We start from the raw sequence: 72,089 nt of genomic DNA on the forward strand, positions 1-72,089 counted from the left end.
ATTTTAAATGCGCTTGATGGAAGTGGAACCATGGGTATTTTCAGAAGTCACTGGGAACATTATTCTATTATGCGACTTCCTATTACGGACAAGAAGTCATGAGTGAATTACTATGTGAATTATTTCTACCCAGTGTTATTTTATGCCCGTAACGGTCTTTTTTGGGGCTTCCCTTTGACTTTGACAATGACTACCTAATTTTTGTTTCCAAGGAATCTGAACTCTTAAAAAAGTTTAATTGGAATAATCTATGTGTTCCCCGATTCCTGCGCGCGTGGGATCCTTGGTAAGGATAAATCGCCTTTAAGTAGGAATAAATATGTATGAACGAAATGAGAGAGCCATCACTCCTCACACACCACCCTACACTTACTCCGTCTTCAACGCATCCCAATTCCACCCAGCCCCAAACGTTCTCCCTAGAGATCAAAGGGAGAGAGGTGAGTGAGGAGGGGGTGGACGGGAGAGGGAGCTCGTTTCCTAGGAAACCACCGGAAGGTCTCCTCTTCCTGCCCCTCTTCTTTCCCCCTCTTCAAGAAAATCAGGAAATCGTAGGGTGAGATGGGAAATGCCTTACGTTTGGGGGAATTCGGGAGGCAGGGATGATAAGGCAAGATACGGGAGGAAGGAAGGAAAAAGAAGTCGAAAGATGAGAGAAAAGAGGGTCAGAGTCACCATTAGGTCAGGCCTTTTTCGGTGGCTACGATGCCGAGCAGGAATTAGAGATCGGGCGAGGATTCTTCTCGGGGTCTGGCAATAACGGTGAGCGTCGCGGGAGGGGAAATGCTCGCTGAGTAATTGATGGTTCCCGAGAGACGGAATGGGTCTAGGTTAAAACATTTAGGCAGCGGTACCGAAAGAAGGGATAGAATATGGGCAACTGAGAGAATGACCGGTGAGGATGGGATGCATGTTCCGGCGGGGGGGAGAGGGAGGGATGGAGCGGGTGGCGGCTTTTCCATTGCAGAGCGAGCTTGAAATTACGGACGCGTTGCTGGAGTGCGAGGTGGATGTCGGTAGATTCCAAGATGCCCTCACGTATGGAGAGTCAAAGAGTTTACGATCTGTCCACCTGCATTGTATCTTCCGCCGACAAAGATACCAGCGTAGCCGTATGTATCCCCCGGCCTCTTTTTGAATCCTGCGACGGGATTTTAGGCGGAACGAAGTTTTTAATCCATTAACAAGTCAATTATTTCTTTAATGATGAATCGGATATTTTCATACATTTGCGGTAAATAATTGAAAGTTTAGGCTGTATTATTCTCTGGAAGAATCAGCGGATTGAAGTAATTTATTGCACGATGGATTTTTATTTTCCGGTGGGAAGACATTAGCGTTTGGAAATTCCGCTGCCTGCAACGGCCGTCCATAAAACTGTCCGGGCGGATCAGATAAATGCAGAGATCGATCGAATAGGATGCATTTGTGCGGAACTTTTATGTGACCTCCATTGTTTGCGTAATAATCGGATGTGGTTTATGGTGTATCGGAATTTGCACATATCTCTACGTCCCCAGGCAATTTTGAACTAACCTGTGATGGCAATACGAGTTTAACTGCGAAGATAGATCATTTCATTTAAAACGGGAACCAATTGCTTAGTCGTAGATATAAAAGCTGAGCGATATTGTCAGAAGTCATAAAAGGAATCACTGCGGTCAATGTACTGTAATTCGGTTATTAATTTACGTGTCATGCAAAATTCGCTTATGCAGTGTAATTGGGATTCCAGTAATGGGTCCATAAATACAAACGTATGCGTTTATTGGATAATATTCAGAAATAATACAGTATGGCAACTTTTAATTTGCAAATGAAATTTAAACACATGGTATGCGCAATCCATGAGTCAGTCCATGCAAAAAACCTCGATGGTTTTATGAGAAATGTTAACCTTACAAAGATAATATTTCAGTATTTATTGCCTTTCTTTTCAAACTGTCGTTTTATGAACGTTACATATTTTGGTTCATTTTTGTACGCTTGATTGTTTCATCCTTCCGGAGCATCAAAGACTTAGTTGGTTAAGTTCGTAGGTCTCGATTGTTTGGTTAAAACTCAAAGAAGCAATGAAATTGATCCTCAAAATGTATCGCCCGTGCCTTATTTTTATTATAGCATCCAAACTCGCCAATAATGTAACCGAGCGTGCAAAAAATGCGTACCAATTACTTCATGCCTTCAAATTTGCAATGGGGAACTTTAATTCCAGTTTCTAGAATTTTAATATTTCATGAGCATATTTTTTCGGCTTCTGTGCAAGGATGCAAGGAAAAAGAGAGAGAAGTAACGACGATCGCTGTAAAGAAAGCAAAATTCCTTTTTTTATTTGTTACGCCCTCCATTTTTCTTCGTTGCTCCGTGAAGGAAGTCGTGGGCATGGGGCATGGAGTGAGAGGGGGCAAGCGCACTTTCCAATAAGGCAACGCGGCTTCCTCACAGGGGAGGAAAAACAAGCGCGCCAAAAGAGCAAAGCACTACCCGGCATTTTTTCGGGGAGACAGCGAGAGTAATGTTAAGGCTAGTGCTGCAGGTAACAGCTGGAGGAAAGGAGCGCATTCTAAGAGTGAAGAGAAGTGGAAGTGGAATCATATGGCTAAATCTTGAGATATACCGCGAAGTAAGGCAAGAGTGCGTGGTATTTTCAGAAACTCTATTCAACCTATCCTTTTTCCATTATCTTTAGTGACGTTAGCGGTGAGGAAATCAGGAGGAATTCTAGGGGTGTTAGCAAGCTTAGATAATTGAAGTGCCAGGTTTCTTTTCAAATTATATACTACTTTTTATAAAATATTGACTGCCTATATACTCACAATTTCTCTTTCATGAATGGAAGCACGACTTCAAAATCCACATAACTTAGAATAGACTTAGACTGTACTGACAATACCTGTACATGTCTGTTAGAGTATCTACAACTTTTTTATTAGTGTTGTATGAAATTCAAATCGTATTATATCTAGTAGGCTCTTAGCATTGATAGATGTGGTTTTACACTCCTTAAAAAAGCAAACAATAATTCATTGAGTACGGATTTATTTTCATACTAACACCTAATTCAGTAAGTGGAAGTTTACATCGGATTTCTTGCTCTTTTCACGTGTTTAATTATGAAAGTGATCTAGCCAAATTCCCATATACATTAGATTGAGCCCATCTAGATTAATTCTTTTCAGATTTTTTTAAAACCATGATTAGCTCTGTAGAGATGTTAATTTATTTACAGTTTTTTTCGTTTTCATTTACTTCAATATGTTTCTGATTTGAATTCAAGTACGAGTCTCATATGGCTGAAGAACAGCTTAGATATAAGTTTAGTTGGTATAGGTTGGCTTGCAATTTATCAATGGAAAGGTATTTAGTAACGAAAGCTGATAATATCATAAGGCAGTTAAGTTAAATAGGCTCGAAACATGGATTAAAACACGTTGGTGAAGTGGTGTTGGAGGAATGAGTCTCAGCCTTCGGGTTTTGCGAATCACTTTCGATCGTAACGGCTGGGCGATAACTTGACCTCGGTCGGGTAATGACGGAGTTACACTTACTTTGTTGACGACTGCCCAAGAGTCTTTGCATCGTCGCCTTGAATCGAGTAAGGGGGGGGGGGAGGAGGGTCAAACTCAGAATGGTACAACCGGCCGAAAGTGGGAGGTACAAGAAGAGGAAGAGTCAAAGCAGCCCAAGTGTTTCTCCCACCTTGCTCCGATTTTCTACGGTTCATGGTTTCGGGTCTCTATTTACGTCATTTTTGCCGTCATTGGACGGATGCGTGAGTGGAGGTCATTTTCAAATTGCCCAATAAGGGCGCAGGAGTTACACAAACTTTTGAGGGAGGTCGTTTCCAAATTTTGGTCTGATTCTCAGAAGGATTCTTTCCCAAGTGCTCATAAATTGGAGGATAATGACGTGAGCGGCGAGGATACTCGTGGTATGCGCATTTGGTGTAACAATGTCAAGGGAGTGGAGGAAGGGGGATCAGGTGAGAAAAGCGTGGGGCAAAACATTGTTTACGGTACTTCCGAAACATAGCGGCGGCTGGTTGTTTTGAAAACTGCACAGTGCATTTGATCTTTGTATTTTTGTTTATTTCACGAGTTTCCGAATTTGATGAAGTTATTGAATAAATATACGACTTTTTGATGTTTGTGGAAAGCCGGCCTTGAATAAGTAGATTTAAGTCTGACGTCATTTTTGGGTTTAAGTTACCGTCTTCTGATATTCGAGTAGTAGTAGTAGTATTTAGGGGAGGCGACCGACAGCTGAGATCGTTTGCGCCATAGGGGATGGACAGGAAAGAATGAAGGGTGGAGTGAAACCCGGCGTCGGCATTAGCCTACTCTTTACGAAAGGCGCCAAGGGGTCCGCAGCTTAACGTCCCATCCGACGGACGGTGTACTCACTCAAAGTGCCCTCCACAAAGCACCTCAAGTAGGGATCGAGATACCTCTGTAAATATTCAACACCGCCGGGATTTGGACCCGGGCCCTCTTGGTGGGAAGCCAGTACGTTAGCCCCCGCACCATCTCAATTCCCCTGATATTCGAGTTATGGAAATTATCTTGAAAATGAAAATCTTTTCTCTATCGTCTTTTCTTTTGACAAAATTGGGGCACTCTTTCTGTACTTCGAAATACCCATGAATAATTTTTAGCATTAATTGTTCAGGGCCTAAATCACGGGTAAAGCCATAAGGACTTCATAGTTAGTTTCCTGAACCGGGGTGATGGGACGTGTCTAGTCTAAATTCTGAAATCTGCTATCTGATGGGCTTAACTCGGCAGAATTGAGAACTATGGCATGTGGCCAACTGTCACGTCCGGGTGCCACACATCTTTCTTTCAAACCGAGGATGCTAGATATCAAGAAAGACTTGCGAACTCTGATTGGCGAGCTTCTCAACCCTGGAGCATTTCGCAGCCCGTTATTTCCTCAGAGCACTATTTAGTTATACACGTAGTCCATTTGAAAGAGGCATCGTCCAGATTTTCTTGGATTTTGCGCAATGAAATAATAGGGTGACACCAGTTGAAAAGAAACTGGAGGATAAATAATATGCAATCGTTAAAAAAATGGAATTTAATAAAGTTTAAATAATTAATCAAGTGCAGGGTTTGCAGGCAAAGGCAAACTCATCTACTATCGAGATTTTGTGCATGCAATATTTAAATAGATGAGAATTAAAGCTATAAGCAAATTAGTGTTGTGTGAATTCCCTTAATGCGGGGTTAAAGAGGGCAATAATTTAGAGGAAAGAAGATCCATAGGAGAATTCTAAATATAATTTTACATGAGATAATTCATGTAATGGAATGATATAAATTTTTATTTAATAATGCTCTGAAATAATAATATGGTATAGTATAATGATACACTTACACTTATGAGGTGAAGCAGCAAGGACAAGCGAGGGGGGATGGCAGGTGGTTCGGAGGAGAGGAAGCGACGTGGAAGAGGACGACAACGCGGAATGGTTCGCCGATGACACGCAACAGGTTGTTTTGAGGAATGGGTGAGAAGAGGAGGGTTCTGGCTGAGGGACGGTGTAGCAAGGAAGGAAGGAAGGAAGTCAAGGTGGGGCGGGGGAAGGAAGAGTGCCCGGCTCGGCAGGAGTGAAGGGAGGAATGGGACGAGGGAGTGGTCGGGAAGGCCTAGTAAGGGGGCGAGGGCTAGGGGGAGTGACGGGGGTCGGGTAAGGAGACGAACGGAAAGTTGGGAAGGAGAGAGAGAGAGAGAGAGAGAGAGACGGAGTGCGGCAAAGTGTTGAGGGGACTGGAATGTTTAGAAGTAGCCACTCATAGACCTCGTCAACCCTTTAGGAGATGTTTTTAAAATGGAGTCGAGGACCTACACTTCGTCACTACAAAAGATCCCCACTCCCGATGAGCAACTTTCTTTTTTTTTACGTCGAACGCGGAGGGGGAAAGGAGCGTTAACGTCAACTAGCAGAGAGGATGACACACGCAGAGGGAAAACTGTCGCATCGGCAGGGTAGTGAGGGAGGGAGGTAGGGAATGAGGTGTGGTGGGGATAATAGCGGAAAAGAATATTGTTTGCTCGAACTCTCAGGCTAATTGCACGCAAAGCTTCGTACTTCTTCCAGAGTGCAGTGTTGTATTATTTCTTTGCCAAGTGTGACGTCGTTTTTAAAGCACTCCATGCTCTAGCAGGTAATAGGTGGAAAATTAAATGCGTTTTAGTTTAAAAGTTCATTTTTCTTCTGAAAATGAGTCTGAAGCACGGCAATAGAAATAAAGTGTCGTATAAAATTTATATATTTGACCCAAGTGCAAGCGTGCTTTTAAATGTACTTATTAGTTTATTTTGAAGAATACTCCCGGAGACTAGCGCCAGTTAGAGGTGTAGAAGTTACACTTAAGTAGATAAATAATGAAATAATATCGAGGGTAGCCTTTAATAAGAAGATATTTCTTAACTCTTCCAATATGGAAAGATCAAAAGGTTTACTTGTTTTTAAATAAGTCAAAAGAGGACTCTTGTGAAAAGTAAAACTTTTTTTCACCAAAGCAGTATATTCTTTTTCTAAACATTTAATGGGGTTAGAAGATTTTCTTTTCTTAGAACTGTTAAATACTCTTATTAACCACATTTTTAAGGTCATTATTAGGTGAAAGTTAATATTACAGTCGTGATTGATATGAATGTAATATATAATAAGTTGCTAACGGTAAATGTAATATCCACACACGCTGTTACCCATGCTCCGCTTGTGATATTAGTGCTCAGATGAAAGAGCCCTACACCAGATAAATCTTTTTCCTCTGCCTTCTTGCAATTTCATCCAGGTTTTTTCAACTACGTCTATACGTACAATTCTCCTCCCAGGCCGCCGCAAGGGCATTTTGGGGGGTCACGCCATCTGTCATTGGTGCATATATATTAACTCGTATATAAGTATGAATATGGTGTATCAGAACATATGCATAGATATATAAACATGAGAGCACTGACACATGCATGGCGATCTAATTTTTACCGGAAAATATAGGAATATCCGTGCCTACTCGCATTTAGTCTAATAATTTCAGAACAATAATTACTTTTTTGGTATTCTTTATTCTTTGGTTTTATTCTTACGAAAGTAATAGATTATTTGCCTGCGGTGATATTACGGCTGTTTTAACGGCCATTTGATTAAGCTACTTCTACGCTGGCGACAATCATTTTGTACATAAACGATGAAATGAAATAATTTTTCGAATTTTTTGCTTGAAAATTGTCAATAACAGTTTTTATATTAACTGCTAAGTGAAATTTCTACCTAATACTTTTATTACTATACTTGCTGAAATGGTGGAAATAAATAACCAAGAAACAGCATTTTATGGATTCATGTGACTTGAATTAATGAATTGAAGGGGTATATTTATGCAATGGGCCGATATAGCAAAATTGGGAATTACGATTCATAAGAAAATATAAGGAAAACTAAAGTAATGGAGAACTTCATCGTGTAAAAATATCCTGAATGTGTAGAAATATCATTGACTTTGTGACTTGAGTGGTTAATTAATAAAAGGTCGACTGAATATATAACGGGGATCGGAATGTTGCAGTGGCTGACGTACTGGCTTCCCACCCAGAGGGCCCGGGTTCGAATCCCGGCGACAGCAGACATTGCCCAGTGAAATCCCGATCCCTATTTGCGGTGCTTTGTGGAGGGTACTTCGAGTGATTACGCCGTCCGTCGGAGGGACGTTAAGCTGCGGACCCATTGTCGCCTTTCGCTAATGCCGACGCTGGGTTTCTGCCCACCCTTCATCCTTTCCCTAATGCCTCAAATGACCTCACCTGTCGGTCGCCTACCTTAAAACTACTACTACTACGAATATATAAATACTTTTTAAAGAACCAGAATCTAGAGCATATGTGAGCTAAAAAGTTTTAGAAAAACTTAACTAATATTAAAAGTATTTGTTTTTGGGAACTAAACTTAATTGTTTACCGGTTTCTTGTAAAATATACATAATTCATTATGAAATAATATTAGGGAAAGGATAAGGGGGCTTCCGGGGAGATTTGGATTCCTTTTAAGTGGTAGTACGGAAAAATAAAAAAAAATCCGTGTGCGTGACTTATGACCTGGAGTGTGCATATTGTACAGACTGAAGTAAAATATGTTCCCTCCATCCTGTCAAACTTCTCCACTATGAACTATTTCCTTCGGATATATTGGCCTTTTCAGGCCCCTCGTAAAAACTTCCTGCCATGCAAGATGGATTTTAGGATGTGAGGTCTTGGCGTTCCCTCTTTCACTTGACCATGAGCCCCAATCCTGCGTTCGGTCCTCTTCCTTTTATGGCGTGCCGTAAAGGAGACGCTAAACTGTTTTAGGAGCCTTTCCCAATTGTTCGCTGGGGCAATTACCTTTCCTGGCTTTCTGCGCTAGAAGGTCCTTCCCTTTTTCCCTTTCTAAACTCATGCTTGTTCGCCTTTTCGAGTAGAAACCTGAGCCCGCTTGAAAAACCGTTGTATAAAGCAATACGAGGAAGGTGTGAGCATTTAGTCCCTGGGCTGTGTTACGTTGTTGATGTGCCGAATTGTGACTTTTTATCAGGGTATATGCAAAGGATCGACTTCAGGAGAGCGGTCTTTCTCACAACTTTTACATTTCCATGGTCCTTTTCAACGCTCAGTGTGATGGAAGAGTATTAGACGCAATGCAGATATGTAAAGAGGTTACGAGTCTCACTGAAAATAAATGAAGGAGATACGTGCGATGACGCCTGGTATGACTATTCGTCAAGTTTAGATGACGTGCATTTTCTAAGGATAATTTATCGCCTTTCTTGTTTTACATAGTTGACTAGTTTTGGAGTGAGATGCCAAGTTCAAAGCAATTAAAACATATTTGTTCTACGCTCACATCTTCATAGATTAGCTTACCATCTTTCACATCATAGGATGTAATAACGGAGTACCAATTCCTTTCTTCCTTTCCATTCAGCCTCTCTGAAATCAATTACGTCCACATGTATCTGTATATATAAGCCATCACTAGGGTGTGTGGTAGGCGGTGATTCCTTACTAGGCATATAATATTAATGTTAAGTTTTACTCAAATGGTAATTACTAATAGAGAGGTTAATTCTATTCAAATGATGGAAAATATTTTGCCAAAAATTTATAAGAATAACTCTATCTAACAGTTAGTTTCAAGTAATTTTTCAGGCATGCTAGATGAGATGATAATAGGGGAAGCAATAAAATAAGAGCTAGATAAGGTAATGCCCACGCACTTTACCACTTGGCATTAAAAATTGTATCTTCGGCAGCTATTACGATCCCTTATTGTTCATGGAAAAATTACATTTTGAGCCTGCCGGTTCTATAGTTTATTTATTTCTCTAGTCTAATTTTCATTATATCTCTCGCTACCGTAGTAAGGCCGGATTATTCGTACGTTTTTAATGTCGTTACAAAAGAGTCGTGCTTCCAATTTATGTAAAATATCTATGCTCAAACTTTCATTTCGAGAATGGTTGAGCATGTTTGTGCGAAAAAGCCCTTCTGATTTCAAAAAGAACTTTGGTCCAGAAGCATTTAATGGAATTTTTACAAACCTACCTCAGATGGCGGCATATCCGAGTATATTATATGTTATATTTATGACCACAGTCAAATAGCTATAAAAATATTCCAACTCCTTCAAGCTATATTCTTATGTTAAATTGTAACTTGAGTACTTGAAATGGCGTAAAATCTAATACTATCGCTCCCACTGCCTTTTCACATGCAGAATATGTATGGGAAGTCTGAAAATATTATCACATGTACCGCGGAAAGTGCATACCACTAGCGATTGGCAGCTAAGAAGAAAGGCTGGAAATCCTTTCCAAGATTTATTTATCATCTAATTTTATCAGCAGCTTTCGGTTGATATGAGTTTAAAAGGAGCATGAAGCTCTGCTTTCAGGCAATGAAGTATTAAGCACACCATTTGGGGTGCAGAGTAAAAATCAGGCATTTAATGATTTTGTTATTCTAGAGGTGTACAGTAAAGCGAGAGTCGATAGTAAATTTAGAGCTGTAATTGATGCCGCAGATAAAAATGCTTTCCTTCTTAATTGAATATTAATTGACATTACTGAAGTACTGGAGGTGGTGGAAACTAATCTCTTGTTTGCATGTATATAAACAAAATTACTGTCGGAAATTGATGGTATTCAATCTAATCAAATTATTTTAAAATCTTTTACTATAGGTATCACAGTTAAATTACGTATTTGGTACCTATTGTAAGGGGCGTAGATTCGCATTACTTCGGAGAACTTCTAGGGAAATGTACATACGCACGCAATGTCTAAACTGGGAATTCTCGAAAGAAGTATACGTATATGTGATTGGGTAAGAACTGTGAATATGTGTCTATATTGATGAGGAATCGTAGGCTTTCCCATCCGCAAAGGTATACACACAGCATATACCTACAGCAGTGTATATAAACAATAGAAAAAGGGTTTTATATGCAACATAATTAGGAATAATTCCTAATGTTTGTGCAATTGATACACCAATTGGGTCCTTGGAATGTATAAGTTTTTGCAAACTAGGAATCGACGAAAGATTAATTCTTAATAAATTTATGCGATTGCTCCTCCGAGAGAGTGACGTTACATAATCCGATATATCGATAGCTATTTCTTCGAATAAGGATACATTTTAAACTAACGTCAGCAATTACGCTTTATCCGGCGAAAATGTAACCTGCATTTTGGAATCATGGAATCTATGCAGGAAGGCATAATTATGGTAATTTTAGTATCGAAATCGTAGACTGGGGATTCGATAGTTACATGCATAAAATGACCCGAACTTCTACCACCAGGAACGTTATGACTTAAAAATATTGTTGCATTTAAGACAAAATTAATATTGAATTCGTACACAACTGACCTCTTTGTAAGTCGATGCCGGTGGCGGCGGGGTAACGTCCTCGTCTGCCATTCCAAGGGTCGCGGGTTCGATTCCCACCGGGGTGAGTTTTTCTCCACCTAGGGCTTGGGTGTTTGTAAATGTGATCATTGTTATCGTTGTTAATACGAGTAGTTCGATGTAAAGGCCAGAATGCGCTGTTTTCGGACTTATACTGAATAAATAAATAAATAAAATAAATAAATAAGTTTTACAGTGTATTATTAATGGAGGAAAAGTATCATTGGGTTGATTATTGGGGAGATGGGAGCTTTTCTTCTCACCCGGTACAATACAGGTCGGGTCAACTGTCAGATGGAGGGAAAGGAGGCGACCCGGATGGCGATGCTACAGCTTAGTTCCCTCTCTTCACATGGCCTCTCTCGGCGTGTGTGGTCGAAGGAGAGTGAGGAGGAGCACGCCTGTCTACGAAAGCGTGCCTTATGAATGAGGGGTGGGGCTTGAGAGATGTGGGAGGAGGGGTAGAAAGTTGGACCAGGAAGGAGGGTGGGAGTGTGTGGGAGCGATAGGGGGGGGGTCTAGATAGTCCATCCCATGTGGGGAAGCCTTTCAATTAAACAAAGAAGTTAAGTCCGGAGCCCGGGCGTACCGCAGATGAATGAGTAGCGATGCCATGAATTAAAGTAAACCGAGTTCCATTCCTCTCGCCCTCATTGCCACTCACGGAGAAGAGTAATTGGAACTTAAAATGGACGTGGCGAGTAAGGGAACACCACTGCTATTGACGAGAGAAACCTACTGCTGTTTTGGTCATTTTCTCCGGGCTAAGAATTTCTGTTCATGCAACGGAGTGCCTGCCGCTTGGTTAAGAGACATTGCCGAATGCACTATTGAGCTTACTCTAGAAACGTGAAGTAAAGGACTAGTTGAGCGCACGGGCATAGACGAACATTCAAAGTGATGGAAATTCGATTAGAGACAATCATTTGGCGTGATCGAGATAGAGAGCCTATTGGCACTTGTTCTGTCTGGTGGTTTGTTGGTCCGGTTTCAAATTCAAATAAAGTCTTTTTTAATTCAAATTCCAACCAATTTTTTTTTGTCGCCATTCTTCCGAAGTTTGTAAATCAAATGAAACCAGATGTAATTGGCATTTTCGTGTCATTATTCTAATGTGATTCTGGAGATAAAAATTATGCCGCAACTGCTTTCATCATATTTTAGGAATTACATTAAAATTTTCGGTTTCAGAAACCGTTAATGGATGATGTTTCATGCAAACATATCGCATGTGAAGAAAAATTACTCCTTTTTAAGTTTATTGCAGCCTATTTGCATTCATAGATGAATTTTTCATAGATTTTTTCACACTGAGGCCATACGTCACATAAACATCTATCCATGGGATAGCTTTTCTCGTTCATTGAGATGTGACTGCTGTTCCTGCTGTAGAAAATGAAAAGTTTTTAACAGCGAACATTTTCAGACAAAGTAAATAAAAGGGACCAAAGAATCTAGAAGGTACGAGGGCCTCTCCGTATTGTGGGGCGAAGTGACGGAGGAACGAATTTCCGATTCTCCGTGAATCGAACACTTGATCTAAAATAATAGTTTATTCAAAATAAATAGAAAAATGAATGACCTAATCTTTGGGGCAATTTTTTTAAAGATTTTGCCATTTAAAGCACATTTATGGGGAAAATTCTTTTGATATCATTATATTATGCAAAAATATTATCATCAATAAAAATAACAGTCTTTATTGCCCCTGTAAATAAATTATGAATTTATTACCGTGTTGTTTCATTCATTTGATATAAAAGATGACTAATGGAACTCACCATGTCAAAAATCTCTGATTTGTAAATTGAGATAGTTAACGAGTACAGAAGGCTCCCAGTTTAAATCCACTGGATTTAAAGTATGTTCCTTGTAGCTGTATAGGCATAGTCATGCTTGGTTATCAAAAATGAACTACTCCTTGTTCGCAGTGAATCTTCTCTGATAGCGGTTCCATTCATTGGAATCATGCTTAGACGCCGCAATTTATTGACTTGGACGCCCAAACACTCTTCCGCACTTTCATTGGGAGCGTATCCACGATTGCTGCTGACACCTCCCTCCCTCTCTCTCTATTCGGTACCTTTTTCTTCACAGCGACGAACTTGTGAACTCTCACCCTTGGCTCTCCGCTTTTCTTTTGCGCTTTTCTCCGAATTCCCTCCCCTCACTCCGTAGCACCGAAGGACCCCTCCATTCTTCATTTCCTAAAGCACTACCTCTCTCCATTCCCTTCCTTCCTGCCGCTCGCTTCCTATGCATACACGCGTCCGACAGAGAGGAAGAGGGAGGGAGCAAACAGAGTGTCTTTGTGCAGTGTAAACAATTTTTCGATGTTCGCAAGGCTCGCTTTGCGAGGCCGCCCCCTGCGTCTGAGTGGGGCGGGGAGGACGGGGGAAGGTGGCGGAGCGGGGCTGGTGCTGGTTTGTGCACTGAGGGCGGTCGGCTGGGGATAGGGCGTGAGGGATGGCTCACCTGGGGTGTGGAAAGGACGGGGGGGAGAAGGGGAAAAAGCACATAAAAAGGGCGTCAGTTGTGCCGTTATTGATGGCATTCATTTCATTTAGGGAGCGGATCAATGGGCTTACTTCCTTTGCAGGGCTCCTTCACTCAGTGGATGAGGAAATAAGTTCGGCCTAAGGTTCATGGTGTCTGTGAATAAGTTGTACTCCAATAAGTATGCTAGGAACTCATTAATTTATTCATTAAATATCCATGTATATGTTTTGTGAAATTAGACAAATATTTGGTCAGGCTTGGATGGAAAGTCGAGAAAATGTATAGTAACTTTTCCCTGGGCGTTTACTCTGAAATAAGAAAGACCAAGTTTAGTATGCGCCTTCAACTGGTACATGGGCATGTGTTGTCAATTTGCCTTTTGTTCCTGATTCTGGGGCACTTGAGATGGCCAAATACTTTAGTCTATAAATATTGACTTCTGTAGAAATTTAAAAAAATTTGCTCTTGCTAAATACTGTGTAGAGGAATTAATGCATGTGGGTGCCGGCGGCAGGCACACCTAATTTAAATTCCTGATACTTTGCGATATTTCCCCTCAAAATCAATGGAGGAAATGTAAAATAAACTAATGGCTTACTAAAATGTGATGTGTTTAATCATCTCTGAATCCAATTGGTGATTTTTGTGCTATTTTAAAAGTAATATTTGTGATCATTAACTACTTCTCAATACCTTCACGTTGCGCAAATACTTGTGTCATGACTCCTAGTTCGGAAAGCTCTTCGTAAAATTATCAGTTATTTTGAACGTGTGCCTCTTCAATTTAATGATGCTGGTTGTAATGATATCATTTGTGGAGATATGTAATCGGATGAAAATGCCAGGAAACTTGTTTACAGAAAAAGGTGGTAAATAGGAAGAGATTCTCGCAGTATCCCGTGGAGTTTTAGTGGCATGGAATTTTATATTCTCGAAACGTAAATTGTGCTGAATAAATGTACCCAAACTTCTATCTCAAACTGGATCACTGAACATAATGGCAGAGAATAAAAGGATTTCGCAATAATTAAGACAATGGAATTGCTACCACCTCCATCCGCCTCGGTGTGAAGAAAGATTGAAACCTCTGCAGAGGGACAGGGGCACATAAAAGAGTAGAGAGAGGGAGGGGAGGGTAGTTTGGCTGGTGGCTCGGAGAAAATGAAAAGGAAGATAAAAAGGAAGGGACGACGTAGAATGCTGTTTCGAGAGAATAAAAGGAATGAAGGGGTGGGGGAGAGGGAGCCGATCTCTCTCTCACTCTTCCTCTCTTTCTCTCTCTCACTCTTTCCCATCGCATCTTCCCTCAACTCTTTTCACCGTTCCATATCTCTTTACCGCCATCTCTCACTCCACTTAACCTCACCCACCTCCCTCCCACGCCCAGACTTCGCATCCGCGTGGTCGACGGGAGTCGGTTCGGTCGTGCCCGGCCACCCGACATGAAAGGAGGCGGAGTGAAAAGGGGCGAAGGGGGTAGCGAGAGAAAGAGGCGAGGAGTGAATGAAGGGATGGGTGGGTGAAGGGAGGGTGAAAGGTCGAGGGAGAGTAAGGGATGAAGATTGGGGGATGGAGTGCGCGGGAGGAACATCCTCCTCCCCCCTCTCTCCCTAAAGCCAATTCAGAATCTCATGTTGCACACGGGCTGGAATTGGGTGCGTGTGGAGGTGGGGGTGGAATGGAGGAGAAGGATCGCAGGGGGTTCGAAAGGCCCGAGTTGGAAGGGGATGGAATTGGCAAATGGCATGGGGAATAGGACGGGGTGGGTGACCGAGATGAGGCGGGAAGGAGATAAGAGGCCGGAGTGTAAGTTTTTTTCGGGAGGTGGGGCCGGAGGCCGGTCGGCGCCAAAATGGACGTCGGTTCGAGGGTGTGTTTTGTTGGATTCCTACATCGAGTAGTTGCGTGGGGGTTGAGGTGGAAATGGGATCGTTGGAGGCGGTAGAGAGGTTAGTTCCGGCGTGGAGTAGGGAGGGACGGCAGTTCGTGTGGCAAGGGTCCAAGGCGGAGCTGAAGGATGAAATATGCGGTATTTTTGTTCAGATATTACAACTAAATAAAAGAATACCTAGGGATTCTCCCGCTAAGAATTATTAGTATGATATGGCATTATTAGAACCCTGTAAAATGGACCATGAAAGGGATTTATTGGACTGAGATAGCAGAACACGTGCAAAAATACTGGTTTGAAGTTTGTTGCAAAATTTAGAAAAATATTTTGGCGGCTTTTCTTTTTCCTGTCACTAATGTGCGATTGCAATTTATTTTTTTCATACAGAAGTCTTTATTATCCCCAACAGCCCATGAACTAGTTTTCAGATTATATTTACGATACCAGTTACCAATTTGTAAAAGGCAAAATGCTATCAAATTCTTTTTTCTCTCTAATAAGATATAAGGCTATTTTATCTATCGAAGTCCAAAAAGGAAAATGTTTTTTTTGGCGAATAAATACTATCTTTTTATTTTTCCATTCATGAAGTTTACGTAAAATACATGGATTTTCTTTCGAAGTTGGCATTTAATATTCATGTCCCTGTTTTATGAAATGGAGGTCCATTTTACTCGTATATTTTAAAAACAGAGCAAATCAATGCCGATAAATTTATCAGTTTCATCGAATTATGCGAGTTTCGAAATATATTTTACGAGGGAAACGTGCTTACATCTAACTTGCACGTATTTCTTTATCCATGTATCTATGTTTGACTAATGGTTTATTTTGGATAACTATTGTATTTGAACTAATGCGTTTAAAGTATTGTAATCAGCAAAAGTTATGTGTTTTTAAAATATTTGTTATTTTATTCGTCCTGAGAAATATTATGAATTAGATGATTAGAGCTGTGATTGCGTGAGTCCATGCATAGGCTCTTTAAAATTAATTTATTTTGCACGCAGAGGATAATACGTATTTTTTATCCCGATTTCATACAAAAAAGCAATATATCTCACCAGGGAGGTACTTTTAAGGGTGTCGATACGAAACATCTGATTTTATCAACATAATTTATGCTATTGGCCCTTGGTTCCAAGAACCGCTGCTTTCGCTGGGTATGTCGCATTTTACTGCTTCGTTTGTCTGGGGAATATGTAAATACAAATCGCTTTACAGTACCGAGGGCTCCTTTGTGGGGAAGGGACTTTTGGTTGGGCGTGGGGAAGGGAGAAGGAGGCCAATTTGTCAGAGAGGAGGTTATTCGGGGCGGCAGTACCTGGTTGGTTGCCGCTAATGGCTGGATCCAGGGAATCTGAAAGCGGGAAGGTAGCCGTTGTGTGCACCCAAGTACGCGTGAGCGTGATAGCAGGAAAGAGGTTCGCGAGACGGATGTGTAGGATGCAGGGAAGACTTTAAGGGCTGGGTGGGGGAGGGGATGTTGTAGGGCAATTCCTGTCTGCTCCTCTTCATCTATCTATAATGAAAGGAAATGTATTTTAATTTTCCATTTACTCTCAAGGACATGTGCCCAAGGTAATTGAATAAATTTGTTTATTTCTCTATCCACTGCACTCAGCATCAGTCTCGCACGCCCTCCGCCAGCGGGTGGAGATCGGTAAGTGAAAATGGAGGAGGAGAGATATATAGAGAGAGAGGGGTGGGAAGGATGGTTGAGTGAGTGAGCGGAAGGGAATCGTTGGGACGTATATTCCGAGGAAAGGAGAGGTAACTGCAGGGGGTGAGGAGGCGGGGGGGGGGAGACTTTAGAGAGAAGCTTCCTGGAACATTTTGCCACTGTAATTGGATTGGGCCATGCAGGCCCTCAAGATACAGAGGGTTGAATATCGAAATTGAGGGTACCGGAGATTAGTTGCGTCTAAAAATGTTACCTCTAAGGGGAGAAGTGCCGTTGAAATTTATATATTTCACAGTAACTCCTGGAATACACTGATTTACACTATATAATTATGTTATGAACTTTGCGGTGCAAAATATTTAAAAATGTATTCCAGATGATCTCTGAGTTAAAGTTCGTTTTCTCGTGTAGTTCAATATTCATGATATGCTCTACTTAATTAAAAACTTATTTTATCTTTCAATTAATAATTAATTTCATTTGTATTGCTACTGGTAGTAGCAATATTTTTCACTGTTCATGCAGCCTAAAATAAAACAATGTGCCAACATAAGGCGTAACCGACGTGAACCCACGATGTAATCATTACAAGTATGTCAACCAGAGTTCAACTTAGGTGGCCTCCTTGTTTTCAAACCTTAAATTTTCACATCGGAGCACCTTTCCAGGGTTAAAATCGTAATGATCGGCAAATGATTATTTAGATTAGTAAAATGTCATGAGATTTTGATTCTAGAAAATATCCAATAAATAATATTGCATAAATGGATGGATAAAAGCGAATTAAAGATAACTTATTTCTCTAATGTGAAACTTAAACTTAAATTAACTTTCATGCTTTATTGAATGGGCATTATATAAACATCCAAGTTGATTAGATAATAATTACATTACTTCCATTAGTATTTTAATCAGTGTCTATTTCAAAGTCTTGGATTCCCATGATTAAACTTTGCAAAGAATGATTCAGCAGTAATGAATCTCGTTCAAGATATCTCCTGGTTGGACTATTATTTGTATTGGCGATATCCAGAACATTTTAGTTGTCTTCGGTAGGAAACAAAATATTGAACAAATATGAAATCGCCCTTCTATCTGCAAATACTCAATTTATGCATTCATTATCGAGGTAAAACTTACCTCCCGTTCCCATTTCCCCCATGCTCATTAAGGTAGGTAAAGGCTATATCGTGTATTTGTTCTGCCATTAGAATTTGGAGCTGCATCGAATGTTCTTAGGGCTCGGATTCAAACAGTGGCTAGAGAAGGCTGAGCTATGTTTGTTTGCCTGAATGCCGAGGATGAAGAGAAAGGGTTTTTGAGTGGGGGGAGAGGAAGGATGAGTTGGAAACAAAAAGGAGTCGGAAAGAAATGAGGGCGCACTCAGATTGTGAGGAATAGGGAGAAAGATATTTGAATAGAGAGATACAAGAAGGCGGGCGGATTTGCTTTGGAGGCTAACATCGGAGGAGCAGATAAAGACCTGCCAATTTACTTCATGCGTACATCATCGGTCTCACGAACTTTTCTGCAAAAGCAGAGTCAAAGTGTGAAATAGAATAAACCCATATACTACCAAAATTGCATGTAGTTGTTTTTTTTTAAATTACGGAAGATTGAAATCAAGGGTGTGAAAATGTCTTACAGTTTGATGAAAAATTAAATACAGGGTTCGTCCGGAAAATAAGTGTACTGATTTTTTCCCGCTGCTCCAGGCGCACCCAGCACCGCTCTGACGGGCTGCGATTGGAGGGGGGTATGTTGGCAAGCGACGCTGAAAAAGGCAGTCGGCTCTGAGCTGTGGTGTAGTGAGGAGCTCTGTTAACGCGAACCTCCACGCTCGATCCACGTCACGGAACGCGATGCCGAAGTTTTTGGAGCAGCGTTATTCCATCAAATGTGCGGTAAAGCTTGGGAAATCGTCTACCGAAACTGTCGGTATGATTAACCAGGCTTACGGGGAGTCAGCCATGTCCAGAAACATGATCTTTCGGTGGCACAAGATGTTCGTGGAGGGCAGAGAAGAGGTCGACGACGAACCACGGCCTGGACGCCCATTAACGACACTCACCGACGAAAATGTGTGAAAAGTTCGCGATGTACTGAACTCTGATCGTCGTCTTAGTGTTCGGATGATAGCAGAGCAGTGTAATGTGCCAAAAACAATAGTGCACGAGATTATTAGGGAGCAATTACAGATGCGAAAAATTTGTGCAAAGTTGGTGCCGAAAGTGCTCAGTGATGATCAAAGACTCAATCGTTTGGAAATCGCGACACAACTTGCGGATCACTGCAAAAATGATCCACATTTTTTAGAGAACGTTGTTTCGGGTGACGAGACGTGGATCTTTGAGTACGACCCGGAGTCGAAGAGACAAAGTGCGGAGTGGCACACCCCATCACCACCCCGTCAAAAGAAAGCTCGCATGAGCAAATCTCGGATCAAGGCGATGCTCATTGTCTTTTTTGACAAAAGGGGAGTCGTCCACTACGAATTTGTACCTGAACGACAAACTGTAAATGCTGCATTTTACGTCCAAGTGCTCGACAGGCTTCGAAAACGAGTCGCCCGCGTCCGGCCAGCGATCAAAAACATCTGGCGGCTCCATCACGACAATGCGCCGTCTCACACCGCGCTTGTCGTGTCGGACTTCTTGGCCAAGCACGGCGTGGCAACGCTGTCGCACCCGCCCTACAGCCCGGACTTGGCACCACCGGACTTCTTTCTGTTCCCGAAGATAAAGAGGAGTTTGAAAGGAACGCGATACGGGACTTTGGACGCCGTCAAAGAGGCCGTGACGACGTGTCTTCGAGAGGTTCCCGATGATGCCTTCGCGGGAGCGTTCCAGGAATGGGAACGCCGCTGGAACATGTATCGACTCACAAGAGTCCTATTTTGAGGAATATTAGCTTAAGATATGTAAAAGTGTAATAAATTTTTTTTCCTGAGCTCAGTACACTTATTTTCCGGACGAACCCTGTATGCTATTGATTTTAACATGGGGTTAAGGAGATTTTAAAATATGTACGAATAAATCGTACAGTTCTACATGAAAAGCGACTTTACATTTCAGGCATCCGCCAAGCATAAGAAGCGAAACTCATTGTATCATTTTTGAAAAAATAACTGTTACGATAAACTTTTGAGATAAAATGTTCTAAAAAATTTAACGTCGAATGTTTTCATTACCTAAATCAAACCGTGGTTATTTCATTACAAAATGTCTTCCATTTTCTCACTCGCCGGTTATTATATTCGTTTGCGGCGTAGACCTCTGCTTTAGTTCGTTTATCCCCTAATAATGCTGAAACTTTCGATTTCATGTACGGTGACTTTAGGAAAGAAGTTCGATGTAACTCGCTCTTTCACCAAGAAAATTTGCTGTATATGCTTTGTGGCATTATCAGGTTAGATATTTTTTAAATCGATACATCACTTGGAATAAAATTTGTTGGATGCAATATAATCCATTTTTCTTTCTTTAACTTAGTTGGTAATCTGTGTATTTTAAAAATAGAAATATTCATAATTTTTGCTCAATATTAATGGAATGTATATACTGCTGTCTTTGTTATGCTATGCTTAATTTTAAATGTGGTGCTTTTACTTGGAATGGATATTAGGTAACCATAGTAAGATTATTTAGGAAATTATGTATGTCGTTTTACGTTTTTGTTGGATGGTGTTGAGTGATGCACCATTTATTTCTTCCAATATCCTTTGTAAGGTACTTGGCTCTAATTTATAGAATCACGATTTGCTGAACTTTCAATGACTTACCTACTGTCGTTCGCATTTTTTCTGCCTAATATAAATCTAAAAAAAAATATTTTTTATACTTGGGGGTTTGTCTTACTACAACAGCTGAATACTAGTTTTTGAGGGCTGGTTTTTCTAATATTCGCGCAAAATAAAATACATTTCTGGCAAATTTTCACAATGAAAGCGCAAACACTTTTCAGTAATAAGTGCTCGGCACCAGCAGTGTTGACCTTCAGTTCCTCTCATTCTTAAGTCTCTCTGGAACACGATTGATGGATTATTACTTAGCGCGTCGGCTTACAGTAGGGGGAGTAAGATACAACTCATGTACGACGAATATCTTCTATCAGTTGCAATCCAGAGATCTCATACAAAGAGCATAGCTCAATTATTTTCCGATTTAGAAACTCCCATACTCCCCATTTAGCTATTCCCTTTAACCTCGTCTAACTCCCACAAATCCAAAGCTCTTTCTCGCTCTCCATTCCTTAGTTATTTATTTCTCCCTTCACCTCAAATCCCAGGCGTATTCAGCGCACCCCTCTGTTTTCCTTTCTTCGGCCCTTCCTGACCATCCTTTTCCAACCCTCGTCCCCACACCGCGCCCCTCAACCGGCGTCGTCACAGAGGGCGTGTGTGGGCATCGATGGGCGTGGATGGGCATTGGGCGGAGAGGCCGCGCGCGCTAGCGGGGGAAACGTTTGGGACTCTCCCTCCAATTCGTCGGAGGAAATAAAAAAAAGGGCGTCAGCAAATATGAAAGTTCTCAGAGCGGAAGAGCGTGAGAGAAGGAAATGGAAAACGTTGCATAAAAATATATTCTCTTTTATCTCCGCCTCCCGGCGCGGCGTGGAGGAGATCGGGGGAGATGGGGTGGGATGGTGGGAAGGGCAATCAACGCCGCCTATAATTGGATGTTACCACCTCATATCCTTCTGTAGATCCCCTTGAGAGGTAGCAACAGGGTTGGGGAGCGGAGATGCCGAGGGAGGCGAGGGGTTGAATATGTTAATTTGGCGACGAAAATTAAAAAGCTGCTCTTCTAAACAGGCACTGATAAATGTATATTAGTGGAGGACAGCGTGAATACGATGGCGAAAGATCGTCCGGTCCACGTTATAATAAGAACGGTGTTCAAAATATATGTTACTGTGAACATTTTACGATTCGCCAAATATTTTCTTTCATATCTATACGTAGATCACTGACAGCAGAACATCTGAACTACTCCGATCTGGATAATTTTTATTACTGGGAAATTGTCCAGTAGGTCCCGAGTTTTCTTTAGTACGTCTTGTGGGAAACGTTCTTAGCCTGACAAAGGTTACAATTCAGGAAAATTAAATCATTGTTAGGGTAAATATGGATAATACCTGTCAATGATATTGGAAAAATTTGTTGGTATTTTTTTAAAAGGTATACTATCACTTAAATATTTTCGAACAGTATGAAGGAACGGAAATAATAATAACTCTGCTAACTCGACAGTGAATATTTATTGGAACGACCTAGGTTTAGATACGATATGTCATTATCAGGTTAAGATTTTAATGTGATGATGACACAACGTGTCGAAACCTAGGCTGTTCCAATATACATTTACTGCGGAGTTCACAAAGTTTGTTTCAATTTCCTGATAGATAACTCCCACCATATCACGCCAGAAAGCATGCCCTCCATTATTAAGGAATATTATTACTAAACAGTCCACACGCAGTTCGTGCAATTGAAATTTGGAAAATGGAGGAATATTTATCTTCACTCCTAAAAAAGTCACCGATAATCAGTGAGTATACAAAGATTTGCATTATTTCGGTCGACCGCGTTTTGGGAGTGAAAGCTGATCACGAGACAAGGAGAAGTCGCCGTCGGGCGTTAGTCTCGACACTTCTGCGTTACATTAAAAGACTGTCATTACTGAGAGTGAAGTGATACGACATGGGGAGGGACAGAAAACAAAGCGGGAATGACAGCTGAAGAAAAAAAACCGAATGGGTAACTCCGGTTGGGAAGCGTCGAAGATCCGAATGGGGGAGGAAAGCGGTATTCACAGAAGAGGGAACGAGAAGAATGGATCCCATGGAGGAAGAGAAATGAGGAGGAAGGAGAAAATTTTGGGTATGGAAAATAGGAGGAGTTTGATGTCGTTGGTTTCCGGAGTCAAGGGGAATAGAAGAGAGGAGGGCGTGCAGGCGGCCGCGGTGGATTGGGGCGTCGAACTGCAGAATTGTGCCCCTAGGATTTTGTAGGAACGTTGTCCGTGAACTGATTTGGGGAACTAGGATGATGGGAAAGATTGAGTCCTTTCGGTCTTTGCCTTTCCCGTGAGGGGAGGGGAAGGAAGGGTGAAGACCCGAGGGTGCGGGAGGAAGTTGCAGAGATAAGTACCGGTGGAAACTCGTGGGGTCGCCGTGGGGTGAGGGAGGTAGGATGGGAAAGGGGAGGGAGAAGAAGGGTTTTGTGGCAAAACCGTGGTTAGAATGGATGCGGTTGATGTTAAGTCTCTTTTCTGGGTAATGCCAGAGGATTACACGGAATGTGGGGGGAAGGAGGGAATGAGAGTTTTGGATGGGGGTTTGGGATGAAGGGGCTTGCACCACATGTAGAGAGTACCGCGGGTGTCATTTCTGCGCCAGTACCGCTAAGAGTGTTACCTCTCGATGTGGGGGCGATCTCTCCACAGCCTCCGTCCACGCTCCTCCCCCCTCCCCCCGTTAACTTTCCCTCTCCGTCTGCCTCACTGAATCCTCTCCCACTTTACATCCACACGATCTTTCGACCTCATCCCCACCTCCCTCCCACCCCATTCCGTCATCTCCTGCTTCCCCACCATTTCCTCCCCGCCCTCCCGTTTCTCTTCCCGGGTTTAGAGCGTCTCCCCTTCCCCTCTTCCCTGGTGCTATGCTGTCGCCGTAATTACTACATACACCGCGTTGATGGCTCCGTTTGCCGGCCGTTGGAGGCGTAAAGTTTTGTTGTGTAATTTTTTTCTAAAAAATAATAATTCATCCTCCACTCGGCTTTTTTTATAAAAAAAGCGACCCCCCACTTAAGTTTTACACTCACCTCACTTCGTTCGCCCGTACGCACTCCAAATTCGTAACGCACCGTTTCCTCGGCAGGGAGACCATGTAGTTGGAAGGAGGCGACGGGGAGGTTGGAGGGCAATGGTGTTTCGGCGGAATGAGTAGAGAAGGCGGCTTTTCCCCGTAGCGCAACCAATGAGGCAGAACGAAGGAAGGATTTAAAAAGTAGAGAATATTTTAAATACGCACTTTTACTCCGAAGAGGTGAAAGAACTTTCCGAAGTATTTGGTTGATGAGCAAATTTAAGTTCCTAGCGCCGTGGTAGGTTTTCATTTCGAAAATATTTGTTAAGCTATACATGGCAGTAGTTAGGTACATCGTCGTTATATCCTAAATCGGTGTTGTCTTAGTGTTACTGGAAGACGTTTTATACTATGATTTCTTTTACTACCGTAGAATTATAAATCTGCTTGACGTCTTGGCTGTATCTTCTTCGTTTTGTCACTCAATTTGGTGTATCGGCAGGTCTGTAAAAATGTAACAATTTTTTCCTGATTGCTAGGAGATCCTCTTTGTTATTTCCGAATACATTTATAAAGTTCATAAATTTATTCTAAATTCATCCCACAATCCCGCGCTATGATAAAATTGTGCTATTTTATAATTGTAGGTGGCGCTGGGAGATAATTTCTTATCTTTTCATATCGAGTCTTTAGCCTTGAAAAATATTTGTGTACCAACTTGTTGGAACAAAATAATGGGACTGTGCGCTGGCAGCCGATTAAATTTAAAACGCTTCTATAAATTTGTTTATTCAATTACTGTGTCATTGAATTGCTTGACTATCTCAGCAAGGAAAACAATTACACGCCGGAAAAATTCTCATTACTTACATCATTTCCGTGCAGTAAGATTACGTCCTTATTATATCCAAAATGATATCCATGGAGATGAAGTATAAATCGAGGGAGAAATTATTAGTATATTCCGTACGCTTTAGAAGCATGTACTCTTGCGGTGTTGGGAGGCTTCAAATGAAATCTAAAAAATTGAGGGAAATTAATATCTTTGTGGAGGACACAGGATAGACAAAATGAAAAATTAGTTTTCACCTAGGGTAAGGGTGAGAGGAGAAAGGCTGATTAAAGCGTGAGAAATGAGGAGAGGACTTTGATGGAAGGATGCGACCGGAAGGAATTAAGTGTGCTAGGATATAGAGGAGAAAGGACGAAATAAAGGGAAATTGAAGAAGAAAGGAAGATGAGCGCGAGGGCAGTGGACGAATGGGAAGTGATGAAGTTATGAAAGCAGAAACGTGGGGGAAGGTGAGTGGCTGGGAAGAGGCGGGGACTGAGATAATGAGGTGGAGAATTGCCCGGGAGACGACAGCCTGACAAACGACTTTATTTCGATGAAATTGGGACCATCAGATCTCCTACCCTCGCGTTTAATGTATGATCAAAAAAGAAAAATGACGCCATCAATAGAAAGCGACAGGATGTAGAGTGCATTATGTAAATTGTAAGACACTAAACAAAGTGAGAATACCCTCAAAAATAGATCAATGGGAATTGCGCCGAATTTTTAAGACCTGGCTTTCTCAGGAAACTCTTTCGGCGGAAATGGAATGAATAACCCATTAAGTATCCATAGCCGTAGTCCCAATATTTTCAAAGACATAGGATTACCATAAGTATACTGAAAAGTTAAACTTACCTTCTTAATGAAATAATGGGAGGTAGAAAATAGGATTATAATGAGAATCTCTGTGGGAAAAGGATAAAGACTTGCCGGTGTACAAAGACGCTGAGAGGGATTTATGGGCATCGAGAAGGTGATATTGGGTTATTTCACAGGTCAATGCGATGTGTTTGTAGGAACAAGAATGCTGTGTGTGAAACGTTTCACCGGTAGCCATCAGGCAAGATCGACTGCGATGTGAATTGCATCTCCTTGAGTTTATGAAACCTGTCAGTAAAGAAAAAATAGTATGATAGTTTTTCATGCAGAGAGACGAGGATAAAAAAATGAAGAATGTAGTGGGAAGGTTGGTCCACGCGAGGGAGGGAGGCTCATTCTCGAATTTTCGTCGAGTCTGTATCCGAGAGGGTGGGGCCGGGAGGGCGGCAAGTGATGGAGTCGGGGGTCCAAGGGGTGAGGGTGGTGGGAGAGGGCGAGATTGGGGAAAAGAAGGAAGGTACGAGAGAAGGTGGGTGTGGGTGGGGGTTGAGAGAAGGGGTGGGAGAGAGGACGGCGGAGCCCTACGGCCGCATGGGCAGCCATGGGTAAAATTGGGCAGTTGCCTCACTCTCTTCTCTCCCCCTCTCCACAGGCGCCTCTCTCCCACGCCGACCGAATCCCGCCAACCATCTCATTCCACCCCGCGCGCATCCTTCCTCTTTTGGTCCATTTTTTATTCCCTCTTCCTCTCCTCCTCTCGCTCTCCACTTCTCTCTCCTCATTCCGTTTCTCCGTCCCTTCTCCTTTCCGCCATCTTTGCTTTTTTTCTATCTCCCTCTTCCTCCTTTTTAACTCCAATGGCGTCCAAAATCTCTACCCTTCTTTTTCTCTCTCTCGTGTACTCCTTCTCCTCCCTCAAATACCTCCCCCCACATTTCACCTCTTCCGCGGGAAAGAAGGGTGGGGCCGGGTTGGTGTGTATATGGGTGTGAGTGTGTGCGCGTATGTGTGTACGTGTGTGGGATGTAAGGATGCGAGTGACGCTAAGGTAAACCCCTTCGCCTGGAAGTCGAAATGGGTTGTAGCACTGGAGTGTTTATGTAAACAGCTCGGAGAAGGACCTCGGAGTGTTCAGTGTGTGCGTGCGTGTGTGTGTCGACGAGGAGGTGCAGATATCGTGGGATCTGAGTTGATGGGAGAGTCAGGGAGGGTGCGGGGAAGGAGTGAGGGGAGGGCAGCGGTTGGGATAAGCGTTATGGGATGGGGATGGTGGTGGTGGAAGCTGTTTGGGTGGAGGTGAGTGGGGGAGGGGTAGCGGCGGATGAGCGGCAAGTTTTTGACTGAACGAGAGTTTTGGAGGGAGGGAGTGTGGGCTGATATGATACGCAAAGAAGAAGGTGGGAGGGTATCCTGCGGTTTTTCTATGGGAAAGGAAAATAAGGGGAAAAAATATGAGCTTGTTACTGATTCTGGATAGATAGAAAGGTAAGAGAGAGGGAGAGAATGAGAGAGAGAGAGCAGGATGAAAGGAGAACATGCTTGGAAATGTAAGGAAAGCCATAATTTTCCAAATAAATATGAAACACCACTCGGAGAGAGTGATCAGGAATGAACCTTCGTTGAGTCTAGTCGAGTGAGGAATATTCGTGGGAAATTCCAATAAAGGAAAGAATGGGCCTCGGGGAAATTTCCTGGAAATCAAAGAGGTAGAAAAGTTTGGCGGAGGGCTGAAGCATTCCACGAGAACAAAAATAAATGACTTTTTGGCCTCATTGCGCAATATTGCACTCAACTGCGTTCATTAATCTGAAAAGAAAGCGTTGAGTAAATAAAATGGGACGAATAGATAAAGGCGGAAAGAAGCAGTTCTCACAGTTTTGGAAAGATGAACCAAAATTCCTACTTTTTCCTTTCGGATTTATTTTTTAATTTTTTCATCATTCCATGGAGTCACTGTAATGTTTTTATGTCATGGAGGGTGTAGCGTTGGTTAAACGGAAATAATGTAAGAAAGGTGTTTTATGACCGTAACGGATTGAAGGAACAACACCGCCATGGTTACGGTGCATGCTTTTGAAACTGCTCTTTTTACGGTGACAGAAAGGAGAAACATATTAGATCTTCAAATTGGTACCATAATCTGGAGCAGGGTATTCCCGTCCTCCAGCATGCATCCGGTTGATATTCTAGGAGTTACTGAGAAAATATCAAACCTTTAATTTTAATGACTTTAATTTCACATGCGGGAGTAACGTCCATATCACGGAAACTCGTAAACAAATAAAATGTGTGTATATATATATATATATATATATATATATATATATATATATATATATATATATATGTGTGTATATATATATATATATATATATATATATATATATATATATATATATATATATATATATATATATGTGTGTGTGTGTGTGTGTGTGTGTGTGTACACACCGGTAAAAGCATACAACTCGATTGATTGATCATAAATGGATGTAACTCAAATGTGCAATGGTTGTGTTGAGACTTGTTTGCCATAATCTTGGAAGATGCTTCAAGTGGTGCAGTAAAAACCGACACACGAATCGCTGCAGATATTCGTACCGTATTCTTGTTTTGATCACTCTGAATTTTATATTAGTTGATCAGGTGCCTTGTACAACGCGAATGTAAACCCGAGAAAACGTGTGCATAATCCAAATTGGCGATAGTCGACAGCTTTTTATTATGAACAGCACGCGCCACCAATAGTTCCGCGTGCTCCGCAGCAGTTAAGGAAGTTTGTGTTGAGCCCTCTTTCACAGGCCCGGAAAAATCCCTGATGAGAGTGTGCGGGAGGAATACGGAAGTCTAAGGGGGAGGGGGAATGGGGGAGAAAATGGATATTTGACGAGGGGACGGAGGAGGTGAGAGGTAGAGGAACAGGGTTAGAAATGGAGAGAGCGAGAAAGGTGCGTGGGGGAGAAAAGGTGCGAAAGAAGGAAAAAGTGTGTGTGTGTAGGAATATATACACACATACATGCATACACACACATACACATACATGCGCACCCACATACGCGTGCACACAAACACACGCGCGCACACCTACATACACATGCATGAACACTCGAGAGGAATATTCCCGCGATGTTGGGTGGGGTCCGATGAACGAAGAGAAGGGGGCATGGGGGGGAGAGAGGTTTTTGTGAATGATATCGGCGCCGCGTCTCTTAAGCCGTGGGGACGTTGGCGATGAAGAGGACGGAAAGGAGATTCGGATGGCGCGTCGGAGATCATCTCTCGGCATAAATGTGGCATCTCGAGGTGGCCTCTGGAGGAGGCCGAGTTGGTTGGCGGCGGTGGTCGATGCGCTACAGTGGGGAGGGCCAGGCGTGTCAAGGAGGAGGTAGACCGGGGCTGTGGGTGGGGGTGTGGCTGAGCGGTGGGATTGGCGATGGCGCGGGGGGGGGGAAGGGAGAGGGGCAAGTCGTCGAAGGCAGCAGCGAATGATGAAAAGGGGAGAAAATAAAAGCCCCTCTTCCATACCTCGTTTCTTGTTAAATGCGGAACGGCGTCGTTTTTCTTTGCCTCAGATTCCTTCCTGATGATTTTTTCCCCCTGGAAACGAAACGCGGATAAGGATGCGATGGATGGTTCCCTAAATGAAACATGGGAAGGAAAGGATGGCGATAGTCTCCGCTCTCATAGCAGAGTTCGTATACATAGAGGATGTTGAAGGAGATGGAGGCAGCAGAGAGGTTGCTATTATTTTTTCATCTAAGAAAGTTGCCAACCTTTCGACAACGAATTTATCACTGATGCTGTTGTTGATGTTGTTTGGCAAATAAATTGGACCTAAGAATTGAATCGCGTTGGAATACATATCTTCTGGAGTCTGTTATAGTAAAGTCACAAAAGCAAATGTAATTGGCTGTTGGATATATCGAGTGGGTAACTCACCCGCTTGCTATTCCAAAGGCCGTGGTTTTGAGTTCCCCCTCTAGTGTTGTGTTAATTGTCGGTGTCGGTTCAGCTCTTCGGAAAACTCATGGCAGCAGAAATGACTAAGCAAGATCCTGTGGAGAAGCAGACCACCAGAAGGATTCGGAAAGCAAAAATTATTATTGATTTATGCTGTGACTTCTTCATGCTCTTTTACCATCTTTTTTGCAAGAAAACAAATTGAAAATTATTTAAGTTTAATCTGTAACATCTCTCTTTCTTTCCATCAATGAAAAGATAAATTCTTTGCATGGTTAAATAAATTGAATAGTAATTTAAAGTGCCCCAGTAAACGGAGGTGAAAAATTTTTCTAATCACCATTATTCCTTTTTGTTAGATACCATAAGCCTTCGGAAGAAGTAATGATCTTAAGGTAAATGAGCAATAAACTGCTCACAATTACTGGAATGTGCACAGTTGAATGTAGAGGAAGTTATGCAATTTAGTTATATTTATATTCAAAAGACCACTTTAAACTTTGATTTCCATTTCTTCTATATACATATTTGTAAGTGTCTCCTACTTCCACCATATTTCGGTAGTCATATTTGGAATGATCCGTGACGATCGACTTTAGAAGTGAATGACAGAAAATCCGTAATTATCGATTCTGCTAAGTTATCAACGTCCACGTTAACTATTTGCGGCTAAAAGGTTTTCTCAGTAATATTTCCATGCAACGTCATTCTCATCCGATGAAAATTTCACGAGGGACGGGGAACGAATGTGAAGTGGTGAGGGGGAGAACACAATGGACTGATAATTCTCTCTTCAGCCTCCCAGCAAATCTAATGGACCTCAAGGTGTCGGTAATCGTCCTCGTATTTCCGCAAGTCTTTTAGACGTGAACTGGGTGAAGATGTGAGTGATGTTTTTGACTCATTTGATGCTTTTGACTCCTGATCTTCTTCCTCTCATACGTTTCTATAAATATGGGACTCCGGCATGAGACTCTCCGCTTTGTTAATTTTTATTTTATCGTCGCATCAATGATTTCACATAAGATTGGACTGAACTACTAATCTCCATAGTGCCTCAAATTCATTTCCCTTAATTTTATATGAAATCTTATTTCATAATTAAATTTCTTTTACTCTTATTCTTTGATTGATCACAGGAATTTATGCAATTTCACATTTTCCAAATTTTAAAATCCCCCGATATACGGGCTTTCCGGACGAACAGTGTGCGTTCTTTCACTTTCTGATTATTCCCGTCTTTCTTTATTTAATAAATACTGACGTTCATGGAACCTCAATTTTAAACTAGATTACTATATGCTTTTTCCTTTATGTTATTCCTACTATGCCCTGTGGCAGATTATTCTCTTCCGGCTCTTCCTGCTCTCATTACAATTTGCTCCTTTCTCTGCGGTTATATTTTCCAGCCTTACTGTTTCCGGTCGTGTCACAATCCGTTTCCTCTGTTTCCCTATTCTTCTTTTAGGAACTCCGAGCATCTCTCCCGCGACGCCCTTTTCTATTTTCTTTGCTGCTGCATATCTCCAATTCTCGATTTGTGATTACCGAGTAGTAAGGGAGAAGTGGTCGGAGGACGAAACATGGAAGCTGCAGCAACTGGATTCTCCGACAGTTCAAGTCGTTCGCGTCGCTAGCACAACTCCGGAAATACCATAGTATTAAGTTCTCATCCTACGCTCTAACAATATTCAAACCAGGAACCTTAGCAGTGTTTAGCTTGCTGACCCGATCGGACGCAGTGAGGTACATACTGGTCTTCATATTTAGGCATCTGATCAGGTATTTCCTCATGTATACGTGAAATATCATTAATTACCATTTATATTGATTATATAGCCGAGGGCATGGCTCGCCTTCAAATTAGGTCTAAAGGTGTCGCCTATGTCACCTGCAATGCCATTGAAAGTTTCGGTTCCCGATTTGGGAGTTTGATTGGGGGTGAGGCAAGTCAGGAGGAATAATATTGATTGGAACCCGGAACTCTCTGTTTTTCAGTTGAATGCTTTGCTCACAAAGGCTACCACGCCGTACTCATTTAAGGGCACATACCTGAATTGACGCACGCAAAACTATGTGAGGAAGCTAGCATAAAAGATCATCAGAGGAGGTAACGAAAGGCACTGTCGGAGAGTTAACGGGCTAGAGTCTAGTTGGCATTGTGGAACATTTAAACTTCTGTTCTCAAGTAAATGCGGGAAAAAATTTATCACTTTCACTACCCCCGGCAGTATCGGCCGAACGTAAATACCGTTGACGGGAGCTGGGGAATGAGAAGGCGATTCAGATGGGGGAAGGGAGAGAGGAAGGAGAGAGAAGGACGTGTGAAGGGAGAAGAGAAGAGGAATGAGAAGAAACGGAGGGTGACCTTAGCGGAACAGATTAAGCAGTGGTGGGGTGTGGGTGGTGGGTGGAATGCTTCTATGAGACGGTTTTCCGATATTTCCCGTATACTGTTTCCATCTCTCTCTCACGGTGGGGGTTCGCAACAGGAGACAAAGTTGAAATGAAAGCGAGGGAGGACTGGGGGATGGGGGCGCGTCGACGAGGGGGGTGGAGTTGGGTGAGAGGGTGGGAGGCAGAGGATGGAGCGCCCAAAGAGAAAGAGAGAGAGAAAGCGGGGGAGAGAGAAAATCTTGTCAACACTGAAATTCCACAGAAAACGGTTTGTGTTCTGAGAGTATTGGTGTGAGAAGGGCACGGAGTGACCCCTGTTTACGGTGAAGGTTCTCGAAATGGATGGAAGCTCTTCATTGAGGTCATAAAAACGTGGATTCAAATCCAATATCCTCTGTTTGTGGTGCTTTCATCTTTTAATAAAGAAAAAAAAATGAACGAAAACATTAAGGTGGATGACGAACAGTGGATGTGTTTCCGGATTGAGAAATTGTATGCCTTTATCGCGTCATTGTTCTTCGCTGTTCATGTATTTCCTCAGCGATGAAATAATTTCAATATTTAAGGCGTATATTATTGACCATATTCCTTGAATTCAGTGAGTTATTGATTTTGTAAAAAGATTACGAATTTAGTACCCCGGTGTATTTTTTCTGGAAGCTGATAATTATAAGGCGTATTATAGGTAAAAAATGCTTGCAGTAGAGAGAAAATGCGACATTTGCGAGCTCGTAAATGCTCTCTGAAAAATATTGTATCATTTGATGACATTTGGCACGGATGTGTTTGAATGCTGATGTTAAACTAAATGCAGATAATCACCCAAACCAATTTAATGATATCTTCAATTTTTCCTGTCATTATGTGTGTTTTAGGCATCTCAGTAGCGCAGGTATTTGCTCCTTTCAAGTACTAAATCTAATACTTGTCGAGATCATAACACCTACAGGACTCACAGATGGACGCTAGGCCGGCTCAGGGGAAGCCTTTTGTTATTACTATTTCCCTTTTAAAGTAAATGCAGACGGTACTCTTGCTTACATCCGCCCTCTCCTTTCTCTTCGCTGGATCCGCCCCTCTTCCTCCGCGGCTTAGCTACACGCGCGACACCTTTCAATATCCGCTTCAAAGGCCCCTTTTACCGCCCTCCGTCCTCTCGCGCACTTTTGCCCCCAGCAGGATAATAGCCTCTTCTCCTCTCTCAACCTTTCTTAGACTCTTTTATCGCTTCCGTGTGTGCTCTCCCTGCTCCTTTAATAGCCTCGGGCGGGAAACACTGCTTCCATGTCATACCCAAATCGGTTCCATCGTATGCGCCAGCTCGGCGTGGGGGAGCGAAGATAAATAGAAGAAGATTGCCAAGGGGAGTGTGTGGGGGATAAAAAGGACGAAGAGGAAGGCGGTAAGGGAAAAGGAGGTTAGCGTGGTGCGTGGTACAACTGTCTATCCTTTTATCTGTTTGCAGATTCAAAGAGAGTTAATTGACGAACAATCTTCAGAGAACTATGGACTAGAGGAGGGTATACCAATAAATCATTATTTTAATTCTCTGATTATAAAAAAAACATCATGCCCATTCCGAAATTTACTGAGGAAGGTTATTTTCCCGGGTTTGAGGCCCTGTTCATCTATTATTTCTAGAATGCCTTGGGTTCTGATACGAGGTTTGAAATACTCATAGTGTTACGGAATACTTATACCACATCGAGTAAAAATATAAATGGGGCCCGGAAGCCACGGGTCGGTAGTAAATTTTGTGGTATTATATTTGTCCACTAGTTTTTATTATATGTTTTATCCTTAACTCACATCAACCTCTATTCTCAGTCTTCATTCCCCCCGCCCCTATTAGTCGTACACTCACTGTAATTTTTCTTTCTAGTGTATATATTTTTATATTATTTAGTAGAAATATTATTTAATTACTCTTAGTTTTCAAATACATATTTCACTCTCAATTTTTTCTCAAATTTGATGCCTTTTGCGTTGATCAAAAAGGGAATATTAACCATATCTAAAGCAATTTACACTTCTGCGAAACGTTTCAGGGCATCTTCGCCCTCACCGCTTTTTTTTCCTATCGTAGAATAGATATAACCTTTTGGATTAGAGTTATTAAAGCGTAGCTCTTCTCATGATGTTGCTAAGGGGTACTGGTCAGTGGCCCTTCGAAACTAGCGTCCCGTGAGACTTGAATCTGCACTGGCGAACGATGCTTTTTCAACATTAGCCAAATCGCCGCAGATTCGGATGACGTTTTAAGAGCAGTCAGGGAGTGAGAGTGAGAGAGAGGGGGTATGTGGTTAAATATGATGAATGTGATGAGGTTAAGGGGGAAACTGGGAGGAGAGAATGTGTCTGCAGTCGGAATATAAAGGAGAAGAAGAATAATTATGAGAACTTAATGTGTAAAAAGGCCGTATAAAATGCAGGCCATGGTTAGTCGTAGAAGGGAGAGTGAAAAAGGGAGTGGCGGCGTCAAAATATATGGGACGAAGGAAGGAATGGACAGGATTAAAGGAGAGCGGCAGGGAGCAGGCAAAAACAGATGGGACATCAAAAGAGGATAGCCTTTGCTATTTAGGAGTAGATGGGGTAAGGGCAAAGGGAAGTAGAGAGGAGATTTAAGTTTTCATTTCATGCAGGCGGTGCTCGTGAAGAAAATAATTGATTTTAATGAAACAAAGATGAGTTTAGAGGAGTTGACGGAAAGAGAGGAGTAACTTCGGGCATAGGGTTGGATGTCACGAAGCAAAGTCTGAGCTATCCATGCCTGGAATGTCTTCGTCTACTGCAAGTGCTTGAGGACAAGGAACAACATGAAGCTCCTCTATATTATTATTATGAAAAGTCACGTGCAGAACTGACTGAATTATTTTATATAACTAAGATAATTGGTGTGCGTATTCTTCATGGTAATCCCCTTCGAAATAAAAGAATCAAAAAGCCACATTTTAAGTTATTTTAGGAAAATAACTCTTTTCACTGATTTATTGCCTTTTTCCATTTACGTGAATGCTACTTTCGCCTCTGCCGCATAAGTTCATTATTCTGCTCCTGAGACCATTAACACCCTTTGTCTTGAGACTCTTTTCGACATATTTCATCTTTCTTGTGAAACTACTGGCTGTTCTCTCATTTGATGACTCGACACGAGGCTCATCAATGCTTCGTGCGCGAGGAAAACAGCGCAGTACATGAACAGACTAGTCTGATATCGGTACATATCTATATCCTTTCATAACCACTCATTTCTCACCCTGTCTGTTTAATTTCGGCTAGAAACACTAATATACTGTATTATTAGTAAAATATCAATGTGAAAAATGACGCAAAAAGAGGAGATGATGAATTTCTCCTGGCTAAATTAGAATTAACAAAGTGCACTGTTTGGTCGGAAGACAGAGTTGGTAAAGAAAATATATCACAGTAACGAATCCAATTTTTAGTGGAATAATATGTAGACTCGAATGTTGTATCAACGGTTAATGTAAATGGGGTGGGTACAAGTCTCTCCGAAATAATATCCTGAGATATTGTTTTCTTTCCTGTCCACATTGTAAGTGACCTCAACCATCAAAATATGTAATTTTCTACTATTGGACTATTCATGAATTGACTACTCCTACATAAAAGAACTTACCTGCTGAAAATCCTCCTCTAGCCTATAAAATGAATTTGCCTACGATATATATTGCCAAAGGGGTGAAAATATTTATAGGTTGGCTTAGCAATGTAAATAAATAAAATATGAGCCAATTAGAAGTAAAATTATATCTTTGTGATTGAAGATACGCATCGAGTTTACCTCTCTCGTTTGTCAAGCACACCATCGTAAAACAATGGGAGTATTTTTTGAACGTATAGAGACGAGTTCTACGGAGTAGGTAACCAAAATGATCCAATATTGTTTTAATCTAATGAAATGGTTGCAAAACTTCTTTTGGGGTGCGGAAAGATGAACAAACCGTGAGAAACACACAAAAGTGGATTGTATTTCCTTCTCCCGTCCGGGTAGGGTTATTTCGGCTTGTTCTTGTTTACTTGGGCTGAGCCCGAGCACACGTTCTCGCGATCGCTCTCAAATTCCCGCTCCTCTCTTTGGCCTCATCACTCGCTTCTCTCCTCCCTGCCTCATCCTCCACTCCTCTCTCTTCCCTCTCTATAGTCAATATCCGCACCATTCTCACACTCTTCCCAAAAACTTTCGCCTCATCCTCTTTCACTCATCCTTTCTTCTCTCTCGTTTTTATCCTTGTCGCTTCCTTTTCTCATTTTTTCTTCCTCTTTTCTCTCTCTAACTGCTTTTACTTTCACCTCACCTATATTTCATGTTTTTTGGCCTCTCGTTGTTCTCGTCTGAATAAAAGCACCCTCCATTTCTGAAAAAAATGATATAGTTCTCCTTAGTTCATTCCTCCCTCTGGTTTATTTTTTTCTCCGCTTTGCAACACTGTCGCGTCATTACTCCCACCCCTAAAGCCGACGTACGGCACCCCCCGTCCCCTTTCTTTTCACCCTCCTCTTCTCTCTCACTTCCTCACCTCTCCTCCCATTGGGTGTACCTCTACTTCTACGTTGAGTCTAATTTCTCCCCAACTTACCTCTGAAAATCCTCAATGAAGCCCTTTTGTCTTCTTCCCACGCCACTCGTAAAATAAAATCTCAAAGTGATTGTAAAATGCGATATAATATCAGAGGGACATGGAGTAGGGATGCGCATGCTCTTAAGACATTTTTGTGCTTTCATTTTCCGTCAATAACCAGCGACTTATTGTTTACAGTTTTCTTGTTTGAAAGGTAAAAAAAGACATTCAAAAGGATTTTGTCATCCTCTGCCTTCAAAGAGTCTGCGTCAAAGTAGAGAAGCTTAGAGAACTGACATCAGAGAGAGAATATTTAATCGCGACTTGAAAAAATAAAAATGCTAACTCATTGCACAGAAATTTAGTTGCGTGTTTAGTGTTTTTCTAATCGGCCGGAGGCGATTCAAGCAGCGGTGCAGTTAAAAAAAAATATTTGGGAGCGGGTGTTTTGTGCGAGCTTATCCGTCATGTTTGCCAAGAGGTCGACCTGGCGTCGTCATTCAGACGACGGCGAGCAAGCACATTTGATTCAGAACTTAAGATTGAACCTCTAGGCAATGGCATACGAGAGGAAGATGCCCATACAAGTTCCTATGTGCCTATTTCTATAATAACTCCTTGTTTCTTTGGCTTAATACATCTCCCATAGTTTTAGTTCCCTACTTCATCTTGCAGCTATCGTTCAGAATTTATTTTCCCTCTCTTCTGTCTGTTGCTAGATTTTTGCTGCGGGACAACGAACTAGATGTAAAAATGGGTGAAGTGAGATATTTTGATACCATAGATAACTAATATTGGATTTATCTTTACTTTATGAGCCCTCTAGCTATGAACAATCGCTATAGATTTGTTATTTTATAAATTCAAGAAAATTCAGATAGAGGCATTGATATTCATATTTAATGAATTACTAAGATACGCTTTATTGAAGCATTAATGTTTGTGGAAATACGGTTCCTAGACGCATTACGGTTTTGCCAGGGAAATATAAATTCTTGTATCCATAGACTAGAGGTAAGCCTAATTTTATTCTTCTAAACGTTGACGTCAGTGGACAAAGTGCCCTGTAACGAAACAAGAGATACGTGAATTTAAATATTTATCTCAGTCAAATGAATGAAAAGTTCTTAGAACGTAGATTTCTGCTGGTCCTTTCAATCCATTTCCGTCGACCTCACTCCCATTTCTTCCTTCTCTCCGCCTGTCTCACCTCTATCGACTGTCAGCCGGCTGCTCCTCTCAGCCCGGCCTTCCTCCTCTCTTCCTCTCTCGAATCACTCTGCGGGGCGGGAAATGACGAACATTCGAAGAGCGGATGATGGACTGAGAAAGCGACGGATGTGGTCTCTCTTCTTTTTTCTTCGGGCCGTTTTTTGCGCGGATTGAGTGGATGGCGGGAGAAATGAACCGAGAAAGAAATGGATATGTGCGTGTTTGATGGTGGAGTGAGGGCGGAGGAGGTGCGGGGGAGGGCTCCGGGCACTCTGACCTTCGTGGTCTTTCCTGCTATTACTTCGTTGTTGATTGTTGCCTTCTACTTAGGGCTCCTTTTCTGAAATGCTAAACGAAAATAGGCTGAACAAAAGAAAGGCTACTTTCTTTTTGTAGGTACGCATCGTTGAAATACGCATGAGGCCTAGGTTTATGTCGTTTTAATTGTAAGCCTATCTGAAATGTTTTCAATATGCAATTTTGATCTGCTCGAGTAAAATAACAAACTAAACGAATTGGTGAATGTTGTGACGAAATGAGCGTTCTGAGATTAAATTATTCTCAAGATTTTTTATGGACTTTCCTTGTTTCCGGAATGGCCATTTATCGGCATGATTAAAAACATACTGACTATAGCTGACGCAATTGATAATACACTTTTGAAAGGGAAAATCTTTTTTGAAACCTAATTATTATCTTTTTCTTGGTGAAATAGTTTTAGCGAAATCCAAGATTTTAAATGACCAATTGCTGGATAAATAAAGACTAGCTGTATGGATGGGATATTTTCGTTGAGAAAAAGTATTTACGTTATGAACTCAAATGGAAATCCCCTTTTATGGCATCAAAGCACTTTTACATTTGTTTTCTTGAAGAACGTATTTTTCATTTAATTGCATTGACAATTCTTCATTTGAATGTCGGGTTTTGAGTAATTTAAATTTTGTCATAATGCCCTTTAGATATTTTTATTGAGGATGTAGATGTTACGCTCGTACTTCCTCAAGTCTCCTGCTTTTATGAGCAGAGTTCAGTGAGCGACATGGAAGGAACAAACCAATAGAGTCAATTGACGCGCCATTTTATAACTTTTAGAGTGGGAGCGGGTACTCGCGACGATCTTATTCTCACTTAGAATTGACGAAAATTTCCAGAGAATTATTGTTGACTGAATTGACGGCATTATCCATCTAACCTTAAAATTGAGAAACCTTAGAAATCGCATTAGCTCTATATATCAACCTTGAGCGTAACTCGGCTAAAAGGGTGACGAGGAGGACAGAATATATGTTCCTTTCCTCGGGGATTTTCCTTCCATAAATTTGTCAATACAACTCTCAAACTGCTCACCTTTCTCTCCTCTCCGTTCATTATTCTCTTCCGTCTATTCCCTTCAATAACTTTCCTTTCGGTCCTTTCATTTCGGTATTCTATTTCATTTACTACGTTCCCAAACGTCTCTTCCGACTAACTGCTTCCTCTTCCATCATTTGCGGCTCATTCACGGCTGCTTTAAGGTGTTCATTCTATCCCGCGATACCTACCCGTTTATCATTCCGAAGCTGGCAGAATGCTTGTTATTTCTTAATTTCGCTCATAACTTGGAGCTTCCTTGCTCTATTTGTGTTTTCCTACACTTCTATGATCTCAGTAGGTGTCACATTGTCGGCAGCATGCGAATAACCATTTAAGCACTTTATTTTACCTCCTTAGGTTTATAATTATTAAGTCTTCTTTCTTTCCTTCCCCCCATAAGAATTTTGTAAGTATTGGCATGGAACCCGGCAGTAACGATTATTCATAAATAGGATTCTGGATCGTTTTCCTATAAACGGGAACTATTTTCTGAGTGGAGCATCACTGTCGCCTTTAGGCCAATTTCCCTCGCACGAGTATAATCCCTTAAATATTTCCTCCTTTGACACTGCTCCTTCTGTCGGAGAACCATGCTTCCTCGGCCCTAAGTCTGGGAGTTTATTTTCACTATGTCTCTAAGCTTATCGCTCCGTGCTCTAGCTTTAGGATTCGATCTCTTCGACAATCAATCTTTCGGCGCATGCACCAACCATCCGTATTGGAACCACCTTGTTTTATGTCGAAGCGAGACATGAAGCAGATGCAGGGCTAAAATGACCAATGCCTTTTCCGTCTGGAACTGATCCTTGTAATCAAGGCTAAAGAAAGCACTGTCTTCATTTTTCCGTTGACCTCTTTTGTTACTCTACCCTTGTGATAAATTCAAGCATTCAATCATATGATGGTCACTGGTTTGGCTACCGATCGGAGGTTATGGGAATGCATTTGAGTGAAGTCTCTGAACACTCCAAGGGCTCCACTGAATCTGCTTGATTTTTTGGGAAAAGGATTCGCCTCGAGAACCAAGGCGGTGTTATTTTATCTGGTTAAGTACATGAACCACTCTGCTCGAAGATCGAGGATAAATCAAAAGATCCTAATCTGTTATTTTACAAGACTTATTGTCCGTGGTTACCCATCGTTTTAAGCTGTTGGACGTGCCTAGCATTGTTTATTTTTCCATTTAAATACCAAAGGTTTATATTTATGAGGCATTTCTGAAATCTCGATTAAACATTCGTGAATAAGAAGCCATTGAACCTCGTATAGGTTTAATTTTTTTGTTGTAAGGTATATGTCATTAGATCTTTATTTAGAAACAAAATTCCATTTGTACCGAAATAACTGCTGCACTACTGGAATTTTGAATTTACTGTTTCGATTGTGGGTGATGGATGGTAATGGCGTATGCTAAAACTTTATTACACACTTCATGTTAGCAATTCAACGCTAGAAGTGGTCTAGATAAAAAACTATAGGAACACACACACATATATGTGTGTGTGTGTGTATATATATATATATATATATATATATATATATATATATATATATATATATATATATATATATATATGATGCGAACAGGTTTCTACCTGCTTTGCAATTGAGGAAAAATTATTTTATTAAAAATAAAACAATAACTTTTCAAAGAGGTTTATTTAAAACTTCGCGTCGGAACCGGTTCCGATTTTATCATCGTGTGCTGGAACGAATTATGATAGAAGACCGGTTGTGCCGTGAAAGATAATTTTGAGCAAACTAACCAGTGAAAAATAATTCTTTGGAAATTTTTTAAAACTTAAATCTATTTCCTTAAATCCTGTGGGGCCCTATACAATATTTCCGAGTTAAAAAAATATTGTCCAACCACCTAATTGCAAGGGGGCCTCATTTCCTTGTTCAATTGATATCGGAAGCTCTCGAGGTCCTCTTGGCAGTCGGGAAATTAAATGGTATTAAGAAATGTATGAGGGGAAGGGGCTGAGATGAGTTTGGAAGCGCAAGGAGTAGGGTGTGGTGTGGGGTCTGTGGAAGTCGAGCGGTCGTCTGGACCGCGCACACCTCAAGGTCGGGTTTGTGAGTGATGCCATGGAGGAGAGGAATGGTGGCGAAGATGGAAGCAGAAGTTTGGGGGCGGTGGGCAGGAGCAGAGAACCAGCCAGCCAGCCAGCTGGTCAGTTCCACGAGCACAAATTCTGGCGGTAGTACGGAACAAAGAGGGGGACAAATAATGCTGCTCGCGATTTACATTTCAAATTTTATCTGCCCGGAGAAAAGTCTGAGTGTTGCTTGGTTGCCTTCGCGTGAGTGATTCACAAGTTATTTGCAAGTGCAATATCGAGATTTTTGCTGATTTAGAAAGAAGAAAAATTGCGTGAAAAAACGGTTTTCTATGAAAAGGAAATAGGACCGTTTTCATCATCGGGGAGGGGGGGGGGGCATTTAAATTAATGTGATTTACCTGATTGAGTTTAGCTAGAGAAAACATTTAAAAAATAACCTATCAATGGTTAAAGAAATGATTTAATTTGATTGTTCAACATGTAATTGAATTTTCATAGTTGTATTTTTACAGAAGGCGTTGTTTGCTCTGTGCAAACTGGGTGAGTTGTCAAAAAGGTAGAAGCCATCTTGCAAAGTCGATAACGGTGGCTATGAATTTTGGAATTTGGTGCCAATGATACTTGCATAATAATAAGATATTCTGTACCATAAAAAGGAAGCCTTTTAAGTTTCATTTATGTTCATGCTAAATCTATAATATCAGCGCAATTTTGTATCATAAACATCTTATACTTGTAATAATGGTATATAAAACAGCTATGTCGAGGCTTAATGATTTAACAATGAGAAGGATTACCAAATCATCCCGTTGGGCTTTTACTTCCTAGGACATGTACTTTAGGTGCTGTGATAAAAATACTGAAGGAATTGAAAAGAATATATGTTTTGTACTCGTCAAATGTGTTGCAAATGTTATTAGAGGAAAGAGGGAGAATATTACAAACATTAGATAACTGCATACATGTACATGAAAGAATTGGTAAACGTCACCATTCCGGGTATGAAAATGAGTTAATTTAAACTGTTTCCCTTTCGCTAAAATTGGTGAGTAAAAATATGTTATGTTGAGGAAAAAGGATACAGGATAATGGACTATGAGTGGTGGATGGCGGGTAAGCTTGATAAAATTTGTCAGATAAGGGTGTTTTATAAGACTTAAGCTACAAAGGCAGCATGATCTATTTGTTTTCTTGCAATATATTGAGCAATTACCAATGGCATTGTGTTTATAGTGTTGATAGTTCATCCTGATTATAATTTAATAGCCGCCATGGACTAAAGCATAGATATTTGTCAGTAATGAATTAATTAAACTATTAAAACATATTGAAAATAATTCTCAAATTTATATTCTAAAATTTAGGTATATAGTTTTATTTTAATGACGTAATAAACTATGAGACAATAATTAAACCTTTATTTTGCAGGTACGTCCCTCTGGGAGCACTGCGGAACTGAAGTATGATTTCCATAAAGAATTGTGAGCCATGATATTTTATTTCTATTAGGATATAACTTAATGAATAGTTGGTGCTTACTATATTATTAATTTATTTTTAAAGGACGAGTTTCATTTCATCCAAATGATTTCTTGTGGTAAACTCAAAAATGTTACTTACTTTTTGACCTATGTATACAGGCAAATATTCTTAAATATTAAACTTTTACTTTCTACCATCATTGATTTAGCAATAAGTTATATATATATATATAAGCGAAATCTCAATTGTCTCTCCTTCGTAATTTCAATTATCATGCGTACTTTTTATCTGCCATTTGTTATCCATGTAGCTGTGAGTACTTAAGTCTTTAGCAAGATTAATGGTAATTCAGAAAAAAAGGTGGAGGTTGACAAAACCTACATAGAGTTAAACAGATTTTGCGGTTCTTATGCGAGTCCTTAAGTTGCCTGAATTGCCTTTAACCCTACGGAGCACGAATATTATGGACTATTATGTAAATGAAAATGTGAAAGGTCTTTATCGGGGTGGGGGGTGAGACAGTCAGTTCCATTCTTTGTCACACCAGCGTCATGATATTATTAAATGCCCGTAAAAATCCATAGACAATCGTAATTATTTGGGGGCGAGATTGGTTCTATGAAGTCTCTTCTACCACCTAAACCCAGAGTGAGTGAGAGAGAGAGAGAGAGTTGTGTAACTAATCATGGCATTTGCATTTTGCTCTAAACATGGCACTCCTTTAACGGAAAGATATGCAAACGAAAATATGTGACCTTGTGATAATAGCCTCTGAAATCCAGACATGGAAAAATAATCGAGTTTTTAATTGTCATGAATAATTCGGAATAGCAGTAATTAGGGATAAATTTTGCCATGATTTCAACAGCGTCGGATTAGTATCACGGTAACGTCACTCCTTTTTAATTACTAAAACGTTTTAGTTAATAATGTTTTAATTTACTCTTTGGAATTCATTTTACGTTGGGGCGCTCTAGCTTATATTTAAACTGCCCAGTATCGTCGTAAATCAGCCTTCCTTTATCCATGGTCTCCGATCTCCGCTTCCTTAATATCCGTACAGCGACGTGACTGTTTCTCAAACGGAAAGCGAACGAACTCTCGATCGCCCCCTAATCTTGCTTTACCCATGCGTTCGGGTTCTTTGATTCAATAAGCTGGGTCTCCTCAGAATGCCTCCGCAAAAATAGCTTAAATAATAAATATCTTTTTCATTTAAAGGAGAAAATTTTGGGTGGAACTTCATCGGATTGTACGAATCATTGACCATAAAGTGTCCTAATAGCCAGATAGCATATTTTAGTCATATTGTGTTAGAGTGACTTCGTACGTTTTATACATTGCATTGTATATGAACATGATAGTAAATATGGAATGGAAGTTATTGATAACAAATTAACCATATTTTTATTAGTTTTTGTAATTACAATTAGAAATGCAATGTTAGAGAACATTCATCGTAATTAACATCTACTTGTCAACCAGCCTAAGCAGTGGAACCTAACAAAAGGTTGGAGAAATATCGGGGGCTTAGAGACTTATAGACTACTAGAAGATTAATCGTAGTGAAATACGTTTTTAAAATATTTTCTACTGCTTTGATTACGTGAGGGAATCATTAGTTGCATCCATTGACTCGACTGTTTTCTTTAATATGTATAGCATTGCAAATTAGGAGAGCAAGAAAGATGCAAATACCTTTCTATCGGCTCTCTCAAAAAAAGCTTATCCAGTTTTAATGCCTTGGAAATATTTTCGCCTTTATCATACTATTATAAAATTTTTGGACTTTTGCGTTTACACTGTAGCAAGGGATTGAAGGCTCCTTTTGAGTTTGAGAACTAAACTATTACTACGTGAGATTCATCATGGGACACTAAAAGGTTTCTTTTTGTTCCAAGTGTTTGGCCATCTCAAACTGATTCTTCCTCAAATATGAATTGCAATTGATAGATGATTTAAATTCCGCGACCGTCCTCTTCGTCTACCGTTTATTTAACCTTAACAGGCGGCTTTCCATATTTTTTAGGTCAAGTACTTTTATTAACCTGCTTTTTAATTTGAATTAGGAAAGCAAGTAGCAGTGAAAAATCAATATGTCAATCCTTGAAAGAAATGGATTACTTACGATTCCCTTAGAAAATGATATTTTTCCTAAGGTGAACACGGATATTCTCGGGGCGCATCCGCCACGAGCAAAAGTCTAATGCGTTGCGGGTAGGAGAGTAATAATAGCAAGTATAACAGCTACGCCCTTGGGGTTGGGCGTTTAGGGAGGTGAAGGTTCCTCCGTTGCTGCTCATAATCAATTCACGGGGCTCAAGGAATAATAAAATAACGTTAAAGCTCTTGAATTTGACCTTCCCCGGCACCCATGAACTTGTCGCATCCCAATTGGGAATGGAGAAATAGCTCCACCCTCCTCCAATCTGGTATACGGATCTGTCTTGGAGGGGAGAGGGATCACGATCTTTTTTTTTACACCGTCGTCTTACTCCATAGCCATTTGCTTAGACAGCCACGTGAAACACGGGTTTTGACCATTGAAAGGATTTGAGCATAATTACAGTAAAATCCTATCTTTTAACCGCACCCTCTCTCCTATCCGCCCTTCTTCATCCTTCTCTTTCTAGCCATTGATCAGAGTTAAATCAGGAGTTAGTCGAATATTCGGGCATTTGAATGACTGGGTAATGTGAGACTTCAAATCCGTATCTAGGACACGATAAAACGATTCAGGAATCCGGGTTTACATAGACAGTAAAGAGTAACGATTACAATCGAGGATCATCATAATGAGCGCACGCTATCGTTATTAACGTGACGGATAATTAAAATGCTATCGCCGATCTTCCAATTTCACGCCGCGGAACCCAAGACAAGATTTCTGGCACTACCATGGATCATTGAAGCTTTATCATCGTAAGACCCGTGATCGGCAACTGCGCTGCGCAGGAAAATCGCGTTATTGGTGGGGATGACGATAGCGTGCAAAAACCATGCGTGATGGCTTCTCTGGTTTCTTTTAACTGATGGAATCGAGGAAGGCGTGTCTTAATACAATAGTCAGCGTAATATCCCTCTATGTAACCTTCTAATTCATCGTGATGGGCTAGCATGTTAAAATGTTGCATGGGTATAAAGAATATTCATAGTAATCATCCCGAAAGTTGATCTTGATAGGTTAGTGTAGAGCTCAGACCGAACTATACCCTTGAGGCATATGAACCTCCCAAATTTTGCATTGGGAGCAGTTGACTTTCCTGATCCACCATTCAGTTTCCTGCGAAGTTGTATTATGTAGAAAATCTTACTGCTTAAATTTTTTGTTTGGATGCGATTGAAAGATTATGGTAATGAATTCCACTTTGAGGTGAATCCATGGCCATAAGCTATGAGCAAAATTCAGAAAAGCCTAAGTACTAAAATGCGAGATTGTTCTTACTTAATTTTGAGCTCCATGATAAACCAATCAAAATGAGTAATTCGGTACGAAGATTTAACTTATTGATTCTAGACGAGATAGGATTGAACCTAGAGAAGTTTGAATGGGTGGTCCTCCATCGAAAATCCGGGATGCGGGAGCCGAAAGTGTTAGATGGATGCGCGCCTATATCGGATATCCGAATCCGCAGAAACCAAGAGAGTTAGCAGCACTATTCCCAGTCACCCTTTGCTTTCCTCTTCCTCCGTCTCTGCTTGTACACTCGCCTTACCTCGCCCCCCTCTCACTCTCAATTCCGTTGCCCTCCATCTTCCGCAACATCGAAACCTCCCATTCCTGTCCTCGCCGGCGATCGCCAAGTCACGAGTCGAGCCCTAAAACACTGGTTCCGTTGTTACGTGGGGCGGAGGAGGTAAGCATCGGTGATGGTGGCGGCATCCGAGGGGAGTCCGAGCTTGTGGCTTGGATTGGGTGGAGATTTTGTGAGGAGGTTTGGATTGTGGGCAGGGATATGGGGAGGGGTAGGGAGAGTTAGGGAGAATGATAGACAACTGGGTAGGGATGACGATAGGGGTGATGGTGACCCGTGTATTAAATAAGTATGGAGTGGGATGAAGTGGAAGAAGGATGGATCGTGGAGGGAGGGTAAGGACGGTTGGGAAGGGAGAGAGAGCGGGTAATTATGATTAGATGGTTATTGCTCGCATGGGAGGAGGTGGATTGAGAGTTGTTGGTGGGGTTATTTGGCGGGGAGGGGGAATGCAGTTTGGTAGTTTTAAGCAAGGCGGGAGCACAACAAAGAGGGCGGTACCTAAACTTCACATTGAGGAAGAAAAACGCATAATGCGGGTTGTTCTCTTTTTTGTCGATTCGCTTTTTTCGTTCATTGTGCGAGAGTGTATCCGGGATCAGGTACGTAGGAGGGAAGGAAATTCGAGAGGGGCAAAAAAAGGGGAACGCCTTGAGTAGATCTGTTTCCTCGATTACCTCGGAGCGATTAGAAAAAAAAAATATGCTTACGCTCCTGCCGGGCAAAGCCCCAGGACGTTGTGATCTCTTGTCTGTTTGCTGTATAGTTAGTGATTAATGCATGTAACAGGCATCTCGAGCTAACCTTTGTCGATTACATTGTTTTAGAAATTATTCACTTTCCGGATTAAGCGTTGCCAGTCAAGTTACTGTGAGAGTATATCATGTTTTTCGGGGAAATTTTCCTCCTTTCGATCGGCACGGAAGATGCATTCGTAAGGTTTCGTAAAACTATGCCACCGAAGTGAATTGTGTTGGTCAAAGTAAAAGTGAAGAGCTACCGACGACCTCGGATGCGGGAGGAGAAACGGGAAATATTATTGCGAAGAAGAGATGATATATGAAGGCATAAAAAGGGTTGTTGATAGGAGAGCTGGGTTGGAAGCTGAGAGAAACCAATCCTAGTTTTCGTCTCCACCAATGGTGATTATGACGTAGTATAAAAAAATTCGTTAGATGAAATTAAAAATCTTACATTTTTGCTGTAGTGATTATTAAAGCTACATTTACAATCAGTCAGCAAGATGTGTCAGGATCCATGCATTGGGATTCTCATACCTACTTTTCTAGTGTTATATTTGATACCTTAAACAGCACGTGAAACTTTTACCTTGGGCAACATTTTTCTTTCGACACCATGTTTCATCTTGAATAGCGCACGTTAATACTCAACAAGTTTGAAACAATCCGGAAGCGAGACACGAAGTCTCTTGAATTTATAAACTACGACTTCTCACCACTGGGAACTTTATTTCTTCCAATCCTCCGGTATCTGTCGTTTGAGGTACTTGAACTCCAGTGCAACGTACGACTAATGCACTATTACGAGGAGCTAGCGGGTTTCATGTTTCAAGAGTGTACAACTCTGCCGCACGACTGAAATCACGTATAAATCTCCATTTACCGTCAACTTTATATTCCATTCAGCGCTTTTAATTCCTTTATTTTTGGCTGTTATTGTTCCTGAGGAAGGAAAGTTGTAAATTTTAATACTCGGCGATTTGTTTCTTTAATATGATCAATTTTTATTCGTGCGTATTACTTTACGTTCTGAAATTTATAGCCTCCATCGTTTAATAGAAGGACCCAGCGTATGTCGCTGCTTCTTCTGTTGAAATTGACGTTCATGTAAGGAAATGAAATAGGTCAGATGGGGGACAGGAAACAAAAAACAAGGTAACTACTTGATGAAAAAATCCGTGTCGTATCCCGGCAGAGTAGTGGCCTGCGTTCCATAATCGGTCATTTCAAACTTATTGGCTGAGTTTAATCGGGCATTTACATTAGCGCTTTAAGTATTAACAGGCACCCAATCAAAAGAGTCGAAACTCATTTTCATCATTAGGGACAAAATTTCGGCATCCGGTGCGTCAAGGCTGGTGTTATAAACTAGTTGTGACGGGGAAAACCGATCGATTTCGATACGGAGCCGCTTTTTATGCCCAATTTGCGGTGGTCCGGGTGGCCAATTAAGGCCGAATGAGAGAAGACGTTAGCATAGAGAGGAAGATGAAAGATGATCGTCGGCGGTCCCGCACGGCGTCGGATACCTATTCGAGGCGTGTCGCAAGCGGTTTGGTGGTTTTGCGGTGCCAGTTGGCGCAGCAAAAAGAAAGAATCATTATCGCCAATGAGCAGGTTTCAAAAAGAACGAACCGGATGGATAGGGGGATGGGATCATCTGGCCCTCTTATGCTTGTTCGGTTTTAAGGAGCCAGTTAGAGGCGAACAGAGGGAAGTGAATGTGGCCGTGTGTGCCCGTGAGTGTGGAGGGTGGGGTGAGGAAGGATGGGAAGGGACGCATCGTGACAGAGAGAGAGAGAGAGGATTGGGAGTTTGGGTGGCTTCGATCCGTTGGGAGAGAAAAAGTTCCACTTGAGCTGGTCCACAATGAGCGGTCAAATCCGATTCTCAAGTGACGTTTTAATTAATTATGTTAATTTATTTCGGAAAGCTGTTTCGCATTTTTGCTAGCTTAGTTTGATGAATTGGGTCATAGAAAACCTTTGTTCCGTGCTTTAGTTCGTCGTATAACACGCTTCATTGAAAGACTATTTCGGTGGTGGGTACATACAAAAGTGGTTTCCTCTATCTTCTTTCATCTTAATTATCAGTATCAAAAGGGCATCGATTTTTTTGGCCATGTAGCTTGCTAGTGTGGAGGAGTAGTTTATTTAATTTTTTTTTCGATTTGCTGGAGACTGTTTTTATATTATACCGCCCTTCGGTTTGTGAGCATGGGCGTATCTGTTTCTTATGGTAAAGTCAGTGAAAGTTCTCATGATTTGGTAAATAAATGGCTAATAGAATCTAAAAAAATACCCTAACGTCTTCAATCGTATAAATGCAAACTACACGCCCTCGAGTTTCTATCGAACGATAGTTGGGGGGGAAAAATTTTTCATTCTGTTTGCGAGCTATCTGGGTGATTTTCTGAAAACAAAATCACTGAAAGACAGGTAAAGACGGCTGAGTAAAATTTATTTTGCTGCACTCATGTCTGAAGTGTTCATTTTCAAATATATGTGATAGAAAGATGCTGAAATTGTGCATTGGATTCTTATACAGTTTGCCTTGTATAGCTCGACAGGAATCTTCTCTCGAATGAGTTCTGGTACCTCAGAAATAAACATTTAACGGATTCAATGTATAATAGTTTTGCCGTTTTTGAATTTCCCTTTGTTTCTTTATATTACTCCTAGACCAATGCTCTAAGGTATCAATGAAGAAAACTAAACGCCATGTTTGGGTCGAATAGTACGAGGGTCATCCGGAAAGTAGTACCCGTTCGTGAAATAAAGACACAAAAGTAAATATTAACAAACATAAAAAATTTTATTTGAAAGAGGATACTTTAAACTACTTCTCAACATAATCTCCAAGCAAATTAAGGCATTTGTCATAACGTGTGACAAGTTTCTGTATTCCTGCTGCATAGTCCTTCGCCGCCAGCTCATTGAGATACGCGAGGGACCCATCTTGCACAAATTTTTGCATAATGCAGATGGTGTTTAACAATTTCATGAACAGTTGTTCGAGAAACATTGGGAAAATGCTCACAGATGTCATCAATTGTGACGCGCCGATCGTTCCTCACGAATTCGTCAACTGAGCTCACCAGTTGGCCTGTAATGACAGACGGTCTCCCCGAACGCTCATCGTCGTGTGTGTTCCCCCTCCCCATGTTGAAGTTGCGACACCACCGCCGAACAGACGACTCGTCCATTACATTGTCTCCATACACCTCCTTTAATTGGCGATGAATATCACATGGGCGAACGTTTCTTGCATTGAGGAATTTAATCACTGCCCTCACTTCACAACTGGCGGCGTTCTCAATTTTTTTAAACATTGTAAACAATCACAGAAACAACACAGGCAATGCTAGCGTCACGCAACTTGGCTCAGAGAAGGCAGACAAGCCACTGAAGCTATCTGACCTCGTCCAGCGGCTACTCGCGTCGTCAGCACTTCATGCGGCACGAACGGGTACTACTTTCCGGATGACCCTCGTATTAGTAGTATGGGTCAGAAACACCGGTTTCCCTGAGTTCCTCCATAACAGCCTTCAATTTGCATGTTAAGGTGACCTCGTAGTGATATAAGATTTTATTTTGCAGACCTCGCGTCTCATGAATGAAGGTTGTTAGTATATGACTGTGAACTATAAAAGTAGAGAATTCATATTTCTTCTAATGTTCCCGCAAAACTAGCAATAGAAATGGTCGTAAATCCTCAATGAAAATTGCATTTCCTTGCTGCGATTATGCGTAGAGCTTATGATTTCACATGAAGAGAGATTGATATGCCATGCATAATTTGAACAGATTTTTCATCATAAATTGTAAACATAAAATTTAAGATGCCATGCCTCTCTGTTTTAGAATGTTTACGAGAGAAAAAAGCACTTGAAATTTAATCATTACATGACTAAGAATATGATCAAGTTGGCAAGACTCGTGAAATGGGTTCACCGGTTACTCGTTTATCATTAACTCAACACTTTTCTACGTATATTCAACTGACTTATTTGCTAATCAAGAAATTCAGAATAATACAATGCACGAAATACAGCTTCTCTTTCCCTTGAGAAAGAGCAGAGGATAAAACGAAATAATGGGATTATATTTTAAGTGAAAGAAACAACCGGTTGAACTAGTTGCTTCCTGTTTGTATCCTTGAATTTAAATAAGCCTACAGTCACCCTCTCGACCCTCATTATGGTGGAAAATATTATACCCGCTGATAAGGATATGAAATTCACAATTTTGGTGAAACATCCCTCTCCTAAAATCATCTCCTAAATTCTAAAAGAGCAAATCAATCAACGTCTTCCTCAATTTTCATGTGCTGAAAGCATTACTCACTACATTGCATGGCGTTCCAACTCATTTCCCTCGTTTCTCTTCCGTTGTCCCTTCAGTCACTCTTCTTCCCCTCGCCCTATTCTCCGAGCCTTTTATGATTTTCTCGTCGTCTCCCCCGAAAGAGCACTATGGAAGTTGCATGAGGGCGTGCCGCGTCTAACCCGTCGGAAATCCCGCGCGATAATAAATCACCTGCTAATATCTCGAAAAGTTTGAATTAGGTTCCCTCAAACTTACCTGTCGTCGCGTTCCCAGCTCCTAAAGTCACCGTTCGCTGAGAGAACGAGGGCGGAGACAAGAATCTCATAAGTTTCACTTTTGAATTAATTTCTTTTTGTTTGTGCCGGTGCTTGAGGTAGAGCCGGCCCCAAATATTAGTTGGCCAATCATGAGAAATGGCTATCCGATTATCCAAATCATTTTTATATTTACGAGTAACTCTAAATCGAGTATGGATGCCTATGAAAATGGACTTCCGAATGAAAATACTTCCAAAGATTACAAGTTCCTTTTCAGATTGGCATAGAATGAAAAAAAAATCTTCAAACTGGCTTGGGTTATAGCTGGTTGAGTATTGAGTTTATGACTGGAGGGCGCTAGTGTCAAATCTCAGGTGATGCCTGCAGAAAACCTATTCTAATATCCATACGGTTGTACAATTTTTCGGTTCGTGGGAAGCGTTAGGTGGCACAGGGTAACGTTTCTTACCCTTAATGTGAGGATTTGAAACGCCATAGGGTTTAGGTCGCGGCGAGTGCCTCTCTCACATATCAAAACCAATCTTTGAGTTGATTGCTGTGGTGACTCACTCATACGATCAAGAGTACGAAAAGGGCTTTCTCTCATGCTCTAGTATTTTATTTTCCATTCTCTCGAATGAAATAGTGGATGATTGATGTGGGATTATTTACATTATTCAGTTATTAATTACTAAAGATGAATGGCAATCATCTCATTAGGGCAGCTACGCTGCCACAGCTGCTCTAATTGCTTGAAGGTTTTTCTCATTCATCTTATTGGGTTTGGAGCAATGGCGATTCAACATGCAACTTCTAACTTTCGAGTAGATTAGTGTGCTGCTAATGTAAAAGCCCGTTTTGTTTCCCTTGCGATTATCGTCAAGCGCACACACACTGGTCCCATTCAACCTCATCGTGGACCCCTCATTTTCATATCATACCTTTAAATAGGTCTCTTCCCGCTATTCATTACTCTCCTAAAGGCACCGCCCATTCACGTTTAATGGCCCTCTCCCTTTACGATCATCATCTCGAGCCTTTTTCCAGTGCGCTCCTCCCACCAACCTGGTTTTTTTTCACAAAACTGACCGTCCACTCAGTCTTCATGTCCTCAAAACGTTATCACTATCCGTGTCTACCGCGTTCAACTATCTCCATCTTTTGTTTGCCTTTCGACCGCACAAACCCCTTCCCCCCCAATTCCTCCCTCAAACTCGCCGCCCTGCTGCATCGCTAATGGGTAAGTGAGGCACTCCTTTTTTTCACCACTCTCACTCGCGAGAGCCACTCCGGGAGATAAGGGTTGAAGAGGGAGTGAAGAGGGTGCCGCTGATTGTAGGAGAGGTCACCCAGTGGTGGACGGGACAGTCGGAGGGCTCGCTGTTTGCAGGAGGGCCTCGGGGGTTGGTCGAAGGATGGTGGGGGAGAGGCGTAAAGGACGCGCGGACCCTTGGGTATCTGGCTCGCGCTATTTGTTTTTTCATTACTTTATTTTTTAATCTTTCGCTCCGGGGATGTCCTACCCCCGAGCGCGTCAGTTGGAAGAAATTCAAGAGCATCGGACAGTCAGTTCCTGCAGCACTTATCTTCTTTCTCAACGCGAACCCCTCCCCTCCCTTTCCTTTCAACCTGCTGCACTATAAAAGCTGTTCTCTCTCTCTCTCTCTCTCTCTCTCTCTCTCTTTACTCCTGTCCTGGTTATCTCACGATGCCTTTCTGTTTCCTCCACGAGCGGCGAGGACACACTATCTTACCACCACCTCTTTCTCAGCCCTTTGAAGAACCGTCGTTCAGACTCACTTCTCCTGAAAAAAGTGCACCGTTATCGTTGTTGGGGCTCCTCCGTCGTGTTCAAGCGTGAAACATTATTGTGAATGATGGCTGCTTTAGAAATGTGTTAATGACGAATTGACGGTGTTTTTAGAGTGTTTCGTCGGATAAAATGCCTATTTCTTTAAACGTACGTTTTATAGTAGGAAGGGAGCGAAAGTGAAAATAATAGGGAATCGAGAGATTTTATTGCCATCATAGTGGATGATCCGTCGTAAAAGAGGCTAGCTTCTAAACTTCCCGGGTATACTATATACCATCCTAAAATACAGACAAAAGTTATCGTTATCTGGAAAAATAAATCGAGCACAAAGCTGCTCGAGTTCTCTCCCGGTCCTAAACTAATCGTGAAATGCTTCACTGTATCTCCAATTAAGCTCTTGGTTATGTAGTCTGAAATATTTTTCCGTTGAATAAAATCGTTACTTTTTGCTATTTTATCTGTTGTAGTCGGTTTTCTCAGCGTAATTTACATGGAGGACTACGCATTATAATAACGTAATCCTGTCACAAAAAATTTTCCGGGATCCCTCGTGGAGGAACAAGTAAGAGATCGCAGTTTATTTTAATTTCACGAAGATATCTGCATCTTTCGACAAATATTTGTGATCTAAGCAACAGTTTTATTTTACGAATAAAATTAGAATTTCTCTATGAATAGATTTATATGCATTAGACTTTATTTACGGGGACGAGTTGGAGGCAATATGATTATTTAGTACTGCGGGAAAACCGAAAAAAGAGCTCGCAAATTGTCACAAGAAGAATGGGCTACCATTATAATTTTTTTATTTTTGATTGTAATTAAGAAGAACTCCAAAAAATGCATGGGTGCACTGAAAGCGTTTCCTGGTGACTGCAGTAGTTAGCCACTTACGACTAGTCGAGATTATCAAGTACCAGATGTTTTTTCTTTCTATATTTATGATTTTTCTTAACCTTTCGTTGCAAATTATGGTAGTAACTATTGAATCTATACCGTCCTGTAAATTCAAGATTCAGTGAGTGTTTACGTTAGTGCCAGCCAAAGATATTTATAACCTACGATGTTTAGACGATAACTTCTTTTGTTAAATTTCCAAATAAAGCTGGTAGCTTTATTTGGAAATTTTCCAAATAAAGCTGGTATCTCTTTAGCTAAGTGAAAATCATACGAACGTGCGTAATTACATGGCAATTACGTTCGTTTATATCTGAATAGTTAATAATATTTGGACTAACTTAAGCAGTTAAAATGAATGTAAAGGAAAGAATCAATTATGTTTGGGAAAAATTCAGTACTTTTGCAGTATTAGTGCAACTGACTAGAATTTTTAATTGCTAACTTACTCTTTCCAAATGGAATTAAAATGAATTTACAATACTTATATTTCGTGGTGATTTTCTCTGAATTATGCATTCAGATGCCATTCGTTTCATTAAAAGCGCCGTTGTGAGTATAAGCGCTGTGGAAAATTACAAAATAGTGTTTGATCATTGGATTTTTTCGAATTTAAGACTGCAACAGTCGATTATATTCCTATTTCAATACTTAAATGACGTACTCATAAGTATAATACTCTCAAGATTAATATTTTACGTTCACCTCTTTTTTTGACTTGGGTGAAAATATTTTGTTCCAGGGATAGTTAGCGTGATGCACATTACCGAGATAGAATATATACATTCCTTCTCTTTGGATACATCACTGAAGGGGAATCAGTTATTCTTGAAGTAAGATGTGTTCTTGATGTGAAAATAGTGTTTCCGACTCGTATGGGCATGACTGGCCGTTTTCTTTGACACGTCCTCTCTGCGTTTCTACTTCTCACCGTTCGCCCTTAGCGCGTTTAACCCGTCTCTCTCTCTCGATTTAACAAAAGAGGTTGCAGGTGAGAGTGGGATAGAGATCGAGAAGAAGGAAGGTGGGTTTTCGATGAGGGGAAGGCGTGTCTCGTTGTGAAACTTTTAGGAGAATAAAAAGGTGTGCGGAGGGTGAGCTCGTGTGTTTCAGGAGGAGGGAGGGGGAGGAACTGTGGAAGTTGGATGAATGACGGGAAGGAAAGAGGAGGGATGGTTCTGAGCGGTGAAATTAACTGCGATTACCAAGGGAGGTAGGTGGCAAGAAGTGCGGTATTCAACTGAGTGTAACTCAAACGATTAAACGTTACAGGAATGCGCACTCACTTTTCACACGTTGTTGCATGTATACATACCAACCTGTGAGGATAAGTCTTCCCTTCTCTATGAAATCAATGTTTTCTCAATCTTAGATAATGGAATCCATCAGTACTTGAACCTTTTGTATGAATATATTACCTATTATAAATTGTTTTCCACTTTCTTATTACGTACACATCACCTAAGCCCTCATAAAATCATGTAATAAATGCTGACTTCTTAATACCCCCTGGCAATAGTTTTCTTGGTAGCTCCTTGGGCATAAAGAAGATATACAGTAGATCTTTTAACTAACCCCAATTTTTTTAACTGGCAGTCATCTAATAGTCAGTAGAAACTAATCCACTGGCGTTTATTGTGCGCACGTATGCGATAAGAATCCGATTATAAACTTCACATGGGCTTTTATAGCTCTTACGAAATTTACAATCATGGAAGATATAGGTTTAAAGATTTTTCCTACCAAAGCCTTTGCTCTCCCCTTTTTTTGTAACAGCGGGCGTAGGTGAACCAGGAAGGCTGGCTTTGTTCCCTCAATTTTAATTTTGAATCTCGTCGAATTTATTCCTCAGTTCTCGAAATAATAATGTGTGCGTCAATCCGGGAGATGATTCCAAAATGATTCCAGGATGTCCCAATTATTTTCTTGTAGATATTCATCGATGATGGAAAAGTTCATATAAATTTTTATATGTATTCTTTTCGTAAATGGCCCTCCGATTACTCAAAGCAAAGAAGATATACCTAACCTTACGCTGCTTTATGTATTCACGATTTAAAGAAACAGCTTATGAACGTAATACAACGACATATATATTAGTAATAATAATAATTCTGTAGGTTGTTCATCCATAATTCTCTATCAATATATATTATTTGATCCTTGAATATTGATCTTAATATTATTAATTTGTATTAAATATATATATATATATATATATATATATATATATATACATAAATGATATTTAGTACTTTATCTTTTATATTTATAATATTTTCAACTGGTCTTGGAAGCGAGTTTGTGTCTCGTCCTTTCCTGCCGTAATCTAACTTCATTGGAAATGCTTCGGGAAGGATGAGTTCTTTTATCCGAGAGTAGTGATATTTTTCTGAGTTTTCCACCCCTTCTGGTTAAAGTATGTTTTACTTTGAATGAGCGAAAAAGGGGTCCCTTATAGGCACACGACACGTGCCGCCCGGCCATTTATCCACATTTCTCTTTTGCCGGAAGAAGGATCGCAGTTTATCCGGGTCTCCCGTGTCACCGGGAAGGAGAAGGAGGCGGCCTTTAACAAAACAGCATCCACTTCGGGGAAAGTGGACGAACCATGCGAAGGGCGAGGCGGAAGCGGGAGAGAGAGAGAAAGGAAAGAGCCTTCTCCGCCATTCCCTTCTCTCGCCGTACTCCTCTCCGTGGAGTACGGAAAGGAAAAAGTTTTCCTCGCGGAATACAGGGAGGTCCAATCTAAAGGTCGACCTGAAATCGTTCCCAAAAAATAAGTTTAGTTTCGGGAACTCACCGCATCTGGAGAGGACAAAAAGGGCCGGGAATCACCGAATAGGCTGGAGGAACGGCGCATGTAGGCTGGAGCAAAAGGGGAAATAAAGGGTGAAGCGAAGGAATGTGAAGAGAGGAGGGTTGCTGGGAATATGTGGAGTTGGAGGGGTGGTGAGAAGGAAACGGTAGACCGTGTGGGGATGGAAAAGGGGACATAAAAATGGAATGAAGAGAAACGAGGGGAAACCAAAAGATGCTAGGCTTGAATTAAAAGGGATGAGCACATTATTAAGGAGAGTGGATGAACTGGGAGGGTGCGTGCAGAAAATGAGATTCCTTATTTTACTCTCGTTAACCATGAATTATGATTCGCTGCAAGGGAGAGTGAGAAAAAATTGAAAAGAAGTGGACGTAAACTGTATAAAGGTGGGCTAGGAATAGAGGGACGGAGAATGCGAAAGAAAATCTTCAAAACGGCCCTCGACGGAAAAGGTTGAGATAAATAAGGAAGGAGGAGGACAAGATGCAGGGAGAAGGTTGCGAGATCAGGCCGAGATAGTTTCAAAATCCGGGCATTACGAATTCTGGCGTCTGGTATCTGGATTTATCATTACTTGAGAAGTTTTTTTTAATATAAAAAAAAAATAAAGTTGCTAAAATAATTGGCCGTAAGGAAGCGTAACAACTTTTCACACGAGTTCTCGTTAAGTTAATTGAAATATGATTTCACGATAGTAATCTTTTTCATAAGCTATTGCAACATCAAATTACGCAAACTTATGGTACTTCAGCAATGTTATAACAATCAGGCTATCGTAGTGGCCTTTCAGGACTTACACTTGTTTTTAGTAATAATTGTTTTTCTTTATAATGAATCAAAATATGCGAAACACAATATTTATCAAGAAGCACAAATTATATACACAGCTGCAACATGCACAGTTGCACCATGTACATTTAACTGTTTTATTCATACGTATATATATATATATATATATATATATATATATATATATATATATATGCAGTACATGTACTGCATGTGTATATATTTAATGCATCATTGCATCATATATATCGTTTCCTCCGTTGGTAAATTTAAATGCTCTGGTCATGATAAGTTCATTATTAGACTTTTCAGCAGGTGTCATGTTTTTATTATAGTTTAATTTTTTATTCATGTATCATATATACTATCAATAATAGCTTTTTTCCTGTTAAGGAAAAGTAAAATTACATTTCTAAAAAATGTCTTACAATATAATCTGATATTCAATTTTACCAAGATATTATTACATGTAGCTAAAAACAGATTTACAGCCATTATTTATCATATAGTAGCCATTATTTTACCCTAATATTTTAAAGTGTGATCATATGTTTAATATTGCAAAGATTTAGTAATTAATTTAGAATACTTAGAATTCAAACTCCTTGCTGATTTCCCTCAAGTTGGTAATAAAATATAGGTACCTGGGACAATTTTTTTCCAGCTTTTACAGAATTCTCACTATATTTTATGGTGTTTGGTTTAATAATAAAGAAATCATTTGTTATCCAATTTATATATTTTTCCAGGGATAAAAATACATTTTTGTAAAATGTTGATAAATTATTACATTTTCAGTTTTTAATTGATCATCTATGAATTAATCTGATTACGCAATGCCAGGATTTATTTTCTTAATTTTAGATCCCGCACCTCAAAATATTTGAAGCAAAACTGAAATATAAGAATTTTAGCTTAGCTGCGGTCACAATATTTTTACACAATAAAATTGATATATTACCTTTCTAATCTTGCCATTATTTTTTGTGCTCTTAAAGATGTAAAAATTTGCAGTTCTATGTACACCAAGGGGGATGTGGTAATCGTGCGTGTAGATCTTTGAGTAGTCCAGTGTGTAGAGCGTTGAATTACCGACCAGGGGGCTCAGATTCAATTCTTGGGGACGCATCTGGGTGTCCTTAGCTTTACTTAGGCTGGGTGATTTTTTAACCACCAGATATTTCTGGGAAACCATAGGCGGCACAGGCAAAGGGACTGGTGGGCAGAGTGGGTCCTCCTACCCTGATATGTGAATTACTCACGCCGCACGACTTAGTCCTAGGTGTGCTTTACCCTCAACCCGTACACCGAGCTTGTAGTTATAGTTATCCACTTGTTCTAATCTTGTACATTCAACATTTGTTTTACAAGCGTGGATGCATTTATAAGTATGCGCTTACAGGAGTATGTCCCTAGATAAGTTTGTTTTTGGGACTATATGGATCACCTTTGATTTATTATGGTTAGTCTTGAGCTTGTTGTTATGAAACAATTCAAAAATGCATCAAAATCGTCTTGAAACGCTTGGATTTTTACAGTAAAGTTGTTATGGGAACACATCAGCGACCGTAACCATTAGAACAGCGTGATTTTGTGATCACATTGCATCCCACGTGCTCAGGTTAACCTCTAATCTCTACGATGAAATTTTTTATGGATTCTCTGAACTTCTATAATGTTTTTATCTAAACCTCTGGAGGAGGTTTGATTTTCCTTATAAAATAGTTCCATGATTTTGAATTCAAATTTTCATGAAATTTTCCTCCAAAATTTCATATCGTTAGCTTGGAACGAAGGGTTTAAAACACTGAAGCGTGAAGGTTCCGAGCGGGTGGAGCAAATTGCGCGAAATTTTCATCGCAGGGAAAAGCTCGTATTATGTTTTGAAGTGGAATAGTGAACAATCAGAGAATGTCGGTGCGGAAAGTGACGAATTATGTGGGAAGTATACGAAAACAACTGGAATAAATGTTCGAATCGACGCAATAGTAGAAGTGCGAATTTATCTGCCGAGGGACGCATTTTTGTTTGCAGAGCAGTTTTGTTTTTTGTTTGTATTTATCAACTTCCCTGCATTTATTTTTTACTGAAACACACCTTTTTTGTCCAATTCGGTATTTATTTACTGGGAGTTTTCTGTGACTTTCATTATTTCCTTATGAAAACGCAGTACTAACTGAGATTCGCATTCACCCGTGCATGTGTTTGCCGAGATTGTGGAACTGTGAGGACGAAAATTGCAATACGTTAAAAAGTTGACACTGCAATGAATCTGGGATGCCTCTGGAAGTGTTGACGAAGGTCTCTCGTACTTTCATTTGTTCTACGGTATAAATACATTTTTTCTAATTGTTTGCATGATTTGACTATAGCTTATTTCAGTCACCAATTTATATATTTTACAGTTTCATTTTTCTTTTCACTCCGAGAACTTTTAGGACCACGTAGTTTTGTGATCACATGTCATCTGACGGGCTCAGATACACCTATAATCCATACGAAGCATTTTTCACGAAACGGAAGAAATCCGTACGTCCACCAATCTGAGACTGACAAATGAGAGGACTCTTGTCTCGATAGCATCCGGCACACGGAATGCCAGCAGGATAGAGACAGAGGTGGGTTGAAAAATCGGTATATCGTCGAAAGAGGGTCCAGGAAAGTGTCAAGTTCGGAGGTCTTTATCCAGAAGACAAAGTATAACTTCTCGGGTGCAGAATTAGGAAAGTGATCCCGAAAAATCACATCCCGACCTCCACAGCGGGTCGAAGCGAGGACGATGGGGTGAAACAAGGGAGACAGAGGGGGTGAGGGAAGGAAAAAAAGGTGGGGAGGGGGAATGTCGATGTTAGCACAAGTGACAGGACGAGAGGGCTTAATAGGGGTGGCACGGAGGGAAGTCGTGCGACTTCAGCGTGGTCGAGAGAAGTATCGAGAGGAGTGGGCTTTAAGGACGTCGATGGGGGAATGTGCTGCTTCCGATGGGGTCACCCCAAGGGGTCATGGGCGATCGCAATGCGGAGGACGAGTAATTGGAGGAGGGGGAACGGAGGGGAAACGACGAGAGGGAGGAGGCTGTGTAGGAGAGCGTTAGGGAGAGAGAGATGTGAGCATCCCTAGCCGCGTAGGTGGCTGTGGGATTGAAATGAGAAGGAAAGAAGAAAAAGGGAAGGAGTTAAGGAGTTGATGGGGAGGGTTGACCGGGAGTGGATGCGGGACCAGATGATAGTGGGAGGAAGTTTTAGGGAGAGCTGTGAGTCGAAGGGAGCCGTGGGAAGGGGGAGGGTCCGAGGGGAGGGGGTTGATGGGGTCCGAGGGAGGAGGAAAGGGAGTGGGAAAGAGAGAGAGCGTGAGGCCGCAGCGATAGAACAGCGTTGAAGCATGACTCTCTCTCTGCCTGAGATTGTTATTGCTCGGGACTAACAAGTCGCCAGACGGGTTTTCCGGAAGGGCCCTGCTGGGATTACGCGTGGGAGGGAAATGATGTAGATGGAGGGGGAAGGAGGGTGGAGGAGATGGGGAAGAGATTGGGTGGGGTGTGAATCGCAAGGGTAGCGATCGCAGCTGAGAAATAAGAGGGGGGAGGGTGGTGTTTGAAAGAGAGTGAAGGTTGAGGGTGGTGGCGGCACGGAAACGAAGGATATCGGCCTTTTCTTGGATGACCGCTCCAGGATAACCTAATACCTTCCTCTAGGAAACCTTTTTCCTAAAAGTTTATCCCTTCCACGTGAATGTGTGCCCCCCTTCGGTGGCTTTAATCAAATGCGCATGCGTACACTCTTAAAACGACATAGTATTCGCGAATTTTCGCTCTCGCAGAAAGGACTGTCGACGACAGATATTCTTGCGTATGAACGGAGCTATGGAAACTGAAGGAATTCTTTAGGGTACAGGGCAGCTGGCAAATTTCCTTGAAAAATTCTAGCGAATGGTGGGATATAAGGGAGAACTTCGTTCCCTTCTAGTGGAAGAAATATACGTTTAAGGATTGTCTATCATCCATCGGATTTGTTATTAACATATCATTCCTAGGCGTTGTTTAAGTAGCCCAACACAATTATGGGTTCCCTTTGTTCTTATTGCTTTCCTTATACCCGTCTATTATCATTATAAAAAAAATCAGCCGGTCAGTTTAAGAAATACCTCCCTATCCCGCTCCTTTGGTTTGGTATGTTTCCCCAAGCATATTACAGGAATGAGAGTACGCCTTTTCTTCACGGCTCCTCATTAAACAGTAAGTCAAGATTGGTGGTATTTAAAACAATTTCATCCCGAGAGTCGGGTCCATAACCCATGCCTCTGGTAGGCTAAATGCCATCCAAATACACGAAATTCATTTTCAAAGGTGGTAAGTTGAAAGGGTTCAGTAAATGTAGGATTGATTAAGTGAAATACGTAAGTATAAGGAGGATTCAATCAGTAGAACTTTGCTGCGTTCTCATAATATTTTTGAGACCAGATTACTCTTTTATAGCCCTCTAGAACATTAAAGCGCGAATGTCCCCCGTGAAGTGGAGCTCCTCGCTTGGGGTAGATGCCAAGTTGGAGATTTTAACGAAGGTGCGTATTATTTTGCTGATAGGACAAGGGGAAGCGATGCCGGAGAGGTAAAGGACGAGAGTGATATCCCTCGTCGTGGTCGGAGCGGAACTGTGGGGGAGTGAAGTGAGCCACATGGCGAGGGAAGGCTTTAGGCGCGGGGGGAGGTCATTTTATTAAGTCGTAGACGAAGGCGAAGACTATGCCGTGGGATGTAGGCGACGTGGTGAGCCGGAGAGATGGAAGATGAACGAGACAGAACACGAGGGCGATGAAGAGGAAAGGCGTGGACGGGGGCGGGGGGTTGCGGGTGACACAGAAGAGGCGGGGGTGGAGGAATGGGAATATCGGAGGAATCGATTTGTTACGGTGGCTTTCAGCCTTATTTAACTTAACAGATCACTTTAAAGGCTGTGAATGGAAACTCTTGGCTGGCTTCTTCAACTGCAAGAAATAGGGATCATAATTTTAGTTAGCCAACTAAATAGTAAATGTGGTAAAAAAAACATCATTGATGGGTTGCCAATTGTTGCGTGGAAGCTCTCCAAGGCATCATATTATCTGCCAATCTCTTCATTCCTGTATTATTTCTTGCATCAACATCTTCCACTGCTTGCTTCTTTTAATTCATCTTTTCCATCCCATGTACCTCTTCCGTTCTATGCTTTTTTCATTATGACCTTCAGCAAAGTATCATGTAAGAGCATGTGTGAATATTCGACCTTTTCTTCTTGCGTCTATAATATACTCCTTTCTTCACCCGCTCTTCGAAGTATTTCATCATATGTTCCCTGACCTATTTTATTTCGTACTATTTTCATAGCACATGATTTCCGTCGCTTCTAATTAATTCACTGCTGGTGATATAATCCATCTCTTCCTTCTATTACATAGAACCAGTGGAAATATATGTAGCTAAAATCTCATTTATCAGAGACTCGGTTGATTCGAGTGAACTGAGGTCGTAAAATTCATGAGATAAATGTTTTGGAGGGAAACTCGTGGTGGCGTCCGGTCTGTTTTAAATATTTATATATGTTTTAAAGTCAATATTTTGTAAACCAGGACTGTTTCTTTGTTGAATTGGTGAACACCTAGGACAACAGAATTGAACGCAGGTTTAATACGCCACCCATAGAGGTGAGCGTTGGTTGAGTCTACGTACATCTTTCTCGCGGCAACCGACTGACCGCACAGAAGATATATGCGCTTACAGGTGCTGAAAGCCACTTTGGAACCGGGTTATGTTTAAGGTAGCCTGTGACAACACTGATGATAAATGAGGAGGTGACGCTCAAACCGCTAATTACGTAGTACCTAATGGTGCGGCTCCTCTTAATTGAAGTGCGACCCCAGGATGATAGCACGCGATATGGAGTCAAGTTCATATGAGTATTGGAAATCGATTTCCTTGTTGGCAGGGAAAGGACGGCTTATATTTCACCAGGACGTTTACTTTAAATTTTACTCTGAAAATGCCTCAGGTAACAAGTGGCTTATTGAATTTCTAATGATAATTTTACTCGTCAGAAAGACATGGTATTCCAGATTTTGTTACTTCACGGCTAATTGATTGTAAATAGCGTTTTCCTCAAGCATACACGAGTATTTTAAATATATTTTATTTACACTATATTTATTCACAATTTTTATGCCTAAAAGTTATTATCTCCTTTCACAATGAGGGTCATATGTAATTGTTTGAAAATAAAGGAAGCATCATACAAATTGGTACCGAAATCCGTGTTCTAGATAATGTAATCTCACCAAATGTTTTAGTAAAATATATCATTTTTATAAATTGTATGTATGCATTATATTCATGCATCACCGCTAGATAATCAACATCAGTATTTCAATCCTATCATTGGTTTACTGCAGCCCATATCTTTCCATTTCACTATATTTGAAAGCAATGCAAGGCTACATATTCCAAGGAGAATAATGTGATGGTTTCCCGTTGCCTTCCACATCGCAGTACTGCGGTCGATACCGTGAACCACACTTTCGTCCGCAGCTGTGGCAGCTGATGCCGGGCCGACGCAATCGGTCTGCACTACGAGTGCCTAATGGTGAAACTGCTGCCTTTCAACACGGGCTCAGGGTAGATTTTTAGTTGGAGGCTATTTTTCTCGTTGCCTCGTTCAGAAATACAACTGTGTTTTTCTGTTAGTGTGAGGTTGTCTCGTTCCGAAAAACCATTATATTTTTTCTAAATTGAAAAATTTTCGCTGGTCACGGGAATCGAACCAGCGAACTTCGGCTCCACAGGTGAACCTCTAGTCTACTCCGGCCCCCCGACTTGTAAAACATGTGTAAGAAAACACCCGATGTTAATCAATGCACTCAAATGTCTTAGGCGATTGTATTTTTTGACCTCATATGGAATTTTTGGGTAGTTATGATTCAATTTTTGTGCCTGTGGTTTTGCGCCTCCCTTGATATAATTTAATGCTTCTCAATTTTGTCGTGGCGAAATCAGTGGACCAATATTTGAATGAGTTCACGTACAAGTATTAGCATAACCAAATTAAAGTTAAAGAGGGATTGGTGCTCATCATCAAACTTAATAGTGTCACCTATCCCCGAAGACAATGTATTAGTTACACTGGAACCTCATCTGTCAGTGTGTGTTAATCATCTTTGTTGAATTTATCATCATTTTAACTCTAAAGCAAGTCATATTGAGGGAAACAAATGACGAAAAGATAATTAAAAATGTTTAAATATATTTACCCAACTAGTGTAGCTGATTTTTTTGGAATAAAAATTGAAATTATGTCAGTATTGAATGGAAATAGAAATGCATTTGAACGTTCAAGCGTGACGTACTTCGTTTTTGTGCGCCTTATCATTTACGAATTAACAATAAATGTTAGATCTACTAAATTCCTGAATTAATGTTTTATAACCACAGGCCCCTAACACAAGTGGTGTTCCAAGTAGATTTTACCGTGAACGCTGAAGTTATATCATAAAAATATTGCTGTTGTTTCGTGTATCCCTCCTTCTCCCAAGACAAAGGCCGATGGTAACATCTTGAAGTCTGTAACACGGTTTCCAGTTCCACGGAGTTTTCGAAGAACATGTTCCTTCCTCCACGAAGGGAGTAGGGGGAGGAGTTGTGAAGAAGCTCTAGTTTCTTCGGAAGGAAGGGTTAGTTTCCGTCCTGGAGAATAACGTAGGGGAATGAACGGAGAGCTGGAGGGAACGATAGATTTTTCCCTTGCATCTTAAATCCTGGACCACCGACGATGCGTCTCAAATTGCGGCAAAACGATCCTCGGTCGATTCTAAAAAGAGATGCACGAGTCCTCAGCAGCGCACTTGCTCCGCTTGCAAAAGATCGAGGTGGATTCGAAATCCTCCTTGAGCATCCCCCTCTGGATATGTGATTAAGTAAGCCATCATCATCGTTCCTGCTTGTCATCGAGTAGCAATTTCCGTTCGCTGCGTTCACGTGAACACGAGTATGAGGTCGGTGAATAGGCACGTCTCAGGAACAATTTTGTTTACCGGCACTAGGCGAAAGGATGTACATGCATGGCTGCCGTAGACTGTTCGTGTTGCAAATCTCCTCTTTTTTCCTCTCTTTCTCCCAGCTCTTTGATTTTGTGCCTTAGGTATAAGTATTCCTCATCTGCAGCACATAGAAAGGCGGTAATGAGGCTATTTTAGTTTCCGTTGGTCAAAAGGAGTGAAGTTCATTGGACCCAATATAGATTTTACTTCTTAAATTGGCAAACACATTTATCAAATTCGGTTTGATATCACTTTAATTTTTATCGTTGATCTTTGAAGTTAATCTAAACTAAACTAAATAGAAACAATATTCTATTTTATCTAATCTATAAAAAGCGCGCTTAATGTCTAATGGTTGAGCTACTACACCAGATTGACGGACGAACCAAAATTATACAAGTGCATTGCTACGCCCCACCAGAAACGGCTATAACACCGTAACACCCCAATATGACGAAGTTCATGTATAACCTAATATACGCAGTGTCTATATAGTTACAAAGTGTATTGAGTTTGAATATTGGTATCCTGTTAGCTCGACGTATATACAACTCTCTTTCTATTTTCTATTTAGTTATACTATGTTTTTTTCAATATTTTATGCGCTTGAAGGACTTGAGCGAGTATATTGACTCCCGTTCATTCACTCTATTGAATTCTATAAGGCCAATACTTCGCAAGCGAGATTGCCGCGATGTATTTGCATCGCGAACAAATCAAATGCTTGAATTTCGACGAGTGGAGCCGAAATATATCCGCAAGCAACAACGGCAAGTGGAAAGGGTCTGCCGGCGTATTCAGATAGGAGTTCAGCGGCCCGTGAGCACGCTGATATGAAAGACAAACTTATTTTAATGATAGGTGGTGCGTGTGCTAAGAGAGCAGGTTTTCCGCCCAATAAGGGCATATCGTGAAGTGCCATATCCAGCAATGGGTCTCGCACAAAGGATTCAATATTACATGCCTTCTGCCCGTCTTGATGTTCTTTTATTGGCGCCCGTTTATTCGCATCTCTGCTCGTATTCCTACCAATGTGACATGCCAAACTCTCGTTCATTGATGCAAGCTCATATCAGATTCGCAAGCAGCCCCATAGTAAGGAGTGGTATACGCTGGAAGATGGGAATTAGATTCATGAGAGGCAAATGCGATTCTGAGCTCAGAAAAATACTTGCATGAGTCACGGGAAATCCAAAATCACCTGATAGTGCCTCTTAATAGGCATGGTTTACTTTATGAATGTGCGGCGGAAAATAGAATGGCTCTTGGGGAGCTCTCATGCAATGGATATTGCTATTGTTTAATTTAAATGGTATTTATAACAGGACCAGTATAAAATATTAATGATAGAGAAAATGTCACCTGACCGGAAGTGTGGATTGTCCTTCGGAATTAAATTAAATGTCTGAGATTTTAGTAATAATAACAGAATCAAAGTAAGTATAGTGTACTACAGGTTAACATAGGTTTTGGGTGGGCCCAGGCTACACAGCGGTGCAATGATTATTCTCTAACGTTTTTCCCTCTATCACACGTTGAATTCTGTGTGACTAAGTTGGGCCGACGAGGAAGAGGCAAAGTATAATATGAAAATTAACTTCAGAAATATAATTTTAATATCTCTCCAGTAGTAATTAATGCATGATCCACAGAACATTTTCCGGAAATCTGGTGGAAGTTTCCCCGGTAAAATTACTGTTTATTTAGCAAATTGCCGCAGTTAATTAATATCGATTTATCTCATCGCAATATTTATTTATTTGTTACCATTTCAAGTGAAATATTGGGGTTTCATAATATTGTGTGCTTTTCACATTATATCCATTATGGAAATAATTAGTGGCCAAAGCGGTGGCGGCGATCCGTTGTAGTTTACAAGACATCGGTGAAATCTAAAACCGTCTCTTTTCATTACTTAGGCGTTTTGAAAAGTCCTTTAAAATAACGAATCGTCGTAATTTTCTTAGCGCGGAGAAAATACACATGCAAACCCGCGTCTCCTTCAATATTTTATTCACAATTCCACCTTGAAAAATACGCACAGTCCTCAGAAATAAGGATTGAATCTTGCTCGTGATGGGATAGGGAAAGCATACAGTATAGCAAAAAGGGAGGCTGAAGTTTGTTAGACAACCTTGAGGTCTCCAACCCCCGAGCGGTTCGCGCGTTTTTCCTCATCTCGGTTTTATCCTCTTTTCCTCCTTCTCTCCTAGTTCGTTTCTGTCTTACGCCCTTTCCCCACGTTCACTCTTGAAAGAAACACGAAAGGACGAAGCAGTCAGCTGACTACGCGTGGGCGAGGGATGGATGAAAGAGACACGCAAAAAAGTCGAAAACAAAAGTGCTGCGAAATTTTCCCTCGCGTGTAGTGCCACTCGAAATTAAGGCCAGTGTTCAGCAAACCGTCAAATATATTGAAAAGGGGGTCGAGGGTTAAGGGGAGGAGAAGGGGACGTGATGCATAGACGGCTTGCCAAGATGAAGAGGGTAGCGGAGAAGAAGTAAGAGGGAAGGAAAATGGTCTGGCGGGATGGCTGGGTAAAGAGTGAGAAAATTGAGAAAATTATTGGTCGCATAACGTGTGTTTTTCATGTTAATTGCTATTGGATTGGGTGGCTGTAGCGGCAAAATAGATCAGAGCGGACCAGACGGCTATTGCGCTACTGTTGCAATCACTAAGCATGCTGCGAGAATCTCATCATTCCATTAGTCAAATGAAAAATGGATGATGAAATAAAAATTTACAATGAATAGCCGGGCTATTATTATTGTTTTTCTGTATTGCGAAATGGCTTCACGAATTTGTAACTAAGACTTTTAAGGTAAATATGATTTAAATAAAACCATAGCATGGTTTATTATTATTTTTTGCGAGCAGAATGGTCATTTGTGCGTTCGGAGTAGATCAAATTCTCACGAAATACGAGGCTTTCTTTGAAAAAGCAAGTATGCCAATGAAGAGAAAAGCTAGTTAATGAAAACAGTGTCTGAAATTCCGAGGTGAACACAGTTTTTGAACATGGGAATCATGTTGAGGTTGATTGTTGGACCATAAAAGATGTAACTCCTGAAGCTGGCGGCAATGGCCGTGGGACGTAATTGGAAAGTGTTTTGATGGCTTTTCCAATTAGGGAGTCTATTTTTCTCCTAATGGTAATTTATCTAGGAATCGAGTTTAAATTGAAGCCTCTGTTGGGCTGCACTGAAAATGTTTCGGGATAAAGGCCTGAGGTTTGCGGATTGTGCGTGATTCTACGATTCACCCGGTAGTCGTTGATTTTTTTTCGTGGATCGGTATGAATGGAGATTGCGCGCGCTTAAAATTCTACCCTTTCGTGCACCCGGAATCAGTCGACGTAAGCAACACGGAGAGGGACCCCGAAACGTAGCACTTGGGGCCGAGGGGGGGGAATCAAAAGGGGAAGGGAGCTGACTTTTTAAAGTACGGGAAAGAGGGTGAGGGAAGATGCAAATGAAAAGAGGGAGAGGGAAGGCGGAGGATGCGTAGGGAGGGAGGGAAATAGGAGGGGAGGGGGGAGAAAGAAAGGAGCAACTTTTCAAGCGTCGACCGCGGACAAGGTTTCATTGGTATCCATCCCCTGAACTCCACTCCAAGCCACCGGTCGACCAACCAACCCACACACCCAACACACACACATTCGACCTTCCCCCTTTGCCTAACTTCCTCCGCAGGGAAGCATGCTCCCGGTGTGTCCTCCGCTCCCATTCCCTAACCCCCTACTCATCCTTCCCCTTTTCGTTCGCCATCCATCTCAAAGGGAAGATATCTCTCCTCCCGTCCCCACCAAAAATAAAAATAAAATTAGGATGAAAAAGGGCACGCTGCCCTGCTTTTCCACACTCCCGGACGCCACAAGAGAACAAGGGTTGCGAGGAAAGGGGACCTATGGGGGAGGTGTGGGAGGGATGGGTAGGCGGAGAGGAGGGGGCAGGTGAGGGAAACACGGAGTCTTTTTTTCGCTCCGTTTTGAGGCGTCTCTTCTCATTTGCCGTTTTCCCAACTCCTCCCATCTCTCCATCCCCATTCCTTTTCCCCGTCTCTCTCTTGCTGGACCTGGCACCGGCTGCGGTCGGTCGAGTAATCAGCGGGAAAGCAGGCGCAGGAAGGGCGGCGGCAATCTATTGACGGGCGGACTTAGAAAGGGAGTGAGAAGATTGGTGGCGAAGATGGGAGAGGGAGTGCAAATAGTTAAGGGGTGGGAGTGAGTTTGCGCGATGCAGTATAAAAGTATCGATGTTCAGCCATTTACGTGCGTATAGTGGTTCTCCAAGACTGTGCTTTTTGTCTCTTTAGGAAAATCTTCTTTGAGGGTCTATCGTGATTTGAGGGTCTATCGGTTTTGATTCACTTTCCATGACTACAGAAGTATTTTCATTAAATATGTTTCTTTGAATTTTAAACATATTTGAAATGTATTTATGAAATTTATTCAGAATTATTAAGCCAACACCGAATATTTTGGTGATGAAACAAATAGTATTTGAAAGTAATTGCTTACCATTTGTCTGTTTTAAAACTGGCTTAAAAATGTGACCATTACTGGTCAGTTGCAAATCCGGCAATATTTGTTTTTTTTAAATCGTCAGAGAGAGTTAATGTTGATTCAGATCCTTCCGTGACAATCCAATTGGAAATGTTGCATGTTCCAGAGTTCATATAGTTCCCATTACTTACGTATATCGGGTACAATAATAAAAATCAACATGGTGTCTTTCCTTTCTAAATTCCATCCCGAGAAGCGTTCCTACTTAATCGGATTGGTTATATGAGGTTCCTTCAGCTCCTAAGATATGATAATGTTTTTGTGACCACTGGGTCCAGAAAGTTGAAACTTCTGTTACTTCCTCTCTTTGTAGACGCATACATTTTTTACAACGTCGAAGCCATGGTTCCATGGCCGCAGATAAGTCCTCTGTATGGGGCCCTTGTTCGCAAACTTGAAAATTGCAAATAGTCCGTGGATAGGCTTCTTGTGTTCGTTGTCATACGAAGTTCGGTCTTCTTTGAACTGTCAAACCCTCGAGCGTACATTTTTAACATCACCGTCATCATCACCCCATGTCTTTTCACTCAATTGACGATGAATTGCGATAGTGTGTTAAACCGCGCAAAATGATAAAATGAATTAACGCTCCTGCGCACTAAACGATGCCATTTCAAGCATTGATAACTCTTCTTACTCTAGCGGCAGCCATACAAACCTCGAGTATTGTACGGCTAAACCATATTGTATTTATGGAGAGTTCCTACGTACTTAAGCTCAACCAAATATTTATATCTACTCTCAGTCCTGATGGAAAAATTGGGAAGCTTGAAAAACCTAAGGCATCTCACATCTTTCCATGGACGAGTATTCATGTTGGGCATTAATTTCTTAACCCATGATAAGCCCTATTACCAAATGTACCATAATTATCTGTCAATTTTTACTTCTATGATCTTTCATTTGCAGTATTTCATTTTCTTGCCTTGTCTAGTCCGGCTTCTCTTCTTTTTAGTAGGTTGTTCCATAATGTCTTCTACTTTTTCGTTCTTCATTTCTCCCATTGCCCTCCATCCGGAATTTTATAACCAGGCTAGGGGTAAATAGGGCGGTTAAAAAAAATCAAATTTCGCTGAATGGTGGTTGGTAGGAATAGGGAAAAGGAAGCAAGGAAGATACATCTAGAGAAAAGGGAATGAGTGAGGTGAACGAAGCAGGGGATTAAAAAAATGATGAAATGGGAGTGGCGTACAAGAAGAGGGGATAGAGCAAGGGAGAAGGGAAAAGAGGGAGATGGATGCTTGCGTTATGGGGGATAAAGGAGGAGGAACGGAGAGGGAGTTAGGGCGCGGGAAAAGGGAGTGGGGATTGAAATCTAAAGAGTCATTAAAGGAAAACAGATGTTCTATAATTAGTTATTAGGTCTTGGTTCCTTTAGTGGTGACCATCTGCACAGCTTCTATCATCCCTCTCCTAAATTAATTTCGGCTTCTCTCATTTAAAAGGATATTAACTGACGGTATTGCGTGTTTATGAAACCTTTTGATGATAAATTTGAGGATTT

This window comes from Hetaerina americana, unplaced genomic scaffold, assembly GCF_022747635.1.
Source record: "Hetaerina americana unplaced genomic scaffold, ioHetAmer1.1.p SCAF_1, whole genome shotgun sequence".
In the NCBI taxonomy this organism is placed as follows: Eukaryota; Metazoa; Arthropoda; class Insecta; order Odonata; family Calopterygidae; genus Hetaerina; species Hetaerina americana.